General features: G+C 39.6%; 1 protein-coding gene across 2 annotated transcripts; it reads right to left on the bottom strand.

The window, feature by feature from the left end:
- Window positions 1-24282: 24282 nt before the first annotated feature.
- On the bottom strand, window positions 24283-62527 carry MTNR1B (melatonin receptor 1B). 2 transcript variants are annotated; one of them, XM_065037289.1, is made up of 3 exons: window positions 62136-62527; window positions 32918-32966; window positions 32497-32684 (listed from the first exon to the last, which is right to left on the bottom strand). In XM_065037289.1, the coding sequence occupies exons 1-3, from the start codon at window positions 62344-62346 to the stop codon at window positions 32639-32641; spliced, it is 306 nt and encodes a 101-aa protein (XP_064893361.1). In that variant the 5' UTR covers window positions 62347-62527; the 3' UTR covers window positions 32497-32638. The 2 variants fall into 2 exon arrangements, with proteins under 2 accessions (XP_005513011.2, XP_064893361.1); XM_005512954.3 differs by having other exon boundaries at window positions 24283-32966; window positions 62136-62482.
- Window positions 62528-63698: the final 1171 nt, after the last annotated feature.

Below are 63698 nucleotides of genomic sequence, written 5' to 3'. Positions count from 1 at the left end.
AAATTATTTCCTCGCACAATTGCGAGTGTATTTTCCTTCCGTGCACATTTGCACATGTGGGTGGATTGGCCCTCACGGGATTGCGAGTGTATTATAAATTTACCGTCGTGGAATCGCGAGTGTACACTTTCCATACTCACTACGAGTACGTGTATCTCTTTAAAAATAATCCCACACCGTGTTTAGGCAAGTGTGTACCTCTCCGGGACTTGGGGACGACTCTGGCATTGTTTTGGTGAAGCCACGTGCATGCACTCTGTGGACCACCTGTTGTATTGCTGCCCCTTAATAATTTTCCTCAACTGACATCCGAACCTGTATTTAAGTCACTTTTGGAGTGCTAAAACCCTGTTTCTCACCGGTTTAATAAAAGTTGTTTTGAACCCTGTTGTCCTTTAAACTAATCTCGGGGTGCCTCCGTGACAATGACATCTTACCATGGAAAAATAGCTGGATCAGAATGAAAGAAAAGGATGCAATTTCTACATGCCCATCCCTTCTGTGAAGGCAGGTTTCAGGCAGAAGCTAATAAGTTCCTGTTGAACGCCTGCAGAATGAGATGCCCTGGTGAAGTGCAGCTCCTCGCCAGGTCCTCAGGTGGATGAGGAGATTCTCAGGGTGAAGCTGCCATTGTTAGGAATCTCCTGCTGTCCCTGAGCTGACCATAAAGCTCTTATTCACTGTTGTATTCTCCAGTTTGGCTGCAGGGCTCCGCTGCAGCCTGGACCACTCACCTGCTCCCCTATGCCTGTGGATGGAGCACTGATTCTCCTCCATCTGGCTGAGACATGGCTCATGAATCTTTCAGGAGAAGGTAAATGTGCACAGCGGTGAGCCTGGTGTTCAGGAAGGTCAGGGTCACTTATCAGCTGTCTTCTGCCTTCAGAAAATACATTATTGGTTAATTTTACAGGTTTTAATTTGTGACCTCCTGTACTCTTGACAAATGTCAGCATGTGAAAATAGCTTTCATGTTTTACAAAATCTTCCACAATTTGGATATCCTAATAGTTGTATATTTTCATTTCTTGTTAAAGCTTCTTCTAATAGTCTCATTCCTGTTTTTCTTGTCTGTGGTATCAGCCCTGAAGGCACTTGTTTGTATGTTTCATCCATGATATTAAGCACTTCCAGGCTTAAAGCCCATAATCTTTTCATCCCAATACCCATCCCAGCTTTAGACAAACCCACACAGGTGCAGAACCCCATGGTGTTGGGTTATCTACAAGTGCAAAACCAGAACAAGTTGTGATTCCAGATACTGAACTTCTGAGGTTTTACATTCACACTAGGGAAGAAGACAGCTGAATCTGGGCTACACCAACAGTGTCTCTAACAATGAGGTACCTCAGAGTTTTGGCAGGGGAGCAAAAAAATTATTTCACTGCAGTGATAAGTATAAAACACCCAGTGCTAAAGGGAAACTAGAAGACGCAAGACAAGTACTTATCGTGGAGGACCATTGAAAGAAATTATTAGCTTGCCAGATGCTTAAGGGAAAACTCTCTGCAGACAGAAAGAGACAGGTAGACTATTACATATGAGGCCATGAAAATCGAGTTTTTCATGGATAAATGTGGGTACCAACAAAATGCCTCAAGGAGCTGGCAGGTGAGTGTATTAGTTCTCTGCTGCACAAATATAAGTTTTTTATCACAGGTTTATGGGCTGCTGGTTGTTCCCTTGCTAATGGGAAGATCCTGGAGAAACCAGCTGCTGTAACTGTAGTGAAGTCCTGAGTGACCACTGTTAATTTGTGGGTCCTTTAGCCATAATTAAATTTCCTCTTCTTGGGAAAGAACTCAGTGTAGACAGGACTCACCCGTTGGTGAGGCTGCACGTTGGCTTCTACCCTCTGCTGCTGGGAATGAAGACAATTACATTAAAATAAGGAGCTTCCTAGTAGCAACAAGAATATACCTTTAAATTATGCCTCTACTACTGATAAATTGCATAGAGTTTAAAGTTTCCAAACAATGGAAAACAGATAATTTAATTTTGTACTGCAGAGAGTCTGGTGTTCTCAATATGGGCTGCTTGATGCATTAACCTTACAAAGACTTTTTTAGACTTACAGAAATGTAGACAGAAATTAAGCAGATCTTGAAAAATCCCTTTCATTAAGAATCTAGCTTCTTGATATAACTGAATTCTTGGCACAATCCACTGCAGTTGGCATGTTACCCACAGAAATGTAGTAGCTTCCTGCAGCAAAGCATGTTAACTGCATAGGAAAACTAAGCTGGAATTGCTAACTGGAATGGCTTTTGGCTGCAACAAAGTAAAAAGTAAAGTTAATACAGTGATAAAGTCATGGTCTTAGAACACTACAATGGTAAAGATTTGGCTAATGAAAAATTTAATTATTTGGTTGTTCTATGAGAATTTAGTACTCCAGGGTTCAGTAATCCAGAATTTAGTATTCTTCAAATATATTTTTCCACAAATACATTTTGAAAAAAGTTTGGGAAGTCAAAATCTAGCATAGCATATATATAATAATTTCTAAAAGGCATGTCAAAATAGGATTTCCTTTGGAAATGTCCCTAGGGTGAAGTGCATCCATGTCACCACATTGTAGCTTAGGAAGAGACAAAAGGCTGTAATAATGGATGCAAGCTGAAGCTAGTTTTGTTTTGTCACTCTTTGATACTGGCACGGGAGGCAAAAGCTTTGATTCCGGAAATAAAAAGGATATTGACTTGTGTCTCTCCTCCTGTTTAGTAGATCCAGGATCCTGTATTAATTTACAGGAACTGTTGGCAAAGTAACTATTACTTAAGAAATAATTTCTAGTCCATTAAAACCACATGCAGGAAGCAATAGAAATACAAAATGCCTAATATAAAAAACCCACACCTTTTCTTCATTGGGGTTTCTCTGGAGCTCTTCAATGTTATTGTCTGCTGGAGACAGTGGGTTATGTGGCCATTGTTCACCTCATAAAGAGAGAAGACAGACTCATAAAATTGAGGAGATATAACAAGAGAAGTGTTTACTTTTGATTATTTAGGCTTTACAACCCAAAAACTGTGTGATTTTCCTGTGGCAACAGTGAACCACTGCCCTGTGGTGGCCCTCAACCCCCTAAAACTGTGAGCAGTGCCCAGGTCCTGATCTGAGATCACTTTGAATTCTGTGTCAGCAGATGTGATTTCAGCTCTCTCTTAAAACCTGTGGAGACTGGATTTTAAGGAGTTATATTAGAGCCATAACAGATAAAAGAAGGAAGCCAAGTCTAGTAGTTTCCAGGGGAAAGTGTTGGAACTCATTGAGAACTTCAGCTGGCTGCTTATGACAGATGGGTGTCTACTGAGGAGTTAAGCTTTTTGGAAGTGCAAACTGGGAAAAATTAGAACTAAGAAAATTGCTTTGTCTGGGGGAGTTGCATGGCAAATATGCTGACACACGGTAGTTATCTTACTGCCTAGATAATTTATAGGGGTCTTATTTATTTGGTAGAATAGAAAAATGATTATTTTTGTTAGCATGTTTTAATTCTTTACTAGATTTTTTTTGTTAGTAATGAAATGCATGTTAAAGGGTATTAATAATGAAGCTGCAGAAAAACAGTAATAATATAAATAAAAATTATTAATCTAGCCAGTAAGATTTGAGGCCTAACCATTAGATTAAGAAACACTTTGAAAATAGAATACAAAAGCATGTAAAAGCCATGCTTGAAGAAAGCTTTCTCATATCATTCTCCAAATCAGAGAACTGTGGTATCCAAACCACACCATTCTGCTGTAATGTTGAGAAAAAAAATAAGGAAAAATAATCAGTATTACCTAATGCAATTATTACTACCAGATTTGCACCAATAATGGGACTACTTAACCTGAGCTGATGTCTGGCATAAGTGAAAAAAACGATAGGACACAGAGGATTTGGGAAAACTTCATGTTTGCTTTATACATATATACATACATTAGAATCACGCTTTATGATTTCTTCTTATAGGCGACTGTTTCCAAACCTTGCAAATACAGTTTAAAAAACGTTGTACCTTGCCAGTAAAACTTGTCAATGTTTTCAGCTGTGATGCTGAGGAACAAGGTGAACTGGGGTGAAAGAGGAGAACTGAGGGTTCATGGCTTCCAGGGTGGCCATCAGGTAGTGTAGTGAGATTTCCCCAGAGGCGATACGCATGGGTAGTGCCGTATGGGGCTCACACTGCCAGATCCCTGCTTTTGGGGAGATGCTCCCCTGGCAGACAGCAACGAGTGTTCTTCCTGCAGGGAGCAGACGACTGAAAATCACCTGACTGCCCTGGGCAGCCCCAGAGTTCACACTAAAACTTGATACTTTCTTATTTCTGTCTGGACAAGGATGTGTCTGATCACAGTTGCCTCAAACCACACTGTTTCTGCCTCCATTAGGCACTGTAATGTGCTTTACACGGAGCTATGTGTTGAAGCCCCCAGAGAGGGTTATTTTGCAAGCATTTGCAAGACAGTGCATTTTACAAGTTTCTCCTTGTTTCAGGAAATTTGGAGTGCATAACATAGAATCACAGAACCATGAAATAGTTTGGGTTGGAAGAGACCTTCGAAGATCATCTAGTCCAACTCCCCCTGCCATGAGCAGGGACATCTTCAACCAGATCAGGGTGCTCAGAGCCCCGTCCAGCCTGGCCTGGGATGTCTCCAGGGATGGGGCATCCACCACCTCTCTGGGCAACCTGGGCCAGGGTTTCACCACCCTCACTGTAAAAATATCTTCCTCATGTGTAGATAACATCATTGCTCTGAACTGCTGTGGCTAATGTTGGTTGCTGAAAAGTCAAGAAGCTATTAATGTTGATGAGAGCTGATAAAAAGACACTGTAGCATAAATTGATTTTAGTTCTTTTTAATGTCCATTTTGTGGATGCTGAAGTGTGATGGTCTGGCTCTATTCTATTCTTAAAAGGTAGAGTGTTCATTTAAGTGGGAAATTCTGGAAAAGAAAAGCAGAAGAAACACCACCCAAAAAAAAAACCAAACAACAAACCCCAAAACCAAAAACCGACAACAAAACTATCAAAAAAACCCACCAGAAAACGAAGACTGGAAGGAACAAGCATAGGAAGGTAAGAAAATGACAAATATCAAGTTTTGTTGTCTTTCTTTGTCTTCAGTTCCACTTTCAAATCTTTCCAGATTTTGTAAAGTTACAAAATGTCAAAATCCTGCTTAGTTTTTTGGCAAGATTTTTTTTTTTCTTTTTTAATTGAGAAATTTCAAAAATATTGTAGTATTAAAATAAAGAAGAAAAGGAGAAAACATCTTTTTATATGTCATCTGTGCCATCACACGCTCTGGACAGCTGGCATAGCAGGTTGAAAACAAACTCAACTGGTAGCTCGTGCTACTGAGGGGGCAGAGACCTGAATTAGTGTATGGGTAAATATCTATAAAGAGTAAGTATCTCTTCTGCTAAACATCTCTTCTAGTTTCTAAGCCTTTTGTCCAAGTCAGAAAGTCAGCATTGTGAGGATGTTAATGGAAAGCCTCTGCCCAATGACTTTTCGAGATGCGCCAGAGAATACCTGGGAAGTGAAAAATTAGTTAAGGTTGTTGAGGCACATCCAGACCACTGGCCAAGGCACATCTCTACTTGGCCATGTCAGCCTTGCTAATGTTCCTACACTGATCCAAAGTGACTGCGAGACACTGGAAGGAAAATTGAAAGACTAGGGACTCCCATCTGTCCCTCCAGTGAAGGGACAAAGCACATGCACATAAAGATGCCTCCGGTAGACAAATGTATGGCTGAGCAGATGGTGCTGTCAGGAGGGCTTTCACTGTTTCATCCAAGAATATTTCATAGGTCATTCGTTGACTGATGATAGAGTCCAAAACACATAAAAGAGGATGAGAAACTTTGAAGATTGTTTTGGAAACTGATTGAGGACAATTTTAATCCAGGACTAAGACTCGTGTGAGACAGCAGACTGACTACAAATGAATATAAATGATGCTGACTTGGGCAAAGGCTTAGAAATTAAAAGAGATATTTACTCATTGTAGGGTTGTAGGAGTAAGGAAGGGAGTCCTCTGAACAACCTGATCTAGTGGAAGATGTCCCTGGTCATTGCAGGTGGGTAGGACTAGATGACCTTTAAACGTCCCTTCCAACCTAAACTATTCTATGATTCTGTGATGCTATGATTCTGTGATCCTTGTGTAGGCTACCAAACATTTTAGTTTTTTGTATATATGATAAAAACCATGAGAAATACATCTGTGAACCTAAAATAATTCGTTCAGGTGGTCAGAATGCAATTTAATTTATAGAACAGATTTAGTGAGAAAATTCACATAATTAGCATACTAATATAAAAAGGTATAGTCTGTTCATGGAGAAAAGGAAAGAAGTATTCCTTGCACATCAAAGACATAGGCGAGATCTGAGGTCTTGAAGGCAGTAGGAGGTGAGTCCTGCTGAAAGTGTCTGGGTAGGATGAAAAGGAAAAAAAATACATATGACACCAGAGTGGGCCACGAGATGAAGAATGCAGATGAGACTTTGTGAGAAACAAGCACAATCAACCAAATCACAAATCTTATGATAGTGGGGAATCTTCATTGGCTGGGAAAGGAACACAGGAGCACAGAAGTTATACTTGCCCTGCTAAACAAGAGGAGACAAGGATGAATCTCTGGGTCTGAGGACTAGCATGCACACTGGTTTTCTTCCTTGCTATTGAGGAGAAACCCTGTTTAGAGTAGATGGACACTGGCTGCACTTCACGACATTTGATCCTGAGTCTGATCCCGTGTCGGTCAAGACGTATAATTTTCTATGAGGCCTTCCTTTGCAGTTCAGTGTGTCTGAAATGACACAAGGACTGTTTTTTACCTCACCAGGCTGGTGCATTCAAAAAGTGAAACTGACAGTACATGTTGCTTATCCTGGGGGTAAGATGAATGTGGAGGCTTTAAAAAACTGCTTACATCGCCATTTGTGAGGTGAGAATTAGGTTAGGTATTTCTTCCTTTGGAAGAGGAGTAAAACTGAGGTGGCTTCTGTTTTCCTGAAATCCTTTGATTTACTGGCAAGAAAAGAAGGGCAGTAAAGGAGACAAGAGAGAAAAAAAATTAAAAATAAATTTTAAAAAACCTAGCAATTTTCAGAAGATCAATTTAAATTGAAAAAAGTATACAGCAATTTCAATATTTCCAAGTGAAAAAATTAAAAATTAAGAAAACTCATTTCCCTACCCCCCCAAAAAAAAATTGCTGAACAATTTTCTTTGGTAAACTATGCTGGTCAGAAGGTCTGAAATAATATGAAGATATGAATGTCCCTAAAATGTGAAGACCTCCTACTTCCACACTTCAGCATTTACATTTTGTGCTTTTTTTCTGTAGTTGATGTTCTACATAAGCCTTCTGGAATTTGTACAATGGCATTTTCTGAGTCAGGTGTGAAACCTGACCAAATCACTTCAGCTGCTGATTTGAAATAGGATATATGAAAATCCTGTATCTCTTTCTGGCTTTTAGGAAGAGGATAGTTATCCAGATTTAGGACATCAGTCTGTGTTTCAGGAGACTGCTGTACCTGTTTGCTGCATTCATGCGTTTTATTTTTAATGTATAGCCAAAGTGCCTAGAGCACCAACAAGGCAGCTATATTATTTTTCTATAAATTTGAAAAAATAAATAAACTAACTAAAGGAACAAAGAAAACTAGAGGGTATTTTGGATTTAGCTACTGAGCAACACTGAAGTATGATCAAAACCCTAGAGGCTCGTGTACCTTTCCTTATGTAATCATACTGTGCAGTACTGTTATGCATCTATATATAATCCTATAGGTAATTCCAAAGTAAACTGTCAGTCATCTTCATATCAAATGAATATAGACTGATTGGCTCCCACTAATGCTCCTTGGATCACGCTAATGCTCCATTCAGAGGAAGAAACTTCCCATCTCCCTCTCCGTAGGCAATGTCCATTTCTGTTAGAGTGTTGACTCTTACCAACTTCATTGCCAACCCTTGGCCTTCGTGAGGCTGTTGTGTGCCACAAGAAGACTAGGACCACTTCATCAGCCAGCATGCTCCTCGTGTGGTCTTCAGGCACTGCCCACCCCCCAAGGCAGCCTGTGAGCACTCCAAGACCATGCACCTGTGGACACTGCAAGGTCTGGAGTCTGCCTTCATTGTAGGCATCTAATTTCTTACTAAATGGATTGGTCTTCGAGAAAACCTGTGCTACTTATGGGACATAACTCTCAGTTCAAGGATCTCCCTGAAAGAGTTCCTCTCCTGGAACACAGACAGCCTTGTTCATGTCCACAGGATTTCTAAATCCAGCACAAGCTCGACTGCCTGACTTTATGTTGGAAAATGTTTAGAACTTACTCAGACTGTGGCATAACTTGTTTTTCCCCACTTTACAAACTCGTTATGGGTGAGATTCCTGCTGGTGTTGCAGTGAGACTAATGCAAATAACCAGTCACTCCTTTCTGGTCTTGGTGAGAGACTGATTTAAAATAGTAGTCTGCATTCTACTCCATGCAACCTCTTACATAGCCAGCAGCTTTGTACTATACTGAAGTTGTCTGAAGAAAATATAATTTGACATTTGCTTCCATTAAAAATTAATTTATTTCACCACCCATGAGCATGACTAATATCAGAAGGCTTCATATTTGACAAAGATCTTGCTGAGAGTTGCTGGTTTGACTATTTTACTCTGGTCCTACAAAGATAAACAGACTAATTTTTAAGAATCAATTAGCTTTAGGGACCTTCTTACCACAGGGTTTAATATTTGAATATTATTTGGTGTTTGATACGTCATGCTTCCAGTAATGAGAAGCGTTGGTTTACTCACACTGCTTTGGAAAAGGAAAAATAAAATTCAGTGATTTACTAGAAAGAGCAAGCAGAGTTTTGCAGCACAAAATTAATCAGAAGGCCTTAGTGCAAAGGAGTGGAGGTTCCAGAATAAAGGCTGGGGCACTCCTGTCTGCTGCCAAGGAAAATGCCTCTTGCAAAGCGAAGCACACACTTGATTTGTGTGTCTTCAAAACAATTTAATTAGAGAAGACATACATACTTTCCTGGGAGATTACGTAGTGCCTTGCTGGTGAACTGCACAAGCTCCTAAGTGTGGTGCACATGCTGTATAACAGTTTTAGAGCTGAGATGCTTAAAATTGCCACATTCTAAATGGAAAGAGCAGGGAGGCACAATCAGGGTAATTTACCATTTCATGTCTCTCTACATAGATAGCCAAGTTATTTCTGTCTGTGTCTGGTCATTTCAGACAAAACTACTATTTGTTAATATCTTGTTTTAACAGGATTTTCCTTTATGAGGCCATGCTTGCACAGTACTTTAAATTAAAGTAAAAAAAAAAAAAGGTATAGTTCTGTTTAGAAGAAGGATAAGAATGCTTCGTCTTATGGTTAACCCACACGATTTCCATACACTGATTACTGCTCCTGTTCATTTGCCTCAAAAAGTGATAAGGTCATTTCTTTGTAGAACTTGCTGCATGCAAAGCCAAAAAAATATTGTTGTTTGGGGCAGAAAAAGGATGCAAGAAAGGAACAGAAGAAATTCTCCAAATTGTATTTCCAACTCCCTAGACAATTTTATGAAGTATATGTTTAGGGAAGAAGGCTTGGGACAGGCAACTAACAATGGGTTCCTTGCTTTAGCTTTTGGCTTGCATGATGTAATGTAATATATTGGATGGAGGATCAAGAGAATTTCTGAACATTCAGCCAAATCCTTACCCTGATGAAAGTACTGAAAAGGAAATCTCTGACACTGATTAAAAGATTATTCAAGAAGGCAATTTTTAAATTTTTAAACAAGGGGCTAAGATACTCACTCCTAAATTTATCTTGGTACATCTCAGGCTCCTTCAGTTATTGTACTGGATTTCTCTCTTTACTCAAACAGTGAGACATTGGTTCATGCTCTGATTCATACTCTTCTTCCACACCTTTTTTAAGTATTAGTGGTTTATCTGTCCCAAATGATGATCCCAGGGAGTTAGGCTAAATGATCCCATTTATATATTTCAATCTTCCCAGCAAAAGGGTGCAATAATTTGAAGTTAGGCCCAGCTTTATAGTTCTCATGAGCTGAAATTAAAATACACTTGAAAAAAAGGATATAAGAAAGAAAGTGGAAAATCACTGATTCACTGAATTCTCAGTCATTTCTGGTGTATAAAAATACTCCTGAAGGAATTACTTTTTATCACATTCTTGGTTAAATGAGGCACATATTCTAATTACAATATTAAGGAAAGTTATAATCATGAAAAGTCAAAGTAATCAAGAACTATCTTTACTCACAGTGTAAGTTACCCATGCTTACACAAAGAGCTGGCTCTGCCAGCCCTCCTCCCTCGTGTCCTGTGACAAGGAAATTAAGCGATTGTTTTTAATGGAAATAAGAGCAAGTGACATATTATAGCTAATTAAGATGCTGATTTAATACTTTCCCACAGGGAGAACTGAGCAAAATGCAAAGGTTTGGGATTTTTTTAAATCTTTTTTTTTCCTTGTAAAACTTCATTGTCTTATTTGCAGCAAGCAGACCACTAGCTTTGCAAAGCTGCAACTGCCTGAGTTGAGCTGGCAGAATTCCATCCTCAGTCCCTCGGGGACCAGGGGATTTTGGTTCTGTCACAGAATAAAAGAGTGGGGCACTGATGCAAAATGCTGCCTCGGGAATCTCAGCACTGTGAGCCCACCTGAGGCCTATAGAATGACCAGATGATGGCAAGCACTGAAATTTACTGTAGTCTCCGTCCTTGGAGATATTCAAAACCTGACTCGATGTCCTGCACAACCTGAGATGTCCTTTCCCACCTCTGCCATGCTGTGATTCCATGATAAGTTGGGTGCAAAATGGAGAAGCCAATATAGCTGAGATCTTTTCTAGAGGCAGTGGGGAAAGGGAAGGTGTACCTGTCCTTACTAATTGGTTTGCTTTTGTCTTGAATGTTGTCTTCATTTATATCAAACCAATCTCAACATCTGTCAGGTCAAGAAGACCCACACGTACTGGGGCGCATCTTCCATCATTTACTTGGTTTCATATCAGTTCAGTCCAAGTAACTATGCATTCAGCCAAATCAAACACCAGTTTTACTTGCAGCCAACAGAGCATAGAGATTTGTGGTTTAAATTGTAATTTCTGTACTATGAGGCTGTCTGGAGCCATCTTCTGAACAGTGAGCATAGTTCAGTCTCAGTCTTTTAGTTCTGTGTCTTTAGTATTTATAATCCAGCAGTAAATTTCTTCGGCTGGCCACTTTTAGGCAGAGACTAGAAATGATACAGTAGAATAATTAATCATCTTGAGTACTGTATTGTCCCCCTACTTTTGTTGAAAAATTATCACTCTTGATCTTGTTTAGAGAGATGTCAAGTAGACAGCTTGTAGATACTGAAGGGCTGCTGTTAGGTCCATCTGAAACTGTCTCTGCTGCAGGGTGACAAGGGAAGCTTCCCCAGCCATTCTTTGCAGGTCAAGTGCTCCAGCCTTCATCATCTTCATGGCCCTCTTCTGAACTTGGTCCTGCTTATTGATGTGTTTCTTGCACCAGTGTGGCCAAAACCAGATGCAGAGTCAATATTTTGTCTAATGACTGATATAATTTTGGATTGCTCTCTTGTGGATTTAAGTGTTCTCTTGTGAATTTAATATCTAGTAACAGAGCTCAAGCTCATACATAGAATATAGGAAATTTGTGACCAGGCTGTAAACCTTGTCATATGTTAACTCCATCCACATAACAGGCAATGTTCTGATGCCAGCAAGCAGCTGCCTCTCCACTTGTCAGGGTACTGATGGCAGATCTTTCAGATGCTCTTTTTTGATCTGAAAAAAAAAGGAATAGGAAGCTGTTGACCTGAGCAGTTGAACCTATTTCTCACATCTGATATGATTTCTTTAACCACTATATTAATGGAATTTCTTTGCGTGTTATGCTGAGGGTTTCCTTATTTAAACATAATGGAACAGCATAAGCAGGAAAGAATACATATCCTTACTAGCATAGGTTTGTCATGCAGAGTAGTCTAAAGGTATATCTGTGGAGATATATGTGCCTGAGTTAGCTGTGAAATAGCTCTCAGCTGGTGGTAGCCATACAGTGCTTGTAACACGAACTTCTAAACAGACTACTATTTACACACTTAGTGCGCTTGCCATGTTTTTTTCTGTTGTTGTTTTTTTTGGTGGTGGTGGTTTGTTTTGTTGTTTTAATGAAACTCTTGATTTACTTAAGAATAAATGTGGGCCTTAAAATCCCAGTGTCCACAGCACCTACTGCAGAGCTCTTTGTTATCCATATGGGAGCTCTGTGACCCTTACATTGACTGCAGTATGTATGTCTCTCTGAAGAAGAATACTAAAACCTTCATATTTCTGACGATGCCAAGCTCTGATTTGTGATATCTCACATTTAAAGGTGGGTACAGTTTGTACCATTATGCCAAGTATCACAGACATTTAAATATTACTCAGTAATAAAAGGCCTAACTAAATGACTGTGATTTGCTTTCCAAAGATTATACTCTCCTTGACAAGAGGGGCTGCAAGCAGCCTCAGACGGTGGACTACAGCTTCAGAAATCCATGTTCACTTCCTAGTTTTGCAACAACTTTGCACCATTTAGAGTAAAAATTTGCTCTTTCCCAAACCCTGGTTCCCATTTATGAAAGGGGGATTATAATATTGTTTTTCTGCTACCTGCTGTCAGGCTTTAGACGCGAGTTTTGCAGGTCAGACAGTGCTGTGTGTGGTCAGTGTCTGAGCACAACGGGATTCTAGCTGCCTTACAGTCACCAGCCTCTGAGCTACGCAACTTGTGAGTTAATTAAAAATGAAAGGTTGTGCAGTTCTGTAAATGTGTCACACCTGGAGTGTGGCCTTGGCTAATCTGAAAACACCGGGGATGCTTTCTCTTATACATAATAATCAATACTCCTCTGTTCTAGTGTTTTGTTTTGTTTTTTTTCTATCTGAATTTCATAAACTACATACTTCCCAATACTTTGGTTTTCATAAGCGAATATAATATTTTCTAGTTCTGTATGTCCTTTGCCTTTTCAGCACAATGCCATTACTGAGAAATAAATGTGCAAGGTGGAGAAGAACAACTCTTTCTTCATAGCTAATAGACAAAGAGCTATCGCAGAGTGAAGAAGAACTTACACAACCCAAAGGAATGAAGTTTATTAAGCTTTCTTAGCAGTTTTCTACATGATTTGACCACCTCAGAATAGTCGTTCTGCTATGCATTTCCAATCATATTTCTAAAGGTCAGAGCTGGAGTTCTAAAAAAGATTTCCCCAACTTGTTCCAGCTGAGATAAGAGGAGTTTTCCACTGAGTAAGAGGAGTTTTCTAAACAGACAATAACAATAGACTAAAACATCTGAGCATTTTTAAAACTCAAAATGATCTGAAGACTCTTTTTCCAGACCTCCTGCTGACTGAACGTTGCCACCAAACACAGCAAATGGTTAGAAACTAATGAGTGCCATAAGGTCTGCATTGGAGGGCTTCTCACCACCAGTTCTACAAAAGCTTTCAAATATGAGTCACAGGGACAAACTCCCAACCTAAATCTTAAGACCATGTATATGATTATGAAAAGTACATGAAACGGCATGTGGTATGACAAGGTACTACTTACAGAGACACAGGCTTCTGTCTTTTGGGCCTATGTTCCCTAAGTCCTTTGAGAGGTTACTGAAAATCTAGCTTCTAAGAATCTGATGTACACACTGATCAGTTTAGTCTGGCTATTTAAATTTTGCTTTCAAATTTAGACCCTTAAATAAATGTCCTGATTATGAGACACAATGAACAGCGTTTACTCTCTTTGTCCTTTAGTAATGAGATTCGTAAATCTCCTCTTTTCTCAACACCTGAACTGAATCATTCAAACTGCATAGGAAAATATTGGATTTAGCAGTATAAGCATTTGTGAAATACTTAAAGAAAGGGGAGTAGTTCTTATGCTGGCTCAACTTGCTCAAAGCTGCTGGGAATGTAATAAAAACATTTGCTCTCCAAATTTCAACCATGCACCTAATTTTTTTAATAGTTTGGAGTGAAAAGAACTTCCTTTGGATGATCACTACTATTTTTATAGTGACTAGAATCAGCATTCACTGTTGGCAGTCTAGGAAAGTGACAAGACATAAAAAGCAAGGTAAAGGAACTGCTCTGAAATCAGAGGTGTATACAAATACTGGTGATGTAATATTGATCAACTTATAATGCCATGTATAGCAAGGTAGAGACATTTTTTTAGCAGGTCCTATAAGTGACAGGACAATGGGTTATTGTTTTAAACTAGAAGAATGTAGATTCAGGCTAGAGGAAGAAATTTTTTACACTGAGGGTGGTGAAACCCTGGCTCAGGTTGCCCAGAGAGGTGGTAGATGCCCCATCCCTAGAGACATTCAAGGTGAGGCTGGACAGGGCTCTGAGCAACCTGATCTGGTTGAAGATGTCCCTGCTCATTGCAGGGGGAGTTGGACTAGATCATGGCAGTGGGGTTGGACTAGGTGACCTTTAAAGGTCCTTTCCAACCCAAACAATTCCATGGTTCTGTGATCCTTTTACCTATTTTGGGATAAATTTAACAGATGTTAGCAAGCCAGGAACATTGTTTGTTAGACTTCAAAGTGAGTATTCTGGAACAATTTCTTCTCATCAGACCAGAAGGGCTATCAATATCAAATACCTCTTATCATCACAGCCAATGGCTTACTGACTACTAGTGCTCTCACCCTACGTAAGAGGACTGCAATCATTTTTTGAAGAATAACATTTCAGCTTTGAATCTACAACATATGTTCCCAAACCATGGAGATCTTCAAGTGGATACTACTTTTATAATCAGTGAATTAACAGCTATAGGAGGGAGCTTGCAGACCACTTGTCGATCACTGGAGAACATGAGCACTATGTTTTTGTAGAGATTCAAAAAGAAGCACAACCCATGAGTAACTTCTGGTGTTGAATGAATCACAGCACCACGGAATAGCTTGGCTTGGAGGGACCTTTAAAGGTCATCTAGTCCCTCCCCCCCTGCGATGAGCAGGGACATCTTCAACTCACATCAGCCCTGTCCAGCCTGGCCTTGAACAGTTTCTATGATGGAGCATTCATAAACTATCTGTACAACCTGTTCCAGTGTCTTGCCACCTTCATTTTAAATAATTTCTTCCTTATATCTATTTAAATCTACCCTAATCTAGTCCAAAACTACTGCCCCTTGTCCTATCACTTACAGGTCCTGGTAAAAAGTCCTTCTCCCTCTTTCTTATAAGCCTTCTTCAAACACTAAAATGCCACAATAAGGTCACCCAAAGCCTTCTCCAGGCTGAACGAGTCCAACTCTCTCAGCCTGTCCTCACAGCAAAGCTGTTCCAACACTTTAATTTTTTTCATGGCCCTCCTCTCTACCTGCTCCAACAGGTGTGTGTCTTTCCTGTACTGAAGACTCCAGAGCTGGACACAGTACTCCAGGTGGGGCCTCAAGAGAACAGAGTAGGTGATTAGAATCACCTCCCTCAAAAAGAGAATAGATGAGAAAAAGTAAGAATGTTTAGTAAAATCCATTTAAATAGTGCAAAATTTATTCAAATAAATAAATATTTTAATAAACCTTCATTTTGCCTGGTGAAGAACATCACAGCAGATTGGAAATCTATACTTAACACAGACCTGCTTGTGTGACCATATTGATGCCTTTGGTCCTTATGGCCATCAGTGGCTTTGGGCAAATATTTTGTTTGACAAAGTGCTGCATACACAGTGAATGGATGGAATTCACCTTGTAGACCCTAACTCTTCACAGAGTCAGGTGCAGCTGGAAAGACCTGCCCAATACATGAACAGCAGTGATGAGGACATGGAAATAAAAACCAGTGGGACATATTTTTGCTCCAGCTTCAGCCACCTAGGCAAGAAGCAAAGCTGAACTGAGGATTTGTTTGGTATTTCATAACACCATGAGACATCCACAGGGCCACCACTGTAATTCCTTCTTTCCTACTACCCTTCTCTGTTCTACATTCAGTATTGGCTGGCTGAGTGAACACCAACAGCTCAGCTTGGTTGCTGGTGGGTAATTTTAATCTTCTTAGTGTGAATCCAACTTACTCCCAGCCCCAATCCTTCCTTTGATATGATTTTCTGTTCAACCCTATAAAAAAATATTACAAGAGGCTTTTGTCTGTGTGGTCTGAGTATAAAGTCTTCAGCTATGTGGATCTTCTCTCCCTGCAAAGAATGTAAAGGATGATCTGGCCAGTCATTGCTCAGAGTTTATCAGTTTCACATCCCTTTCTAACAAATGATATGGTAGGAAGCTCCGTTCTTTTTTACTACTTCGCCAGCGTTGCTGTGATTTAAGACTCATCTGTAAGCCAATGATTTAGCAAGACCACCCCCAAGAATCCCTGTGTACATTTAATCATTCTAGCCAAGCACTTCCACAGCCATCACTGACTTCTTAAAAGGCATATAAATAGCAGGAACTGTCCCTCTGTGTTGACATTTGAATGTACAGGCTGAACTATAAAAGTGCACGTTTTGATCCTCAAACTTCGATGTAGTAACATCAGCTTTTCAGTCCTGAGCTTGTGGTTGAACTGTTGTCTCTTGAAACTGTTACCATTATACTTCTGAATTCTACCTGCTTAAGGTTGAAATATTTAGCTTTACTCTGTCAGAAAACACCTACCACCTACTGCTTACCAGCAGAGCTTGTTCTTTATTAGATATCTCAGAAGTAAAGGAGAATAAGAGTCTGAAGACGTATTGTGGTCCCTCCTAGCTTTTCTAAGTGGACAGCACAGAAATTCCTGAGAAGAAATGTTATCAGAGCTGTGGCCTGCACCCTAAGCCGAGTTTTACTAAACTCACATTAATATTTTTTTTTCTTTCTTTTCTTCAAATCCTTGAAATAAAATGGAAATTGAACTCACACTTTTACCCAAGGCTAAGCCTGAGCCAGTCCATTTTGCAATTGTGAAAACGTTTCAACATCATGTAATATTTTATATTTACCTGCTTCTGCACTTTGTACTCTCAGACAGAGGTGCCTCGTTGGAGGACAAGTTGCTACTAAGTCCAAGCGTTCCAATCTGCCTGGAAGGCACCTGGAAGGATATTGTTTCTTCCTGCTGTGATTCTAAACTCCAGTTCTTCCTCAAGTTCTTACTCTTGAAAAGCAAGGCTAAAAGCAGATTGTCCTGTGTGATTTCATACCACCTGTACACAAAGAAATTTTCCCCCGTGTTGTTCGCCCTGTCTCCAGCTTTGTGGAGCTTCACTTGCATCATATGTTGTTGAGCTACTGACACTGATTCTGAACCTTTGATCTGCCACCATCAGTGCTTGTGGAACTGCTGTCTAATCCAATTCATTAGACATGATCTGCCTTCTCCTAGACAGTTTAATGTAGATTTCTTATAGCCCTAATTGTTTTGAATTAATTCTGCTAGGAGACAATTACATGGACAGTTAGGCCAGTGAATGTGAAGAGCAGCAACCAGCAGCTGGGCATAAGCCAGGGACGGAAACATTTTCATCAGGGTTAGCCACAGCCAAAGACAGGACATGTGACATTAAACTTGTGGTATTTTGTGTGCAGGTAATATACACAGAGACCTTTAGGGAAAAGAGCACAGTATTGAATGCACAGCAAGGATTCAAACTAACTTTAAGCTATAAATTGCCAAAAAGTCAGAATTGAGTGGTTGTTGGGATTGAATCTAGCCTAACACATAGTTTAAAGGGAGAACATGAGTGATATAAACCTCATGTCCAGCTTCAAGATAGTTCCCTTCTTGATGAGAATAGAGGTATTTCCTTTCATTGTTTTGTGAACTATTATTTTTTGTTCCTCAGAGAGCTGATGTTTTATTGAATTATGTGTCAGGTCCTCCACAAACCCCACCTGAGTTAAGTTTCTTAAGCTTTTAGCCCGTGTTGTGTTTCTCAGCCTTGGGAATTGTTTCTCAGCCTTGGGAATTATTTCTCCGCCTTGGGAATGGTTTCTCTTTTGCATGTGATTTTTCAGCCTGAAGTCTCTGTGTCACTGAAGACTACAGACTTCTAAATGGTCTGCAAAAGCAAGCCAGTTCTCAGTTAGCTTAACTGCTTTTGTAGCAGTCCTAGATTATTTTGGAAAATGTTTTAAAACGTTGAGGTTCTTTCATATGACAGAAAACCCACTGACTTGCTTTAAATTACATTAGATACAATTATTATTGTCAATTATTTAAATTAACTTTGATACATTTATTTAATCTCTTTATGTCATTACCTTATTAAATGTAGTCGCTGTTCTGCTAGGTGTTTATATTAAAGATATTTGTGTGAAATGAAGCTGACAAACTACTCATTATCTGAACTGCTTTTTCCAAGGAGAGTGGTCATTTAGAAATACGGAGAAATTTGAAAACACCATATTAAACAGGCCCAGTTTTGAGATATGTAGAGACAAAGCTCAGAACTAAGTGTTCTGTGGCCTCTGCAGTTACCTATTGCTTTCCAAATCTCTACACCCCACTACAAGACAGCAAGATAAATTCCAGGTGTTCTTCGGTGCCAGTCTTTCATTATTTATGTTGCCAAGCTACCTAATGTTGCTAATTAATGGAAGTCATTCTTTCACTATTAATGTTGCAAGGCTTTCAAACCCTAAACATTTCCACTGATTTTTGTGTGTCAAGTGCCTAATTTAGCTTGATTCCTTGCTAGATTCCCTGCAGAAAATCCTCCTCATTCTGGGGGCGAGCAGCCCCCCTGAGTCAACCAGGGAGAGGCAACAGGCAGAGCTGCCCATCTTTGCACATAGGATGATTCAGATCTGCGTGGGATTTTCTCTAAATGCTGTGTAAAAGGCTCTTGCCTCCATCCTGATGACATAATACAGGGTTTTAACATACCTACTGTGGATGTGCCATATTTGTTTCCAAACGAATAGTGAACAGACTGCAGATACTATAAATATTCTATGTAGTTACTTAATAAACCCAAATGGCTGTAAATAAAAAGGACCTTTCTGAATTAGTAAATAATAATTGCTCAAAGCCTTCTTGCCCCAGCAGACCTCAATTACAACTGCACAGTATGTCAGAAAACATTTAATTACCTTCCAGAGGGCTCTGTAATTCTGCTTATAATAACTACCTTCCAGAGGACTCTGTAATTCTGCTTATAATGACTACACCTCCCTATTACTCCTGTGCAAAAATTACCCTTCGGAAGAGTTTTTGGTTTATTTCTGTTGCAATTTTTTATTAAAGGAACCAAACAACTCTAGGAGGGGTCTTGCTGCCTGCCCATCAGTCCCTCTTGCCCAACAGAAAATTTGTTGTTGCTTAACTCCTTGTTTTCAGGCTGGGTATGGTGCTGACGCTTTGGACAGATCAGAGCTGATAGCTGATGGTTTGGTGGGATCAGATCTGACATCAGCTGAAGTCACTAGCAGTAGGGTTCAGTTCTAATTTAAGACATAAAAATGAAAATTTTCATATATGAGCTAAGTTTCTAAGCTCACATCTATGAGAAATCCACTCATAAAACTCACAGAGCACTGAAAGCAAATTCACTGATCAGACACAAAGGGCCCAATTGACCAACCTATGCAAAGGCTTTTAAAATTATCTGAAATGGCCTAGGGTTTCTCCAGAATTGTACACATTTCCCACAGGCCCTTTGTCATACATACCTTAGATATCTCAGGTTATTTAAAACAACATATCTCTTTTTAGGTAACTGGATGATATCTTGGTTATCTACTGTAGGGTGAGCTGAAGTGTTGCACAGATTCCGCTGTATAATAAGGCCTTGGACACTCAGATCACATGCAGATATCCACATAAAATCCCTAAACTGAGATGTCTTAAGACTGATACCTTACCCTTTCCATAGAGAGTAATAATTTTGCTTCAGGCCCTAGAAAGGACCTATGTTATTTATGTGGGATGAGAAGCAAGTCAGGCTATATGTGGTTTTAGCTTATTGCAGTTGGAATTGTCCATCAGCTCGTAAGTGGCTGGAAAATACCAGGAGTATTGCTTTGAGAAATCAGCCTAGCTGTTTTCTGCTGATGCGTCTCCATGTGCCTGAGTGTGGTGACAGAGGCCGTGCTGTACAGGGGGTGATTTCCAAGTCTTGTAGTAATACAGCAAGTTTGTTTCAACACTGAGCACTTGAGACTCACCCATTAGGCTTCAGAGGATCTTGAAGAGAGGGCTTCTCTGTCACATGGTGTGTGTGCAGTCCTCCCCTAGAAAGGATTTTTATGGTACTAATTGCAAAGGTCAGAAGAGCATGGCCTATAGCAAATGGCACCTCTGTCTGACAGAAACGAAGAGAGCTGTGAGCAACTAAGTAGGTGTTTCAACAATTAAAGGTTCAGCCCTCTTTCTTGATCATATTAAGTAATATTTTAATCTGAAAGGAAACCCAGTCACCTTCATGAAACTGATATATCCTTCGCCCTGTGAAATACCCTCAGTTTAAGACTGAAGATGAGTAGTTCTGTCCACTGATTTAAAAACTGAAAATCAGGATGAAAGAAAGGAAGAAACAAGTTTGATCCTACTGGATTGGTAGCGTTTGTTTATTATGGATTTCTACCAACATGATTCCAGAATTATCTACTTCCCTGGATTTTCTACTCATCTGTGGAGGGAAATGGGACCTGATATTTTGTATCAACAACCAGTTAAGATGAAGGAGTGTAGGTGAACCAAAATCAAGCTAAAACCAGTGACCTACTCACTGCATCTTGAGGACTATCTAGAAACTCATCACACAGCTTACAGAAGTGGCCCTGTGACACCTATGAGGTGCCATCAGGAAACCTGTAGGACCCTACATGTCTTGGTGTGCTTGGTGGATTAATATGCCCGACAGGTGGCTTAAACCTCTAGCAAAAACACATTAACATGCTGTTTGGTGGAGGCTTATATGACAGCCTTATGTACAGGAATCAGGCAAATCTAAAAGCACCTTGTGCTCATGGATGCTCCAGAATCCACTCGTTTGGATAACATATGCATAGTAAACGTAACTATTGTGCCCTTCTGGCTGAGCCATGAATATAGGGAGAAATGCAGAGTGTAGCTGGATCTTCCATACATCTCCTGCTGTTTGTTTGTCTTTCAGTAAAACAGAGATGAAATTTTGTAGATGCACTGACTGTGGGAACAGGAAATAACAGAAGAAACTGGCAGCTGATTTTTTTTTTTTTTTTTTTAAATATATTGTCTTTGAGATCCCGAAGATTTTTACTTGATTCTGCCCTGGTTAAAAGACCACCTTCTCATTTTACCACAACAGGATGAAATCCCAGGATGTTTTTTCTTGCCTTTTACTTACTTAGCCCATATACTTGCAGCAGAACAGATGCCGTATACTAGCCATGTATGATTACTGCTACCCTACTGAAAAAATGAAATCTTTAGTGAGGAGACTCCCTCCTATACCATCAGGCAGCATCACCATTACCAGCACCATTGGCAGTTTGGATCTACCTTGGTCAGGAAACTGTACATGTGTCTTGCATAAATGCATCAACTGTACTGATAGATTGCTGGTACTTATGCAGCATGGGATGAGGCTTCTTGCTTGTCTTGTGGCTGCATGGAAGAATTAAATGGTCTTTTCCAAGCACCTTTCATTAACACTAAGTGCAACGTGAGGCTGGATGGCCTCTATTTCTGTGTAGTTAATGAGCTAACAACTCAAATGTGACCACAGGTATATTTTCTTCTGCTGAAACCCTTGTCTTCCTCTTTTCTCTATGTAACTATGGAGACTTCTTTCTGTATAATCTAGAGAAAATGCCATTCCAACATGAGAACCTTCATTGTGAAGTCTGGAAATCATGCAGCAGTTTAAAAGTTTGAAGTTTAGAAAATAACGTATTAACATTTAAACAAAGTATAAAAATAGTAGACTGCTGCTGAAGTTCAAAGTTGAGGATGTGAATTTTTTACAAAGGGCACTTACTTCTTCAAAGACAGAATCACAGGCTTTTGAAACTTGTAAGCTAAATCTTGCAGCCTATGACAATCCAGTATATATAAATTAAAAAGGCTGTGATAAAGAATTACAGGGGCTCCATAAAAAGCTATGCAATAGTTACCTGAATAAGGGCATCTGAAAAGGTCTCTTATGCATAGTTTACACATTCTTTCAAAAGAATAAATAAGCTAGTTTAACACTTGAGTTACCAGAAGATCCTCAGTCAAATCTGAACAATCTAGATAGCCATTATCCTTCCAGCAGCTAATGTCTCTGAAGAACCTCGGGAAATGATTCAGCCCTTATTGCTGTCAGATATCGTATAGCAGAGAAGAAATATGGATGTAATAAACAGTGTTTTTTCCTGCTTTCCTAAACATTACTTGGGTGCCTGCTCCTGGTTTTCCTGGTGTGTCACACTGCAGTCTAAGAGGTCTATCAGCATGTCTAAAGGCAAAGGAAGCCATACATTAAGTATGAGATGAAAAAAATAGCTTGCCAAGTCTTTTAAGAGATTTTTAAAAATAATATTTCTTAATTTTATAATACTATACATTACAATTTATCTAATTCACACTATAAAGAAACTGCTTAATGTGTCACAGAAGTGCGCTGTCAGACACTTGGAAACAAAGAATGTGTTAACTACAGAGTTGGATACAGGACTCCAGGTGGGGTCTCATGAGAGAGGAGTAGAGGAACAGAATCACCTCCCCCAACCTGCTGGGCACATTTGCAGCCCAGGATGAGGTTTGTTTTCTGGGCTGCAAATGCAGATCGCCGACTAATATTGAGTCAACTAAAATCCCAAGTCTTTCTTCTCAGGGCTGCTCTTAGTCCATTCTTTGCCCAGTGTAATTGCCACAACCCATGTGCAGGACCTTGCACATGGCCTTCTTGAACTTCATCAGGTTCACACAGGCCCATGGCTCAAGCCTGTCAAGGTCCCACTGGATGGCATCCCTTTCCTTCAGTGTGTTGACTACACCATGCAGCTTGGTCTCGTCAGCAAACTTGCTGAGGGTGCACTCAATCCCACTGCCCATGTTGCTGACAAAGATACTAAACAGAGCTGGTCCCAATATGGACTCTTGGGGAACACCACTTGTCACTGGTCTCTGCTTGGACACTTAGTTGCTGACCACAACTCTTTGAGTGCAACCATCCAGTCAATTCCTTATCCACTGAGTGGTCAGTCTATTGAATCCACACCTCTCCAATTTAGAGATGTCATGCGGGACAGTGTCAAATGCTTTGCTCAAGTCCAGGCATGATTTGTCCTTAGTGAAGCCATGTTGGCTGTCACCAGTCAGCTCCTTATTTTCCATGTGCCTCAGCCTAGTTTTCAGGAGGATTTGCTTTACAATCTTGCTGGGAACAGACATGAGACTGGTTGGTGGTTTCCTGCGTCTTTCTTTTTTTCTCTTTTAAAAAGGTGGGATATGTTTCACCTTTTCTAGTCAGTGGGAACTTCACCAGACTGCCAAGACTTCTCAAATATGATGGATAATGGTCTAGCAACTTCATCTGCCAGTTCCCTCAGGACCCACAGATGCATCTCATCAGATCACATTGACTTGTGCACTGTCAGGTTCCTTAGATGGTCTTGAAACATTTCCAGAACTACAGTCTCATTACTCTGGAGCAGAAATATATCTTTTGTTTGACCATTTATCTTACAGCAGCTCACAACAAATTTGTCCTCACAGCCAGTATAATTTGACCTTTTACTTGGATCTCTGCTCCCTAAGGCAGTATGATTTGTAGTGTCAGCAAACCTGTAAAGATCAATGAAAAAAAGCACAGTCAGAAAATCTGCTTACCTGGGTTTCATTTTCAGTGATCCACATAGGACTTGCTATGCTAACACAGATTCCTACTGCTCTGGAGAGAAGTCAATGTATGCAAGTAATCACATGTGCATGATGTGTGACATCTAGGAGGTCCCCATACCATAGATTGAATTATATGGCTGTAGAGACACCTTTTATGATTTTTATTCATATGTCATGAATCAAAACTATGAGACATTTTATTACTCTTATCATTAGAGAGAGCCTTCTGGGCAGGAATATGAGTAACATAAATGTATTATTTAATAAGAACAACAACAACAATAAATCTCTGTCTCCTGTTTGCTGCATACTGGGCTAAAGACAGGCAGAATGGATCATGGTTTGCATTCATGCTCTTTGGTGATTCCTATAACTTCAAATGTTTTAAATTAACAAGCTATGAAGAAGATATCACTGTTTCAGATATTATTTTTAATTATATTTACCTCAGATAGTCACATTCAAATTTACTGTAAAATCTCTTCCTCATTCTAAGAAAATGAGCACAAGGGAGAATCAGTCAGGTTAAAAAGAGCATGGGATAAAAGCCTTGTTCTAACAAAGCTGTGGTCCTCTGGAGTGGAGCGGGGTAGACACAGAACAAAATGCATCAGTAGCACACCAAATTCTTTCAAATAAGACCATTTTTGATTCATAGGTTTCAGTTCAATCCATGCAATTTTTTTTTTCTTACATTAGAAAAGGTCAGATGATCGCAGAAGTTGCTCAACAAGCAAATGTGCCTCTTTGGAAAACAGCTAGAGAATTAGATGGAGTATAAAACTCCAAGGTCTCTATTGTTTTTCCCCAAAGAAATGGTACTTGAGGCTGTCCAGTTCCTTGCATGTAATGCGTTTGAAAGATGGTCTCTATGTATGAGTCACTGTCTTCTTGTGTGGTGGGTTTGTTTGTTTGTTTGTTTGTTTGGGGGGAGGTGTTTTGTTTTGGTTTTAATTTTTATTTTTCTCCACAGAAACAAATCTGTGAAAAAAAAAAAAACAAACCAAAAGCAAAACAAAACAAAACAAACAACATATGCAGAATGTGTTTTAATATGGATGGCTTGAATGACATATCAATTTATTATATACAGAGAGAACTAATAGAGCCATTGGTGTTAACTTTTTGTATTTCCAGGTGAAAGTCAGGCATTGTAACCAATGGCCCAAGAGTATGCAGATAAATTGTTGCAGTAGCTTTTTCATAGTTCGTATCTGCTAATTATATAAAATAATTTAAAATACTAAATGTCTGCTTGAAATTTAGCAGCAGAACAGGCTTTCATGATATTGCAGTGACACCTAATTTAAGATTCATCCTACTTCAGAGCAAAGGGAAAAAAAATCTTTTGATTCACTATGTTTAATGATGTCATGTTCTTTCAAATTCCTATTTCCTGCTGTGCAATTGTGTAAAGTGTTGGACTAAGACTAATTAACCCTTGCAGGAATCTAACCCTATGAACACAAAGTTTGCATTGATTTCCAATGATATAGCAATTAAAGAATGACAAAAAAGCTGCAGTTGATTAAAGACTGAATTAGGGTTTACTATTTGAAAAGCATTGGGATCACTAGTTCTTGGCTTTATGAATTATCATATAGAAACTCAGGCATGTGGGACTGGTGAATACATTACAAAAAGGAAAATCTATCTTGTATTTTTAAGATTACATATATATTGCATATACTTTCATAAATATTTCTGGGTCCTTTTTAAACAAAGTAAATTATAAAGAAAGTAGAAAAAAGGTATGCAGCAGTTACTCTGGCTAAGAGCAACTTTTGACAAGGATTCTTTAACATGAAAGGGCATACAACTGCTTGAATCAGGCTAATGAAATGGACTTCTGGCCAAGTCCTGCTTGAGAATAATGAAAAGTGCAGGATATGATAATAACACTTTCAATGTCAAAAGTATATTGTATTTTAGAAGTCCCTAGATTGGTATTGAAACATAAAAGGAAAAAAAACCCTAAAGCCTGATCTTTCTTTTTGATTGATTGATTCCTTCACAGAAAGATTTACTTCTCAACAGGCTCCAACATTCGATCAAAGTGTCATTGTCAAGGGATATTAGATGACTTGTCAATACATTCTCTCTTCTGCTGAGCTATGCATTGACTTAGGATCATCAAGAATATCCTGTGCCAGCTGACCTTTCTCACTATAGGAAGTCACACTAAATAGCATCCACTTCTCCAGTGGCAAGGTCAGGCTGCTGCAAATGGAATGGAAAGGGAAAGGTTTCTTCAGACTCTAGAGCACAAAGACTGGAACCCGTGCAATAATCTCCTTCACATGGTACATGGTCCAGGAGGCGGCAAGGAGAAGGGCAACAAGGAAGGTCTCTGTAACTGCATTGGTGTTCAAAGGAAGGGTAAGGAGTGTGGCAGCCAACGAGATGCCAGGAGAGGAACATCTTATGGGGACTGCTGAAAGTTTGGAATTGCAAAATGCACATTTCTGCAGTAGTGTATCTTTTGCCTTGGAACAAGATTTCTTTTTGTTGTTGTTAATTTTGCAAAGCTTGTTAGTTTGGTAGGGGTTTGTTTTGGGGTTTTTTGTGTGTTTTTGTCCAGGATGAAATGGTTACATTTACACTAAACACATGCAAACACGTGATCTGCCACAAGGTTTCTTTGTGAAGAAATTTAAAATTATGGTCACATGGCTTGCTTTCACAGGCTTTTAAAAAATTGTTGGGGGTTTGTTTGTTTGTTTGTGTTTTGTTGTTGTTGTTTTGTTTTGTTTTGTTTTTTGTTTTTCTAAGGACAAAACCCCACTGTTCATTAGCTTGCAATTAAAACAAACAGCTGACATCAACAGACCTCACTTGTCACTGCCTATTATTTCTGTTGGCATGCATTTAGTTGATTTTATCACATGACTGTAGGCAGAAAGGAACCTCAGTAAGTTTACAGAAGAGTAAAATTATTTGGTATGCATTTCAGACATAAAATATGATTTTTAAAATGCTGTTACTGTAGCCAGTTCTTCTTTATTCTCCCAAAGAATGATTCTTTATACGGCAATTTCAAGGCTTCTTTCTACAGTCATTGAACTATTTGGAGTTTTCCATGCACAATGACACGAGATTAACTTGTTCTGTGAGTGGACATGAACGATATTCCATAGGACCTTCCCAGCTGTCCCCAAGGACTAAAGACTTCAGGGCTGAACATAAGAATTTCTACAATTGATGAATGTGACAATCCTAGGTACAGTGGGCAACATAGTGGGTCATATTCTTTGTGGTTTCAACCTCTAACTCCAGTCATTAAATTCAGAGTATCCATTTTTTGACAAATAATTTAATGTGGTTCTTACCCCAGAGTAAATTTATACCACAAAATATATATAAAAATATAGATTTAAAACATGGTTTTAGTAATATTTTTGTTACTACAGCTTGAGGTTTTACTAACAAGAGGATGAACAAGAATCAACTATGTGTTCTACAGCTGACATCCATAGCGGTCTCTTTGCATGCTCATTATAACTTGAGGCAAAATATTGATTTCTTATTACAGACCATGTATGCAAGATTCAGTTAAAATAGCAATGTGTCAATGTACGACTGAAAAGAAATTACCTTCCACATTTTCTATTGAATCTGTAAATGTCTTTAAATGCAAGAAATCGTTCAGATGACCAAAACTGTGTTATATACACATTAAGAAATATATACAATCTTCCATAGATATTTGCTCATTGTGAAATTCCCAGACTTGTGCTGTTCTTTAAAAATACAATTGGGAAATAAAAATAATCATTTTTATCTAAATGTGTTCTTAAAGGAAGAAGTGGGGAGACAGAAATGTATTTCTGCCCCTGAGAATGAGCTAGACAGGATTATTCTATTTTGTCAATAATTTGGTATCAAAACCTGATCTCACTGAAGTCAACAGTAATAGGATTGAACCCTTAGCTCTAATTCTTCCTTGAGAGTGAAATTTTCACTTGTGTGGAAAGACAGGATAAGGCTAATGCGTCGCTTCAGTCTCATTTAGACTTTACCACACCTTCATTTTACTGAAAGAATTTAGAAGTGGTCTTCACTTTTCTACATAAGGGTAAGCATTTTTCCTACTCAGTTCTATTGTAAGAACAATTCTAGAATAAATTTATTTATTTTAATAAACATAAAACACATTTTTTTTTTAGTCAAGATAACATTAAATACTTGAAAATACTACAAATGTTCTGGAAACAGACTTTGTCCCTGAGGCCCTAGTTTTGCCTTCACTAGTTACCTTGTGCAGAACATAGGGTCTACCTGACTTTCTTTCTCCTTTTTCTTAAAGTGTCTATATCTGATACACTGGTATAAATATATTTATATAATGGAAATAGTATTAATAATTTCATAAAAGATGCAGAGCTGGTATGTTCTTCCTGAGTATACTTTCAAATCATGTTATAATCGTATCACTTATATTGATGGTTAGTTACATTTTAAATTGCACTTAATTTTTTTTTTTCTTCAAATGTAAATTCAAGGAAAATGGATTTTGAGTTGCAATAAGAGAGGGAGAAAATTAATTTAAGGCTTTTGATGTAAGTAGACGGATACATTACTATATGTAAAAAAAATGCAACATAAAGAGGTTTCACCAGGCAAGAGCTGTGTTTAGTCATACAAATTAACATGAATTTTATGAATTTGATTGATTTCCAGGTCAACTCAAATGAAATGCTTTATAATAATATGTGGTACAAAACTTACTTTGACAGGCAGAGACTGTACATCGGGACTCAAGAAGTAATTTCAGGACTCAAGAAGTAACAGTACCTGGCACACTAAATAGCTCCACTGGCTTTGCAGACACCATACAGAACAGCATTCCATTGAACAAATGTTGTGGTGATATAATCCACAGTGAATGATTTAGCACTGTTCCAAAAATTTTCCTTATTTTTTGAGGAAGGATCAACTTTTGGAACACTTCTTTCTTTGAAAATGCATGACTATGTTCAAATACTGTGTTTGGCTCTGGGATCCACAAGATAAGAAGGACATGGACCTGTTGGAGAGGGTCCATCCATGAAGATTATGAGGGCACTGAAGCATCTTTCCTATGACAGGCTGAGATAGTTAGGATTGTTTAACCTAGAGAAGAAAAGGCTCCAGGGAGACTTTATTGAAGCCTTTCAGTACCTAAAGGGGATCTAAGGAAGATGAGGAGGGATTCTTTATCAGGGAATGTAGTGATAGGACGAGTGTTAACACTTTTGAACTGAAAGACTGTAGATTTAGACTAGATATGAGGAAGAAATTATTTACTGTGAGGGTGGTAAGGCTGGCTAGAGAAACTGTGGATGCCCCATCCCTGGAAGTGTTCAAGGCCAGGTTGGATGAGACTTTGAGCAACCTGGTCTAGAGAAAGATGTCCCTGCCCATGGCAGAGGGGTTGGAACTAGATGATCTTTAAGGTCCCTTTCAACCCAAACAATTGTATGATTCTATGTTTCTATGCTATTACTTATGTGAGCTTCATTTAGTATAGTTGAGGAGGTACTAGCATAAGTATTCTTTGAAGTGATCTTTAATTTTTAATGTGCAGAGATAATTTGTAAAATGGCTTCATAAAAATTTCAGATCTTCTTCCCATGAGTATGCAGAATGATAGCTGCTCACTTCTATGCCCAAGCAAGTGGTAACAATGTTTAGATGTTGTTTTCTGGAACTAAAACACTAATGGGAATTTGATCCAAATTCTGTAGTCTTTTCTGACCCATGTCAGCAAGTGATAAATCAAAGTCGATCAATTTACTTCTAATACTAGTTCATCTGCAAGTCAGGTAATAAATTTTGGCTTTCAAGTCACAGTTTTGACTACTCATAGAAGTCAGAAAAAGCAGGATTATCAATGAAGCAAAGTGAAGCAAACTTGATGTCCTTTTCCAAAAGTTTCCCAGACTCTTGAAATGCCTTATTTATTCTGAGGGAAGTTTCACATTTAGATATGCAAATATTAGCTCTGTGTTATCCCTTGGTATGGAAGTCAGGAGGAAAGATAATACATATCAAAACTGTATCAGACTTACAAAATTATGTTCCAAGTAGAGACTACATTAATAGTAGTTGCTACGTTTAGCTACAATGTTTTTACTGTCTACCACCAGGCTAAATTTGTCCCATCTCTTTCTTACCCCCATTCACAAAGTTTTCAGCTTTCATCAGACTACTCTCTCTGAGTCCCAGGGTAACAAACTTCAGCGATTATCAGAAATTATTAGAGGAACATACAAGAAGCTACAAGAATCATCACATTTGTTACTTTGTTGTAGTTTACATAGACTTTTGGCAAGCAAATTAAACTTTTAAAATACTGGTTCTTTGATGGTTATCTGTAAATATAGCAACAAAACGGTGATGTTTAATATGTCTTTATGGCTTCAGAAGCAGTATTTGGCTGTACAAATTAGCATTAGTACAAAAACACTCTTCATAATAGCCAGATCAGGAAACCCAAACTGGAATGTAGCAGCAACCTGAATTCCTCTTTTCCTGCTTCAATACCTGAACAGTGCTACTAAGAATAATGTGCGTTTCAGGTCTAACGATAAAATAACTTCGCTGACTGTGTGTTTGCACATAGATCCCTAATCTGATTTAGAGATAATGCAAACCACGTTGTGCAAATAACTATGAAGCTGTGGGGCATAACCCGGATCGTAATCTGATCTGTACAGTCACTGCTACAATGTGTTACCTGAAACAGAATAAATCCAGTTTGGGTTTGGGCTGAGTTTGAAAAGAAAATGGTAAAACATCCTTTTATTTTATGAACTGTGCAAATATGATCTGCAGATACACTAGTTATGGGATTGAGATCACCTGCCTTTGCCTGAAATGTGTCTACATGAGCGGCCCAATCTCTGTTACAGTTAATGAAGATACAGTCAGTGAGTTCTGTCTGTCACTTCCGCTGACTGATAAGGATGCCCATTTCAAGATAAAATTAATAATTTCCTGTTACTCCATGGACTACAGTGGGAATTTAGAAAATAAACTATGTGCAAACACCTACACTGGAGACATCCCAAATTAGGCAAGATTAATTCCTATCTAGCTATCCAAAGTGAGAGGTTTGAACTAGTAATGAAAGCTCATTCTAAAGTAAATGAGAGGAGATCAGCATCTTCATAAAGCAATTAATCTCATCCTTGGATGTGTGTTTATAACAGATGGAAGGAAACATAACTCCACTACAGGGAACCTTGCAGGTCAATTAAGGTTAGACATCAACAGTGGATTTTGTCCAAAATCGGATGTAGGTAAGTGAGGCAAGTGTCTCAGATACCATTACCATCAAAAGGGTTTCTTCTTTGGTCTAGTGTCATTTGAGATGATGCAGGATATCCTGACTGCTGTCCAGTTGTCACAGGTTATATGCCATGATTTCCAGTCTGCTGTAAAGGTATAAGGTGTGCTAAAGTGCATGAAATGACACTGGATGTAAATGTTTAGGTGAATAAATGGAGTGCAATTAAAATTCAGTCCTCTTTAAAGGAAGAATATTGCATAAAGTAAATGTGTAAGAAGTAAACCATTTATGTTATGGTATCTACCATAAAATCAACTGCAGAATATGAACAGAGTAAATACCCTGTATTCCTTATCTCAATGTATTTAAGTATTAAAAACCTGTGAGGAAAGGCTCATATGTTAATATTTGCTTTTATACAAACATTCTTCTCTCCAATTTACCAGTTTGATTTAAAGATACCTCTACTGCCACCAGTAAATGCACAGAAATGTGGTTTGGCTTATGTGTGGAAAACACTATCTGCTTCACTCTCTTTGTTCAGATACAGGAAGGAGGAAAATCTCACCCTGCAGCCTTGATGAGTTGCTGTGCCCATAGACAAGTACCATCACTACATCTTTTAAGAAATGAGTCCTGACTTTGTAAGAAGAACACAAAACTACTACTGAAGTAAAAAAAGATGCCTCATTTATATGTCCAGGAGCAGAGTTCAGCTCTCAGAACTAAAACAGTTTGCACTCACCTGCTGCTTTACTTCTGAAATGCGATTTCAATTGCTACTTTGTATAAATCATGAATTGAAAGCCACCAGCTTTATCAAGGAGACGGTATTCCAGTCACAAAGTTTCATCCAAGTGGAAAGCCCCCCAAAGTAAGCAAGAATGACCAGAACATCACAACTGTACTCTTGGAGTTCTCCAGGACAGACTCTTGCACTGATCATCACACATCTACAAGGTATCAGTTTTCATTTGGTCATTGTTGTTTAAAGCAGGAGAAGGCTTGCTCTTCTGACCATCGGTCCCTCCTTTGGATGTGTCCTGGAAGAAAAGCCTTGGCGTCCACAGTGACATTAAAATCCGTTTGTATTCATTACGAAAATTCTGGTTAAGAAGTCCATATATTATTGCATTAAGGCAGCTGTTGAAATAAGCCATGAAGTAGCTTATGATGAATAACCATTCAGGAACTTTTGGTGCCATTTCCATAGGATCAATGGCTACAGCCAGTCCAATGAAGTTTAGAGGTGCCCAGCAAAAGGCAAAAATCACAAAAACCACAAACATAGTAAGAAAGTTTCTGAAGTCACTTGGCTTCAGTCTTGGCTTTGTTTCTGACTTGACTCGTCTTCTGACTTGAAGCACTAAAACCCAAATTCGAAGGTAGCAGAAGCTCACAATGGTGATAGGGACGATGAAGTGAATTACCACAACAGCTATCGTATAGTAGGAGCTTGCAGTCTGGACAAATGTACAGGAATAGACTCGTGGATCATACTTTAAAGAGCCAACAAAAAAATTTGGCACAATTGCAATTACTGTTAATACCCAGATTAAGGAGACATACAACATTGTGTTCCAACAGCTGTACACTTTCTCATAGGCAAAACTGTGACATATATAGCAATATCGGTTTATTGCAATTGCAGTGATGTTGAAAATAGAGCCTATTACACTGAGTCCCATCACAAAGCCACTCGCTTTACAGTGCATTTCACCCAATGTCCATCCATTGTGGAAAATAGCTAAGAGCACCAGTGGATATGGATACAAGGCCACCACCAGATCAGCCAAAGCCAGGCTCACCACAAATGCATTACCTGGGGAAAAAGAAAAATATATAGGCATAATTCTGAAACCAAGCATAGTTGTGAAGAAGTAAATATATTATTTTGGCTATCTGCAATGCTAAATTTTGATTATGTCAGCACGCAGCAGGTATACAGGACCAATAGGTAGAATATCACTGAAATATCTGCAGCAACATGATATTTCAAATCTGTTGGTGACTTGATTGTACCCTCCTTTCTACTTCTTTAATAAACAACCATCAGCAAGCACATGTTGAGTTGCTTCAGTGTAGTTAACTCCACAGCTGGATTGAATGATGTGAAAAAGAAACAAGTTTAAATTGTGACAGGTAGACAGGCCATTATGCCATTCTAATCTATCCCTGAAATATAACAGGCTCAACAGGCATCAAACGAAAAGATATGCAAGTACTAGGTCTGTAGGGATTAGAAGGATGTGTTGGTTTATGTCTAAATTGCTACACAATAGTCTGTTATATAGATATTTTCTGCATGAATGGCCTACCCATACTGCAGTTATTTTCCCACTGGATTGACTAAGAAAGTGAATATTGCCTTCACCATCCACTGCAGAAACACATATTTAATTATACCAAGGAAAAATGCATGAATGCAAGATAAAGAATTCAAATTAGTGGGAGGAGCCTTTAGGTTATTTTTTGCTGATGATGTTTAAAGAACTTCTAGTGATGTAGTTGCCACTATTGTCTCTCTTTCAACAGTGTCGTTTTCAAAAGTTTGAAATTTCTGAACATTGTATCTAAGGATACTTTAATAAAATATTGAGATAGTAAACTATATTCCCGAAAAATGAGATTCTTACCATCGTAAGTAGTGCTTTCCTTGCTTTTTAAGAAAAATATGAAATCATTCTCTAGGAACTCCCCAGGAGACAGAAAATAGAGGTACTAACTTTAGATTCTTGACATTTAGGTAGCATAACACACATTTCTGGTTTACATACTCACTTTTTTGCTTTTAGTCCTTCACAGTATGAATAGAAGTGCAAACAACCCAAGTAGCTTTTAAAACTGTGTTTAGAACCTAATTATTTTTTAAAAGAGCAATTAGATGCTCAGTCCTACAAATTCTGAGCTTTATAGTCGTCATATAGAAAAGTATTTCTCCACTTAATTTTAATCACAGAAATAATGCTGTGGATAATTATATCTTCATCTGGGAGCCAGAAAACCAGCAACTCTGTAGGATGTAACTGTTTGCTCCGCCTGCTCTATATCTGTAGCTTGCTTAACCTGAATGAAAGAATGGGGAACTCCCTTTCTCCCAGGGGAAGACCACGCTCATCTGAATTTGTGCAGCAGCAACTGAACTTCATAGAAAGCACAGTTTTCCATCTGTAGATAGAGAGATATAGCACATCTCAGGAGTGGTGTGCAACTTATTTTACAGGGTTCCTTGCTCTACATTTAGCAGCCTGTCTCACACTCTCTTTATACTTCAAAGGCCAAGTGTTATCATAGCTACAGTTTGCTGTGAGGCAATTCCATGCTATTTGTCTTAGAAGCAGGGTGCAAAAACAATAGTATGGCAGTTTTTTGTGTCCTCCCACCTCACAGTCCCTCGCTGCTTTAAGGTTGAGGGGATCTAAGTATGTTGTTGGACCTGCACAAGGAAACATTTCCTGCTAGCTTTATATGTGCTAAACTGAGTAAAATTCAGTAATGTCACGCTGTTCTAAAAAAGGCGAACATGATTTTCAGATACATAACCAGAACTCTTTGAAAATACATAAATTAATTTTTCTGTCTTACTCAAGATTGTTAAGGTGTTGGAGAAATGTCTCTGGTTTGAGGCTCCACACTTCAAGAAAGAAGTAAACCCTAAATAGATCTAATCTAGAGCAAAGCAAATATCTAATAGTTTACTAACTCTGAGAAAAGATTGAGCAAACTAGAGAGAGGATTAAGGGGATAACGTCAGATAAGTGAAGCTGAAAGGATATTATCCATTCTTATCACTGTGGTGGGCACAAAAAAGCTTCATTCACCAGGCAGTTTTAGATTAGACATTGAGAAAAACATTTTAAAGGCAAGGAGAATTAAGTGCTGGAACATCTTGCTTTGGGTCTGCAATTGGAGGTTTAAGAAAAAGTTAAATAAATTTTTGTCAGTACTGGCCTAGATACACCTGATCCTTGTTTTGAGCATAGGAAGGATGAGATGAGTTTGAAGGCATTTTGCAGCCATATGATAAATAAGATAAAGGACAAGACTAGCAATGAAGCAGGGGCACCTTTATCAGAACATATTTACATCATGACAACAAGAATTTATCTTATGTTTTTTCATCACTGTGTCTGACATTAGAAGATAGATAAGTCAGGAGAAAGAAAATATACTTTTTACTGGTTTAAAATGCCTTTTGGAGAAAGATAGAGTTTAGTCCAGAGTGTGTGTTAAGAATAATCTAATCTCTAAGGCGCCCCAGCATCGGTTTATACATAAAATGTAATTGTGCAGTTAAAATCAAGTGGGCATTCAGGTCTTTCAATCATATTTGGAAATTTATTGTAAAGTACATTTGGCAAGAGAATTTCAAAATTGTGTGTGTAATTTAGGACTTCTTGAAAATTCCAGCTGCAATGAATAAGGAGAGTTAGCAATGAACTTGTCAAAAACTTAATATACCACTTTACAACATAGAAGAAAAATGGTGCAATATCTATAAAGGCCTCAAGTGATTTGTCATTTTTACGGCTGTTTACAGGGTCAAGTGTTCACACTGTGCACTGCAAAATAAGGTCCGATGTTTATTTTCTTTAGATTTGGCTGAGTGCAAGATGAAATTGTAACATTATATATTCACATATTATGAATAATCTACAAAAATAGAGAGAAACTGTTCTAATTCATAAAAAATGCATAATCAACATTTTGAGAAATTGAAGATCTTAGAAGTCTTGTAAGTGCTTGGAGAAAGTAAATCTTCCTTGATACACCTAAGACACAGTGGTTGGAGTGGTTATAATTACATTAACAAGGAAATCAAAGAGGTAATTTTTTGCTAACCGTGACAAAATAGAAACCACTAATGCTCATCTAGTTGGAATGATTATCATTATTTCCATAATTTACTCAATGGACTTTGTTCCTGGATTTTGGTTTTATCAGACAGAAGATTATATTCATTTAGAAGAAACACGTGCTCACTGGAATGGAAAGGCTCCTTAATTAAAAGCAGTAGCTACTAAAAGCCAAATATCTAACCAAGACATTGAAAAGGTACACATCTGCACTGTTTTAAACATTGATAGCTGGGTGCATAGAAAAGAAAATAAGTTCTGATATTCACTTTGGGTGCAATGGAACTGGATCAATATTTCATGAGGCATTCTTGCATATTGTTTCTTTTACCTCAGTTAACAGAAAAAAATGAACTTTCACACCTTCTTGCAATCCTGTGACTTGATATTGTAGGAATTTAATCACAGAACAAACTGTTTGGTAAGGTCGAGACTTTTAAGGACTGAGCATCTGCCTTCTGCAAAGACAATTGAGTTCTAATATCTCTACAAAAACCAAACAATTGCAATCATCAACTACTTTTTCTAAAGGTTTTGCTTCTTGGTTTCAAACTGGCTGAAATGGATCATTATATAAATCAAGAAGTTTGATTTTTTATCAGATGGTGTTTTGATCGTTACACATTTGAATAAGAAATCCTGACACATTGCAAAAAGGTGTCACCCTCTTAGCTCTGTTTCTCCCCCCAGCCACAGTCATGTTTGTCCTCATGTACTCTTGTGCATCCATCACTGTTTTCTTCTTTAGCATTCAGACACCTGGTTTCAAGACAGGAAGAGTATTTGAACACAGACTGTTGTGTTTTTCTCTGTCTCTTCCTCTCCTACTGTCAAACTTGTGTCACTGTGGAAAAACCCAGGTAAGGAGTAGGGACAGGAAAGGCAGAAAGTGCATGAATCTATTGGCAGATTTTTTAAAATACCAATGACTGATGACTCAGGATAATTGTTTTATTCTTCCATTTCCATATCCTAACCTTAAGGGAAAACTCAGAGTCACTCTTGCAGATTTCTTACTTCATTATGTCTTCAGTTCAAATGTAAGTGGGAAAGTTCTTTGTTTGGGCTTAAGGCTTAAAAACCCCTCTAATTATCAGTACTATGTTTATAAATAAATAGCCTTTTATACTGGTTGAGAATGATAAGAACTCTACGATATCACTACCTGTAGTTATTTTTATGTACTACGGGAAGAGGAGCAAGATTTTTACTTTAATGAAGTAAATAAGAGTCCTATCATTATATAAATCATTCCTCTGCAGAGTTCACAGTGATGGACATCCTCAAGAAGGAGTTGAACTAAAAACTAGGCATTTTTTAGTGCTAGCTCACTCTTCAGACCCCTTTTTTATTCCTCTGCCAGAGCCCCTGTTCTCATAATTAACTTAAAAAAAGAGAGTTCTAAAAGGCTTCCAATAGCTTTCTTGTTGTAGCTGATGTACAAAGCTGTGCTCAGTTTCTAGACAGACTCATAGTCATAGACACCAGATACCACTTTAGGGATGTATAGTGTTATCCATTCTGTTAGTTACTTTTATACAAACACTAAGCATACAAACTGCTTTTTTGCTCTAGTTTTTAAAGTGCTCACAAAATACACAAGGTGAGTCTAATCTTTTGGTTCTTTCTTGTAAGTTATTACAGGTAAAAAAACAAAAAAAGAAAACAAAAAAGTTTTACAGTCTTGATCATAATTCCAGATTCCTGCAAGTGGTTGTACTGCCTGCACACAAAATTGTTCCTCAGCTGTGACATCACCTCTCTCTAGTAAAGGCAAACTTGATTCTGATCTTAGGCTTGGTATGGAAGGTGCTGGTGGCGGCTTGTAATTTGTGTTTCTGACTATCAGCAATTTGTAGAAACAAAATGTTATTTTTATAATTTTAATCTCAGTGTTATTGTCTTACATTACACTACATTATATTACATTATAGTACATTCTACTACATTATATTGGTGCAAATTATCTGCCTTTTAGGCCTCTTTAATGACTTCTGAAGATAATGGCAGAGTTGCTGTAGTCTTAAAGAAGACTATTTTAAAGAAAATAAATACCTCTTATTGATAAGAATATGAAATACTGAAAGCATTTAATCCATATAGCAAGAGCAACAATGAAAAATAAATTAATCACTTGAATTATATTTGGCTGAAAAAAACAAAAAAAAACCACCAAAAAAACAAAAACCAAAAACAAACAAACAAACAAAAAACCCACAAAGCCTAAACCCATTTCTTAGTTCCTACAACTTTTAAAAGAGCAGATCTTACTTTCAGACAAAGAGAAATAGCAATGAGTTAATCCCAAGGCATGTTAGTCATGATTCACTACAAGAAGTGGCTTAGTGGATCTACTGTTTGAGTCTAGACCAAGATGGGGATGAAAGAGGCATATATAACATCTTGAAGAAAGCAATCAGTCCTTCAGTCAAGAAGGCTGTTCCCCTTTAATCTCCCTGTGTCTATAACTAATAATTAGTAATAGAAACCATGAAACTCTGATGAAGTATTTCCCTGGATTTCTTGTGCAACATCATCTTTTGAAAGCCAGGCCTAATATAATTTCCAGGCCTACTGAATTGTCATTAGAGTGAGCCTCAAGGTCAGACCAGACAAACCAGGAGCATACTCAACTAACAGCAAATTGTTATAAAAGTGACTTCACGTGTCTATGTCTCCACTCCTGATTGTATTAGAACAACCCTGAAACTGAAACTAAGGACCAATTTGCTCAGCCAAAACATTTAAGCACAGATTGTTCTAAGCACCAGACTGAGTGCAAACCTAAGCTAGTTATGAGTGGTTTTCCAGATGAGAGTTCAGTATTTTGACAAAACAGATTATTACTGTAATGAAACTGTGTAGCTGGTCCCACTCCTGAAGCTACTTCATTATATGTATACCCATGTACACAGGGATACTTGCTGTTTCTTCACCTGATAATCTTCCCAAAATTTCAGTTAGTTTTTAGCATATCTTACGAAAGGATTGCATAATAAGACAGAAGGCTATGCCATCAGAGCCAGGACTTCTGCTAAACTCCCAGGTGGTGGCTTTTAAATGGAAGCCCTGGCCACTTTATTGCTGGTTCTTGAAGCTGCCAGTGACACCTACCTTTTCCGACCTATCGTATTTTCTACTGGGCTTCAGTTCCTACAGTTCTTGCAGCTCATTTCAGGCTTGATTGTGAGAGTTCTTACTAAGGTTTGCTCTTTAATGTGGAAGGAAAAACGTGACTCTGGAGGGACTGAAGAACTGGAACGAAGTAGGCTGGCAGAACTAAGGACTACGTAGGTTTTTATTTCTTTTTCCAGAGTGGCTGAGTGTATTTGGCTCAAATGGCATGCAGGGAGATGTTAGCTCCTCCTGGAGAAAGGCTGATGTTTCTTATTTCTTCACTACTATTTTTTGTCTCTCATTTTGGCTAGAGTGGTAATTTTTTACAGTATGTAAGTTCTTGCAGTTTTTGATTCTTTGTTTAAATATATAACTTTTAAATCTGTTTAAAATTACCTGTGTCGACTCTTTTTTTCCTCATAGTCCATCAGAAAAATAAAACCTACTACCCTAAATCAGATGAAACTCCATCCGTGTCAGCAGGAATGAAGCCACCAAATGTAGATAACAGCAGCAGGTGGAGCAGAGAATTAAGTCTTTCACACACTGACATTTGAATTCCCCGTGACACTACAAGCCAAGACCTAGGGTAATCTTTGATTTATCGAGACATGTTAATCTAGTATAATGTTTAACAATGTGTTATTAAACAGAAGGTTTAACATAATGCTTAAAAAAAATGACAGAGGGGTTTTTGTTTTCTTTGAATATGACAGTTTAAAAGTGGTGATACACTCCTTTGTGGTTATGTTTCATTATTTCAGATGTTAGTGGGATATACTGCAGACATTGATGTAATAGAAAGGGACTGGCAATATATTTTCATTACAACCACAGTACTTTAGAGACTCCAGAAAAACGTATAACATAGACAATGAACCAAGACTGGTCTTTGATCTATGGAATATTCAGGTTATTTCTTTTAAGAAAACATATGTTCTATGAAACTGTTTAAAATATTTAGTGAAAATATTGATCCTATGATATGTAAAACGAAAATTCTCTACCACCACTGGTAGTACTGCAGGCAGAACAGAAGGGGAGTATTTACTGTGGCAGTTATCCCTTTGTTGTACAGCTCCCCAAAGGCTTCAGGAGAGCTTTCTGCTCAGAAGTCCAAGCACACTGAAAGTCAGATGTCTGTGTTTTCACATAGAAGTCTGGAATCCAGACTAAATAGGGTTTAAACCTTAGTCATCCACTTTCTGGATGAAAACACTGTGCTGTTACACAGAAGATGAGAAGAGGAACTTTTTGTTTTAAGATGAAAAAATACAAACACCCTACAGTGGGATAGTTTAGTGGAGGATGCTCTGTACAGCCCTTTTTCAGGCTGTGCTGCAATGCAAAGAATGCAGGATTCACAGGAATAGAAGCTTAGCATGCAAAAAGGAGCTTAAGATTGTAGCTTAGTGACCTGCAGACTGCTGGACTGGGACAGACTTGCGTTCTTGGGCGTACATCTGCAACTACGAGTTGGTGCTGGAAGCTACATGTGCAGGGGCTGAATTTTAGGCTTGTAAGCCACAGCTCTCAGATGTCAACATAGTCTTGCTGAAAAGAGGCACCTCAGTTGCACTCTTGATTAATATGTTTTTGAGATCATGATTTTGGCTTGCTTGGCAGCCAGATATGGATATAACCCAGTGAACAAAGCCTCTGTTTTTTCTGTGTGGTCAGGCTTCTTCTCGCTGTGGTTAAATATGGAAGCACTGGTACTTGTTGAGAGTTTGCTACCATGACTTTCATAATAGACTGCAGGTGCAAAAAATATTTCTAATGCTGTTTGAAATTTGTAACTCCTAGGTGTGTAATTTTACTCACCTGTGGCTTTCTCTGGTGCAAGTAGGGGCAGTTGTGACTGTCTTGCTACCTAGTGCACCAACCACAACAGAGACAACACACTGCATCATCAATCAGAGCAGAAAGAAAAAGTAAGTGGCTGGTTCTTTCAGAGTAAAAATCTCATCACTAATCAGAGAATATGTTTAAGGGGTGATAAATACTTTTCTGGGCTCCTGATACTTTCTGATAGTGCAGGAACTTTCCTGCTACTGGGTGTTTTCAGAGAGAAAAGGGGAAGCAGAAGAGACAAGAGAGGCTCTTCTGAGAATTCCCTATTGCCTAGTGCTTACGACAGTTTCATGGTAGAAAAGCTTTTCTTTGAGAAAGGACTTGAGCCTATGTCTCCCATAGTCCCAAGAGACCGCCCTACTCACCAGCCCTGCTGCTCTTCTGGTGTTAGCCTGCTTGTCTCTTTCTAGGTTATGTTCAAGAATTTCACCCTAGAACCAGAACACACAGGTTATCACTTATATTGTAGACTGCTCTTTATCAGTATGTTTCAAAACAAAAGCAAAAAATAAAAAAATTTAAAAGTCTCATGATTTAACAGGTGGGAAACAGAGAAACTGAGACAGACAGTTGCAGAGACTCTACCAAGACACAGATTAGGAAGAACACTCTAGATTAATGAGCCTTGCTCTTCTCTGTTAGATAATACCACCTCTTCTTCATGGAAAGGTTTGTCAGGCACTGGAACAGGCGGCCCAGGGAAGTGGTGGAGTCACCATCCCTGGAGGTGTTTAAAAGATGCACAAATGAGGTTCCCAGGGACATGGTTTAGTGGTGGACTTGACAGTGTTAGGGTAACAGTTGGACATGATGACCTTAAAGGTCTGTTCCAACCAAAACTATTCTATGATCCTATTAGGTACACCCTGAAAAGAATGACAGTGCCTGTCCAGCTCGCTGCTCCAAAATGACACCATAGTGGCATGCTGGTACTGGGGGTTGGAACCGAGAAAAAACTAGAGCTATTGAGCAGAGCTAGTCAAATTCAAAGCAAACAAGCTGGGCTGGTTGCTGCAATAGGTAGTAAACGTGGAAATCCTTAACAGATCCTTAGCAGATGCAAAAAAAAATTATCAGTATTCAAGGGAAGTCTGGGGAAATACCTGAAAGAGACATCAGTTGAAGGTTGCTAAACAGACATAACATGTTTGATTCAGGAAATCCTCTGAGCTGGAAGGAATCACAAGTTGAGAGAATGCAGAAGAGCAGTATCACATAGGGTTGCTCTGTTCCCTTCTTTTTTTCCTGAGTGCCTGCTTACATGTATACTTAAAGACAGAGTATGAGGTGGGGTATGCCCTGTATAGGTCTGTACCTATACATCTGCTTTTATGAGGACAGTAGGCTCCAGTGGTATCATTTGGAAGAACAGCTTCTTCTCAGACTCCCTTGTTGTGGTAATCTGAGTGATATGATGTGATGTTCTCATCTGGGTCCTTGCCAGCTACTCCTCTACACAACCAGCCCAGTTTTGTTGACAAAAGGCTTGAAGGGGCAATAACCTTGTTCTGTATGCCGAGCCTCCTGCACCTGTACTGCATTTTGCAGCAGGCTGAGGACTGAAGGTCCCTTATATCAGTGCCCTCACACTGGAGTCAGTGGCAAAAGGCCCTGTTGTTGCTGCAAGAATGTCTCCAGGGTACTGCTGCTTTTCATGCAGGGAATGAAGCCAAGACATTTACTCCAAGTGCTCACCACTGCAGGCACCAGTGACTGCCCAGCTTCAAAACCTCTAGTTGCTGAGCACAATCACTGAATAACAACAAAAACAGACTTTTTTTTTCACTAATTCACGAAAGAAGTTTTGTTTCCTGTATCTGTCAGTACTTATCAGCTTAATTTTCTTCACTTGAAGTAATCACAGCTGTTGATTGCTTCAGCCAAGGAAGAATAGGCAACCTACATGAAAAACTGCAAGTAAGAAAACTCATTTACTGCTGACAAAGGGGATAATATGAAAAGCTGTAAAACACAACAGGTGCCATTTAGTCAGATCTTATAAATAGCTAGGCAACCTGTTATTGCTAATAACATTTTTTTTCAGAATCCCAACACTATATTGCATTTCATAGAAAAAAATGAAATATGTAGCATTTTGTAGGATGTTATTTTGTGGGGAAAAAAGAAAAAAAAAGAAAACAAAAAACTTGGTTCAGATCAGCTATAAAAGACTGAAGTGTGGAAATAAACAAAGTAAGGACATATCACTGCTCTTACCTTCATATTTGCTCCTGCCTTTAGGCTGAATTTGTGTCAAAGGAAATTATGTTGGGTTTTTTCCTCTCTTACAGCAACAAACCAGCATTCAGGTCCTTAGAATAGCTTATCTTCCACCTTCTTTTAGAAAGCAGGACAGGAAATTGAGGAATGAAATAATTTTGTGCAAACAAAAGCCATGTTTTGTGATGTTAAGCTGGTAGGTTTGCAGGTTTTTTGAGTATTCACTAGCAGATTAGTTGAATTAAAAACCAAACCAACCAAACAAACCCACAACAAACCCTGGAACATAAAATAATTATATTTTGAATATAAGGCCCAAGATATTACAGAATATATGTAAAAATATCCAGCAGATATATTAACTGAATAAAAGTGGGACTGTTACAGACTATGGGGCATACTCAGCACCAGGAGAATTGGTTAGCTATGACAAGGTGCATTGTGTAGCTCTGCCTAGTAGACTCATTTAAACAGAATAGAGTGTTTTGATCAGTACAAATGTTGGGATCTCCTCTTGTGGAAATGAAGACCTGTAAGTGGTAGCTTCCATGGTGATTTACTAAATTGTTCCGTGGAAGAAGATGAAGAACCCACAGCATGTGACAGCTGCACAACCAGAAACAAGTAGATGCAAAGCATGTACAGGTAAACTAGTCACAGCTCCAAAAAGAAATCAAATCTAAGCGCATTATTACTGCTATCTATTTTTAGAGGTTCCTATGTTCAACTTCCAGACATGGTGCAGGGTCCTAAAACAGCTTTGGTAATTCTATAAAATGGAACCTGATACACTGCAGTAAATATAGCATACAGGAACATTTAATATGGGGAATATTTAGGCTGACAAATTGCTAATGCTTCTAATGCTTGCTGGAGTCTTTTCATTATGATCTTCTTTTCCCTTCCCTTGTTTCCTATTTTGCCAAGGAGGAAAACAGATGATACTTGAAAATGTCCATTTTAATTTTTCAGTGAGGAAAAGTCTTACCCTTTTTGTTCTGAGCTTTTGGAAGGCCTCACCACTGTACATGCACAGGGAGATGAATGTCTTCAGAAGCTGTTGTCAGCCTGTGCCATCTGCTGCTTTTGGAAACAAGGTCTTAAAGCAAAGTACACTGACATGATTCATCTTCTAATGATACTCATAGGTTTGTAAACAGATGAGTAAATAAACTGCTTTTACAGAAAATGATGGTGTGTCCTCTTCTAAAGTATTGGCTTGTTTGTGTTTCAACTCAATACAGATGAAGTGTGTAAAGATCATTTTCTGAATTAAGGTCTTTTCTGAGAGCCAGTAAAAGCCTTGCAAAATTACTAGATAAAAACTCTGTTCTGGCTGGGCCTGTAATTCATGATAGTGGTGAGATAGTTAAATGAAGGGCAGTAAGCAATATAATCACAGAATCATTTATATTGGAATTGTTCTCTGAAGATCATCTAGTCCAGCCCTCCCATTCAAAGAGAGGTCAACTACAGTTGGTTGTTCAGGGCAAAGTCCAGTCAGGTTTTCATTATCTCCAGCCACGGAGACTCAACCACTTCGCTGGGTGGCCTGTTCTAGTAAGGAATGGGCATATATGATATTTACTGTTTTCACTAGGGAATGGGGAAAGATGCAGTTGGTTTTCCAACAGACGAGAACCCTACTTGATCTACTAAATAGCAGAGGGTATCGAAGTTCATACCTGCTACTATGCAGGTAGAGAAAAGACACAGTCATCAACAGTGAACTAGAGTTGCTCAGTCAGAAGAATAGTTCCCAGCAGAGATTAGAGGAGGTGGGGCTTCGTGTTGTTTGTGGTTGTGTCTTCAGATTCCTTGTGGTAGCAGGATCTGAACTGTTGCTGACTGGACATAAAGGTCTGAGCCAAACAGAGAATCTGGACCGACAAACATTCACAAACCTGGGGGGTGGAAGGTGGAGTGTGGCAAAAGCTGCATGGAAAGAGGGAAGAGGCACCAGATACTAGCAAAAACATTTTTGGAAAGCAATTCCCACTAGCTTTAGCAAGGCCAGAATTTTCCTTCTTATCTAGATACTTAAATACTGGGTCCATCTTACCCAGGTTGCAGAATCCTTTTCCACATATTACTTTGAGGATCTTTGAGCACTGTGATCTACAACCAGCCATTCAGACTAACTCCTTGTTGGGGTTCTGGCTGTAACCCAAGCGAGCAACCTGGTGGCCTGTGATCCAGAAAGAGCAGTGGGTGACTTCTGTTTTCATTAAATACTGAGTCGTACCTGGGTGAATACACCTGCAAACTGTGTCAAACCAATGTAATTTTTACTAAATCAGGCTCAAATGGAAATCACTTTTGTATATACTTAATATTACATGAGAATGTTGTGTTTGAAAGTCATGTACTTCACTATTTTGTTTGCCTTCTGTAAGCAGACCAGTTATTCTTGCTTCATATTTGACCAGGAAGCTGACTGTATAGCAAGTTTTACAATCCTTACTGTCCTAGCCTACCAGATGTTTCATAAGAGTGACTGAAGATTACATGGTTTTGAGCTTATCTAACCAGAGGCATAATTACAGGATCTCAAATCAGTTAATTTTTGCTCAACTTTAAAATAATAAATGTCCAATGTTGAAATTAGACTCTGGATTGTATAGCTAGTGGTTTATATCTGGGACCACAACCATAGGTAAAATCTTTTAAACTATTTCAACCCACTTACCAGTAGATTGTTTTTTCTAGGCAGATCACTATGGTTAAACCATCTTTTTACAAGGCTTGCTTCAACATCTGACTAACATTTAACCCATTTTCCTTCTAATGACTGCAAAAGGAAGCATAAAAAATAAAGGAAAATCTTGCTTAACATGAAAATTGATTCAGAAAAAAGTCTGTTGTCCATGGGCTCTAACCCCACCTGTGAATCTAAGAACAAGCATTTTTGCAGTCACTTTAGAGGTCTCACGGGTAGGCTTTGTGTCCTTGAGTAGAACTGCTCTATTTTTCCACACCACAAAAGTTACTTTCTCCCGCTATATTTTATGCCAGTAAAATACTTGGAATATGCCAGTGTGCTAACTGACTTTTGGCAGGGGACCTTGAATTTTCAATTTTGTTTCTATCGTGACCTCTAACTTAACAAGACAAAGGCATATAAAGATACGAGTCCCCTATTAATCAAATATTTGGTGCATTATCTGAGGCCTCTCAATTTAACAGAAAGTTCTTTATGCCATTTTCTGTCAGGTGAATGTGCTGATGTAATTAAAAGTGTGAGACAGTATGTTGCTTTCTTTTCTCTTTTGGAAAATTATTTTTATGTTTTAGTTGATGGTTGGACCTACTGATGCAGAAGATTCATGGGAGTTTACCTCCTGACTGCTTTCAATATCGCTGCATACTGCAAATACAGAGTTCTGCCAACACAAACTATTATTTTCCTATTATTTATCAAAAGGCTAACCCTTGCTTAAAAGATGACATGCAACCAAAGCTACTAATACTACTGCAAACATATTTCCAGCTTCACTTCACTTTCCTGTTTGGTCTTTTCCAAATTGGAGTAATAAAGGAGTGGAAAACTAGTGGCAGTGAACAATAACAGACCACATTAAATTCACAGGAAATTTACCACTTTAAATCATTTGTGCACTGACAAAAAAAAAAAAGTGCAAGCTTTTCAGAAATCAGGGATCTCAGAAGTTAGGATGCGTCAAAGCCTACCTATGCATCAGTAAGCCAGTGCTGTTAATAGAGTTCTGCCAATTATGTCAAATAAAGATCTTTCCACCAGTACTTAGGTTAAAATACAAGTTTTTTACAGCAAATTATGTTCTCATGACAGAGTCTTACAGAATCACCATATCACAGACTCTTTCAGGTTGGTAAGGAACTCCTGAGATCAACTAATCTAACCCCTCCTGCTCAAGCAGGGTCAGTCATATCTTCAGATATGGAGACTCCACAGCCTCTCTGGGCAGCCCCTCTGTGTTTAACCATTCACACAGCGAAAACAGCTTTCTTGTGTTCAGATGGAATTTCACAGGTTTTAATTTGTACCTATTACCTCTTGTCCTCTCCATGGGCACTACCGAGAAGAGTCTGGGTGCTTCTTCTTCACCCCTCCCACCAGGTATTTATACACATTGATAAAGTCCCCTAAGCATTCTGTTCTCCAGGCTGAACGGTGACAGCTCTCCCAGCCTGTCCTCATACAGGAGATGCTCCAAGCCCTTAATCACATTAGTGATCCTGTAGTGGACTTCAGTCCCATAAGTCCACACCTTTCTTGCGCTGGGGAGCCCAGAATTAGACACAGCACTCCAGCTGTAGCTTTACCAGTGCCGAGGGAAAGGGTCACCTTCTTTGGCTTGCTGGCAGCACTCTCATGCACCCCAGGAACTGTTGGCCTTCTTTGCTGCAAGGGTGCATTGCCAACTCATTATCAGCTTGTTGTTCACCAGGACCCCAGGTCCTTTTCTGCCAAGATGCTTTCAACCTGCATATACTGGTGCCTGGGGTTGTTCCTCCCCAGGTACAGCACTTTGCACCTCCCTTTGTTGAACTTCATGAGGTTCCCATCAGACCATTTCTCCAGCATGTCCCTCTGAATGGCAGCATGACCTTCTGACTTAGCAGCCACTCCTCTCAGTTTTGTATCAGACCATTAATGAAGTTAAGCAGTATTGGTCCCAGTATTGACCTCTGAGACACACCACTGGTGGCTTGCCTTCCTACTAGACATTGTGCCACTGATAACAACCCCACTGGTCCCAGTCATTCAGCCAGTTTTCAGTCTACCTCACTGTCCATTTATCTAACTCCTACTTTGTCAGCTAGTCTATGAGGATGTCATAGGAGACAATGTCAAAGCTTTACTAAAGTCAAGGTAAACAATATCTAGTGCTTTTCCCTCATCCATCAGGCTAATCATGTCATTCTAGAAGGCCATCACATTGGTTAAGCATGATTTTCTATTTGTAAATCCACATTGATTACTACCAATCACCTTCTTGTCTTTCATGTTTTTGGAAATGGTTTCCAGGATTAGTTACTCTGTCAGCTATTCATTACTTTATTAAGGAATCAGAAGTGGTACCTTCTTACAGCACCCTGCAATTTTATTGACTGCTTGTCTTCCAACCATTAATTAAGTCAATTTTTGCTTAGGTTATGATATAATTGATATAGAAAGCAATAGCTGAGAATGAGACAATAATTGGAAACATGTCTCATAGGCTGAGCCTACCCACAGCTTGAAATTCTGTCTTGAAAATAAGTTATACAAGAAATTTCCTGGAAGTGTTGTGGAAGGTGTTTCAACTCTCCAGATAAGTTCTTTTGGCCTCGGTGGCCCTGGTAGTGTTTGAGGGTAAAAGAAGGAATACATAGCTGCACCTTTTACAGTTTCCAAAGTACTTATCTCTCAGTCCTTTGCAGATTATATTTATTTATATATCAGGAATGAAGCACTGGGGATCTGAGTCATATTATTTTACTTAGAAGAGAATGCACGTTCAGTGCTGGTGGAGCTTTGAATAGCGTAGTTAGCTGGTTTAGTGTAGTTACCAGTTAGTTATCTGGTTTAATGTAGCTACCAGTGAAGTTGCCAGTTTTATCTGGTAGTTAGCTACACTTCAATAGTGTAGTTAGCTGGTTCCTGTAGGAAATCTTTGGGAAAGGTCATCTCTTTTCTTCAGAACGTACACAAGTATTCCTTGTGTAAAGCAATTCACATCAGCTTTTTGTGAATTCTAACTCTGTAGATAATGCAATTAATTAACTTTGTACATAGGTGTAAGGTGGAGGCTGTTCCTGAACAGCTTGATGTTCAGTGAGTTCCCTGGCTTATGAACACTTTGAGAAATCTGTTCTTTTCATTTCATTCATCCAGGGCCTGTTGCAACAGGACAAGGATTAACGATTTAAAACTAAAGGAGAGGAGATTCAGGCTAGACATGAGGAAGACATTTTTTACAATGAGGGTAGTGAAACCCTGGCCCAGGTTGCCCAGAGAGGTGGTAGATGCCCCATCCCTGGAGACATCCCAGGCCAGGCTGGACAGGGCTCTGAGCAACCTGATCTGGGTGAAGATGTCCCTGCTCATGGCAGGGGGGTTGGACTAGATGACCTTTGAAAGTTCCTTCCAACCCAAACTCTTCTAAACTAAATATGATTCTATGATTTCATACTTATGTAGAAGTAATAGCATGATGACTCTGTGTATCTCTGTGGGTAACACACACCATTCTTGTTGGCTCTTGAACACATGTGGGATGCAGTCCTTAAGCCTGAACTCAGAATTTTTAACAGCCTCAATGAATGAGGCTAAAAATGCCATCAGTAAGAGGTGGCTTCACTTCAGAGCACTACAGTAGATGTTACTGTGTAGTTTACTATAATACATCAGAATGGGTTGGCTGAGGTGCTTCCAAGAAAACAGAAGAATTAACTTCTATTCGAGAAGCTAAAAAGGGTGGTCATCTATTTTTGAAGAACAACATGGAAGAAAGTACAGAGGTGTGTTAAAGGTGAGTGCTGTCTTGAATTTGCAGACCAGAAGGTTTGTCTGAGTGAAAATGGAAATTCCTGTTAAGGTGATGTGTGAAACTATTTATTGGTAACAATTAAAAAATTACTCCCTGTCTGTTCCATTGAGTACTGCCTGATTTAAAATGAGTTGGCTGGAATTCTCAGTCTTTTGAATATAGAGTCTCAAAGAACCGTAAGTTGTACTTCACAGAAGGGAAGGATGGAATAACTCCCAGTTTGCATGTAGTGACTACGCCACCTGCATGTCTTTACTTGTCTTGAAGCAAAGCAGCATGTTTTAATATAATATCTTTTCACTTGTCAGTAGCAAAGCTGAATAGAGTTGTCTACTTCTAAGAAAATATTTTAAAACATCTAAAGACTACAACACTGATGAACTTCTCCATAGACAGGGTTTGCACAGCATGAGTATCTTGAAAAGACACATTTAAAAAACCACAACACCTATGCAGATGATATTCAGTAAGTAGATTACTTTTACTGGATTGAAAAGTAGGAAATAAAAATAGCTGGATTGATTGCAACAGATTACACATATTCACAGGGGATAGACATCTGATGTAAGGTTCTTGTCCTTAGCTGAACTAAAATAAAATGCTGTGTATACAGAGGTAATTAGAAAATTTGCACTGAGTTCAGAATGAGAGGATACTGAGAATTCCAGGGAGGATTTGAGCAAATCTTACACACATGAGGATGCTATTTATAGGTCACTGTCTGTTTTGCAGACATATTTTACATATTTTTGCAGATATATTTTACAATTTGATGCTAGCTCTGAGCTTATAATTAGTTAACACATTTACAAGGCTGATGTGTTAAGCAGATATTTCTCCTGATAGCCAGACTGCCGGCTCCAGTGGCTATATGTGATATCTTCTGACAACAATAGTTGCCCTCATTGTGCAAACACAGCAATCTAAACCAACAGATGAACAGATGTTGTTCTATAGCAAAAAGATTACAATGTTTGTAGAAGTGTCGTGTAATATTATTACAATCTTCATACAGGCATCTAAACCTTGAAAATGAGCCAAATCCATAAAAAGCAGATGAAAAAATTAACTTTGTGAGGTTTATGGTTTTTACTTCAGGCGTAATTTAAGCAGCATTTATTAAAAAGGGTAAACAAATACCTTCATAACTAATAAATAATTATAAATAGATACATAAATAAATTAATAATAATTAAAATTAGTTAATAGATAAATAATTAAAGAATAATCCCCACAATCAAGATCCTTGTCATTTGATGAATGTGTTTAGGCTGTTTTTATGTGTTAGCATATGAAGATGTGACTGTCCCATATGCAGCAGAAGTGTCAGGGAAATTCTGACTCTGTGATATAGCTCAGTCCTTTTCAGTATTGAGACCAAAAGCAAACTAGAAAATTCCAAAGCAGCTATTGTTGTTAAGGAGGACAATGCAGTTGCACCCACAGTGTTTGAGACATATTTCTGTTAGCTTTCGCTGTCAGGAAATCTGTTTCATGACCGTATCAAGATGGTAGCTTAAAAACTAAAACAACCACTCAGACAGTTTTTAGGAAGATGAAAATTACCATAGCTTTTCTTCCTTTCTGCAAAGGAAAAACTTGGTTTTGTTTTATCAGCTCAGGATAACATAGTTGTTTTCACGTGCATTCTTGGGAACAAGGCGATGTACTTGACAGTCTACATCAAGGTACTAATATGTGCTTCTAAAGGGTAACTTATAAGAGAGCATATCTGAAAATACTGGTACTCAGAATAGATGTGAATTGAAATAAAAGTAGAATTTACTCCTGGAGGTAGAAAAAAGTTTATTACTGATTTTATGTAATTAATGTATTCTCCTATAACATCCCAAACAGAATGGTTCAAGTCACCTGGTGAATACACATCTGCTAAGAACAGATGAAAAAAATTAGACTTTTAAAATGAGCTGTCCTGGCTCTCTGTGAGTAGATTTGGTCTCTTAGCTCTTTGGCTCATTGTGTTGAAGAGTGCCATGAATCCTGGAATTGTTTTTGCTGGTCCATCCAAGAACAGAGCTTTACTGCAGAGAGGTCATGCCTCATGCAGTCAGTGAATCTTGCAAAAGCAATGCCAGTCCAGAGCCCAGGAGAAAGCTGGCAGCAAAGGGAGTGCTGCTAGGGCACATTGGAGCTGCCATAATGCAGCTGCTAAAAGGTCCTTCTAATTTCCTGTATCTGAGGGTATGTTTGCATTTGTTATTTCAGAGAGACGAAAGAAAACTGTGAGTTAGAAGCAAAAAAAAAGAAAAAAGCTTCTGTGACCTATGGAGAGCCTGGCTATGGTGTTGCAGGCAAAGCATCACACTAACATCACCCTCTGCTCTTCCTTTTGCTCAGAACATGGGTGAAGTGGACTTGTGCCAAATGAAATACACAACATAAACATAACATTAGATTATTTGCTTCAAGAAGCCCATTATACTTCTCCAGTCTAACTAGATGCTTATCACTCCAATTCCTTTAAAGATAAGCACACCAACATCTCCTTTTACCAAGTGGAATAGAACATATCGTTATATTCTAAAATAAAAGTGTCTTGGAGCTGATCTTGGCACTGCCTGTTCACTTACCAATAAATTGACCACATCTTCTAAAGGATAAAAGAAAATTATAACTTAGATCTATCATCAAATGTGGTGTTGCCAGGTGCTTCAAAGGAGGATACAAAGTAGCTGTAGAATATAGCTGTAGAATAAAATTCCTCAAATTACAATTTTACTGTAACCCTTAGGTACTAGAATTTGTTTCCCACCTGCCACTAATATATTCCATACTTTCTCCAATTTTTGGTAGCACCAGCCATTACGGCCTTGAACACTCAAAATATTCACAGAAGAGGCAGTAGATCTTTAAATTTACAATTTCCTGACTTCCACAGTGACCTCCATTTTAGTATTCTCCATCTCCAGATTACGCTGAATATGTCCTTGGTCTTGTGTCATGATCTTCTGGATGATGAAGAAAGATGATTCTAATCTATCTACTCTAAGGCTACACATTATTCCATATACAGTGTCATATAAAGCCATCTACTATTGCTTTTGAAGAAACTGTTTATCTCCTCAGGATTCCCTGTGATGCAGACTGATACATAGGTTATTTTTCTCCTTTATGATGTTTCTGTACTCCTAAATGCTTCTTTCAGTCCCTTTAAGCTGATAATTTCCTTACAAACTTTCTACTTCCAAAATATTTCAAAATTTGGTATTATTTAGATTTCTTCTCATCTAGAACATTCTTAGGCCTCTCAATTTTGTCCGAATTTACTTGCAAGGTTTACTTCCTTGCACTGAAGGATACCTCCTTTGTTAAAATAAGTTTCCTAATTTCCAAATGAACAATACTGTCTTTTCACTTTTGTCTTCTACCAACAGGTTAACAAAGTTTAAAGTAATTCTTTTATAAGTAACTGTGAAGATTTATTTTTTTCAGTGGGTTGCTGTTTGAACCAAGTCTCAGAGAAAAGAGGACAGAATTGGCGATGAACTTACTCTGTTTCCTCTCCAAGAAGAGATTCTAATTAGAAGTATGAGATGAGTCATGGGCACATGACTTAATAATTCTAGAAGTGATGTAGAAAGTCTTGGAGTATCTATCATTCAGAGATATTCTCTGAGAAGTGGTTTCATATCTTCATGGACAGACTTCACCATATGGGAAACCAGCTGGCAATGCAAGTTGGCAGAAAGAACAAAAAGAACTTGAAATTGAGAGGTGGGAAGACAGACTGAGAAGCAATCATATCATAACACCCAGGGTAAGGGGAATTTTGGAGGGTTATGGCAACCAATATAGAAAATAAGAGCTCAAAGACTAAGAAGTTTGACCTGAGTGGTAATTAAAAGTGCATAGAGTCAGCAAAAGAGGGCCTGGAACTGATGCAACAAAATAGGGGATCCAAAACCAGCGAAAAAATCAAATCAAACTTTACAGAAATAATTATCTTAGAATGGAATTGCATCAATGATTAGAGAAGAGAAATATAGAACTGAAAGGTGTATAGACTTCATAAAAGGAAAGAAAAAAAGAAGAGGATGGTGTCCTGGTGGAAGCAAAAATTACATTGGGAAAGAGTTGTAAGGTCTGACCTGGTTTGGACTAGTACAGAACCAATTTCTCTTTCAGTAAGTTTTCTTTTCAGTTAAATTTCTCCTAAGTAACTACACATCTGATGTTGACTACCTGTTTTTCAAAGCGTCTGCTTCTAAAATTGATAACACCTGTTTACAGTTGTTACCAAGGTGACAGTAGGATTGGCATGCAGAGAGACCCATATTTATATTTGTCTCTACAGGAACCAAGGTCACTGTTAAGTATCTTATGTTCCACAGTGAGAGGGTGTAAAAGAGTCACACCTATGGGGAGGAGGGGACAGAACAGTTGACTCAAAATTGGCCAGCAAAGTATTCCATGCCATACATGTCACACTGAGTTTAAAGCTGAGGGATCATGAGGGTCACCCTCCTTTCATGGCTGGTGTCTGAGGAGGACTCTGCCTGTTCTTCTGCCTCCAACCCCAGTCCTGATCCATGCATTCCTCAATCCAGTTCCCATCTGCTGCCGAGTCCAGTCCAGGACTTCCTGGAGCCTGCCCCACAGCCTCAGAAGTGGGAGCCTCCACAGTGCCAGTTCCATCATCAGGGAAGCTCAATATTCGTTTTGTATATTTTCTGTTATTTCTCTTATTATAGCTAATCATACTCATTGTTATTGTTTTATTAAAGCTGTTTTAATTTTCCAACCCATAAGTCTCTCACCCTTTTCTTCTTTCCCTTTCCCTTCTGGGAGAAGAGAGCATCTGCGCTCCATTTTAATTGCCAGACCAGCCTTAAATGGTGACGAGACAACATGCAGGGAAGTATTAATATGCAGAAACCTGCAGCAGGATGAGATCACTTCTGTCTTAGTAGGGAAATACTAATGGAAACAATTTAAGATGGGACACCGGACCTCCTCATATGCAAAGGAGATAATAAACGTACTAATGAGTATTGAGTTCCAGACATACACCCAGTAGATTTCTTCAACATAGAGTCTGTTTGCCAACATATCCCAGTCTTTGTTTTGATAAAGAACAAAGACATCCCTGAAGAGCCTGTCATAGAAAACAAGGTTGCATTGAAAGCAGATGAGATTATTTTGTTTAAATTAAATGGAAGAATAGACAAAACAGACATAACTAAGAAGGGGTTTGCATGTTTCAATAAATAAAAGAAGCTAATTAGAAAAGTGATGTCTGCTGTATTGAGGAGCTGAGGGATTTGAACGTGGAGGAAGCCTGGTATTTCTTCATATTGAAGATACAAAAATGTTCTCTGGATCTTGCATCCAAAAGAGAGGGGAAAATATAAGAAAAAGTTCCAGATCTAGCTGGCGGAAAAGTTGCCTCAGCTTGGATACCAGAGCAAGAAACAAGGCTAGAAGAAACAGCAAAAGATATGTCCATCAAGGAAAACAGTTGTCACGAGGAAAAATTAATAAAATGGGAAATGACAAAAAAGCCCTAAACTTCATTGGCTTTGCAAAAACTTCTAAAATGAATAAAATGCCCTTTCAACACATTAACAAAATGAAAAAGGAAAGGGGAGTTACTGGGGGACAGAGAATCTGAAAATCAACTTAAACTGGTTACTTGTCTGAAAAAAGATTTTGCTACACTTTTTTGATAAGGACAATAATGGTGGACTTGGGAACGAGGTACACTGGCAAGTAAGGAATTAACATATCTACAATAAAGTAAAAATGTCAGAGAGATTGAATATACTAGGTGGCAGGAATTTTCAAACATGTTTTCTCAGAGGTAGTGCCATGGGTTCTGAAAGGACAGAGAACTACATGTGGGACATGTAAAAAGGGGCCAAGTGTGTTCTCTGGTTCTCATTGCCAGTAGGGAGGCACTGATTTCTCTCAGACTGTGGCACACAGAGCTTGGCTCCCACACACATCTCAAAGAGCAGTTTTGCCATGACTCACCTGCAGCTGTGGTGCTCTCACACTTTACTACTCATTTCCTCCTTCCTTGCTATGGTGCTGGCACAACTGCTGTTTCTTTTTGCATGAATGGTGCTAGCAATAATTCAAAAAAACAATTAGGGAGTAATGAGAAAACTAACAGAGTTTTTCCACGTCTGGAAGATTTATCTGTCTACCACAGAGTATGTGCTAACGTGGCAGTTGTATTTAAGGTGGTGAATTGGTTGCAGAGGAAGAATGAATTGAGAAATCTTCAGGCTTTTTAATCTCATCTGAATTGTAGGCAAGTCTGCAGAAACAAATTTGGAAGGAAATGAAAATTAAAGATGCAAGTAAAGACAAATGGAATAAAATTCAATGTGAGCTTATACAAAGTGGCTGTACCAACTAATCAGATAATTTTTATTCAATAAAAGCTAGACTTGGACTCTCTATACCTGGGACGTTGTTCTAAACTCATCTAGTCTTGGAAGAACATATGCTTGGGTATGACACACAGCCTATTGCTACCACTGCCTGGATGGTGACGAAAGAAAATGGTTGGACTGGACCGGAGGGAGATAACCTAGATTGAGCGAATTTTGTCTGATTCAGAAGTATTATGTCACAAAACACAAAGAGAACTAATGAAACATTGTGATAATACAAAGTTGAGAGCCCACATTGATACAGGGAAATGTCAAGATCTTTCTTTTCCATTAGGACTAAAAGAGCAGAAAGTGGATAGAGTATAAAAGCATGAGGCATGAGGCCAGGTACTGAAGGAATAATAATTGTGTGGACTGAAAAGACAAAAGAAAGAGAAGAGCTGCATTAGCAAGTGACTGCACCAAGAAGAGTCATCTATATAATGTTAACAGAGAAAATGAAAATGTGGCTCCAAGGTACATCAGGCTCATTTTGTCCATCCAGAGAAGGACAGAGCAGAAAAGAATGTCAATATTATTTTTTGAAGGTATTGGTGGTACTTCATCTGTGTTACTGTGAACAGTTCCATTTTCTCTTGTTCAAGACATATTAATTCAGCTGGGATAGGTGAACTGGAAGGTCTAAGACAAGGGAAATGAAAAGCCTAGTTAATTAGAGGAAAGCAAAAACATTTGCTTTGTTTACCATGAAAAACACAGGTTGAGAGGGAAATATGTGTTTATTCTCCATTAATATGACACAAGACTTCTCACCAGGTAGAGAAATGATCCATCCAAGTTAAACAACAATTATAGTTATACAAATAAAATTATCCACTATAAATTAGCAAGTAATAAGCACACAGTTAGAATAAAAAACATGTTTGAATTCTAGTATTATTGTAAAGAGATAGAAGAGCTTTATTTTAAGTGTTGGGTTCAGTGAACTTTTGTAAATGTTGAAGTCACGTTCCCATTAATTTTTCAGTATTGAGCAGCTTCAAGGCTAGAAATCCTAAATGTGAGAGAGAATGTGAAAGCAAAACACACACAGTCCCAGGGCTAAGAACTCCATGGATCCAGGGTTCAAGAAATTGGGAATACAAAAGCTGAAACCATAAGAGTGGGCTCTCGGGCTCTGCTCATCAGAGTATGTTAGTGTCAGTATTACTGCTGATAACAAAAGACAATTTCATCAAGTGGTTTCAGTACCCAAGAAGCATTTGAACATTTCAGTTGTATTGGTAATGCCTTTTTGGTTTGTTTTAGTGTCAGCCTTATTGGGATCAATATGATCTCTTGAAGGACATGTAGTGAAGAGAAAGATGTGTTAATTTAAAAATGGAACTTGAAAAGTTACTGGAAGAATTACATTACGACTTCTGATTTCATATATTGATCCTTTCTCACCCAAATGTAGGTGACTACATTGTGATAGTTCTTCTTGATTCTCTTAGTTTTTAGTAGAAATAAATAAGCACTTTTATGGGCTGAATCATGTCATCCTAATGTAGATGTCAAAAATAAGTTAGATTAGCTATGCCCTGAAAATGCTTATTTTTCTCCATTGATTATAAAGGGAGCCCAAAGGAAGAAGTTCAGAAACAGGTATCTCCACTGTACTCTTCTAAAAGATGAATTTCACCCAGGAGACAACCGTCCTCTATCCCAGTGGACAGAAATAATAATAAAGGAGGAATAAAGAAGAGAAAGAGAACTGTTGTGGCCAAAGAGATTAAGAATAACTGAAAACAGCACATAACAATGGAGAAAACATCCCCTCAGCTATATTAGAGAGATGTGGAGGGAAGGCTACGGAAAGGGAAACAACATGGAAAAAGAGTACAAGTCTTGGTTATATTGCCAAACATGTTTATTTAGTAGACAGATGACTACCAAAGTTACAATTCTGTGTGTACGAATGTTTTATTTTGTACAAATGTTCATGTAAGAAGTATTTTCCATCTCTACAGCCATACACACATTCGATAGAGTTAAATATGCAAATACACCCATGTGCTTACAGGTAAAGAAACATGAATTTTTATTTAAATTGTGTTGCAACAGCACCTTGCTCTTTGAATGGAAATTAGAGTCTCATTGTCCTATGTTAGTTTTTATATATAGAAAGGAAAACAGTGAAGAGAGTGAAGAGGGTTGACACAACGCACTAAAAATATCACTTAGTGCTAATGTATTCCTAGGCAGTGCACCAAGGTTAATATTAGGCCTTCTGCCAAAAGTCAAAGGGTCACAAGTCCTTACTACACTTTGAAATGATATTGAGTTAATGTGCCTAATTCTCACCCCTCAATGATTTTATGCTGGCTTTAAGGCCAATGACATACAAACCGTTTGCTTTATCCCCTCTCTCCTGTGGGAGATGCCTTGGCAGTTCCCACCTTCTGAAGTGCTTCCTACTGGGTTCTCAGCCCAGATGATAACGTAATGGTTATAGCTACAGCTATACAAATGCATCCTGACATTCTTAAAAGCATCTAGTGGTTTTGATTGACTTAATGCACCTTCAGGACACTTGACCATCCAGCAATCATTGAGCACATGTAAACTTTAGCATGTCAAAAGTTCAGTATTTTAAGAGCTGCCTTCAACTGGGCATGCTTAATTGAAGACACGCAAAATCAATAGTTGCTTTGGAAAATTCAGAACTCAATTGATATTTCAAATAGAAACACAGGCTAATTTATTTTATTAGTTCCATATACAGAGTTTTATTTAACTTTGTAGTGTGTTGGACAAAGTTACTCCTATCCCAAATTAGAAATGACAGAAGCATTAATTTCTGTAAATCAAATCACTTTTAGAGCTCAGGAGTTGCTCAGCCTCCCACAGAAAGACTGGGCGCCATTAAGTAAGAAGACAAGCATGTTGATTCATACCAATTATGCTGTGCATTACTTGGAAGAGCCTTCACAAATTTTCCCCTCCCCCTCCAAAACCAAATTTAAATGTGGGAAAGAGGCTTCTGTATGCTATGAAACAATCCTTCTCTTGTAAAGCTGGCAAAATTCCCACTGTTTAAGGAGTGAATGAGCAATCTTTAAAAGCACCAATCCTACTCATTTGCCATTTCTCTCATGCTGAGAATAATACTTACCAACATAAAGACTAAAGGGTCATCTTATTTCACTCCATTCTTGTACCTCGTAATATATAATAGCATTAAAATAGATTCGCTTTTGATTATGCTTTAATTTTAAGGAATGATGCATAATCACACTGTTTGCAATTACCAGATTTCTTTGTAAAGCCTCTGTCAGAATAGTGTTGATAAATCCTAGAAATATGCTCAAGCCCTGTTTTACCTTCTGAAGAGATTATTATTTGTACTACAGAAATGGGCAGAACTGCTTAATTCATTCCTCATACACCTGCAGCTTATTTGAAGTCCCAGACTCTCATCCCTATCCAAGAAAATATCTCATTAGCTTCTTCAAAGATAATTGAGTGTTCATGGCACTATAGCTGTTTGTTTCTTCTCCATTCAGCTGGACCCCCGCCATCTTGTCACAGCCATTCCACTGGCTTCATCTTGTCTCTTTCTGACATCCTCTACCACAAGTCTAACCCTTTTCATACCATGTTTCCTCACCATTTTACTTTCTGCCACATCTGCTCCTCTTGCATGTACATATATGTTGTTTTTGGTTTGCTCAGAAAGGAAAACCTGTAAATCCAACTGCTTGTCCATCTTCTTTCCTTGTTGGAGGCAAAGGGCTCCCAAGCACTGCCTTAGCTTTCCCCCACCTTCCCATTCCCTCCATCACTTCACTCACTTCAATTTGAGGTCCTCTTCCACCGTGCTCCTTCCCTAGAAATTTTCTCTTGAAAGACCTCTGTGGACATTTACCAAACTATCCTCTTTCAGTTTCATCCTCAAGAGCCATCTCTTCCTGATGGAAAACTAAGAACTGGCAAATTAAAAGGTATTTAATTGTATGAAGATTATCCAGAAGGAACTCCCTGCTATTCTTCATGGTAGTTATCGAAGATGAAGAGATCCCTGGAACAGGGTCAGTGACATCACATTAAGGATGAACCTAGAAGGAGATCAATTAGTAGGTATTTGAATTAGATAAGAAGACCACGTCTTATTGCAACAGCCTTAGGACTCCACAAAGCACTTTGATCAATACCTTGAAACTTCTTCCAGGCGCCAATCACTTCCAGTCCGACCCCTCCTCTCCACTGCCGTTCGAAGGAAGGAAAGGGTTCCGATGAGAGCTCCTCTCTTGCTCCTCCTCGGCCGGGATTTGTACCTCGAGCCGGCCGCGCTCACCAGCTCCCTGGGCGCTCACCTGCCCAGAGCCCAGGAGCGAATCCCCCCGGGAACGCACATTCCCCGGCGGCGAGGAGGCCGGGAGGGCGTCGGAGACTTGACGGGGGCTCCCTAGTGAGCAGCTCCCCACTCCGCGGCTGTGCGCGCAGCTTCGCTCCACTCCGCTCTGCGGCCGCTGTTGCCGCTCCGGCTCCAGGCACTGCCGGCTCCCGGGGGGCACCGCGTAAGGCTTTACCGACCTCGGTAAGGCTCCGCTGCCTTCAGCAGCGGCTTGGCTCCCTCGGATGTACAGCCCAAAGGACCGTGCCCGGTGCCCCGAGCAGCTCCCTCCGTATTTCTTCCCTTGCTCACCCAAACCGCGCTTTCAGACGTCCTCAAGTTTGGCGCTGCCCCGCTAGCATCCCTCCAGCATTTAGACTTGTGATGACTAGGGAGAGGAAATCTCATCCCTCTATAAACTGCTTCTGTTCCTAAGCATAATTTGATTTAAAACAAGTGCCTATTTCCAGTTAACAAGGGCTCTAGTCACTACACGTGAAACATGATAGCGCTGGGACAGCGAGACCCGTCCAAAAAAATCCCACAAACAAAAAGCACCCGGGGAAAAACAAGTCACCAGTTCTTCCTTCTGACTCTTGGTGAGGAAGCATCCTGCCGCCTCTCAGGTGTGAAGCTGGACCGATATGATACAGAGTGCGCTGGCTCCGGTAGCGCAGGGGATGCCATGCGCCTGACTTCCTTAGCTCCCGGCAAAGTTTTGTTACCCCCACCTGCGAGTGCACCACAAAAAGACCTGAAGAAGCGAGCAGTTTGGGGAACTGTTTGGTGCCACGGGAACTTGAGTAGATACACCCCTATTTCGGGGATAGTGCCCGGCACTGCAGCAACACCCAAGAGACAGCCGAGCTGCACATCAGTTAACGACCCGGGGCAGCGGCTGCATCAGCGCGGGGGGGGGGGGGGCGGGCAGAACATCCGCACAGAGCGGGGCAGCCGTGAATCAGATAAGAACTCAGCCGGGACAAGTCGGTGCTGACTCCAGAGTTTTGTAGTTTAAGACACGTGCAAAGGTGGGAAGAGAAAGCAAATAAGTTTACCAAATAAATCACGCAGAGCCACATTCTAGCACACACACAAAGAAAAAAAATATAGACACGACTGAAGGAAAATGTCCCACTTTATTGGCTGCTTTCTGGTTGAAGGACATTTGGTGAGGGACAAGAAAGCCGATGCTGTGAAAGGCTCTTGCAAACTCCGAGGAAAATTCCGGAGCGGGGGCTCAGCCGCTTTCCCGCACACGCCCAGAGCCCCATCTTCAGAAGAAACCTCTTCAGAAAGTCTTAAAGTTTCCTCTTTCTTTCTCCGACCGTTTTGGCCACGCTCTTTGCCTCCGGTATTTTAATCGGATGGCACCGATTCCCCTAATCCACAGAGACTAGACAACGCCTCATTAAAAGCCACTTAATGACCTGCATTCCTCCCTGAGGGGCCGGAGCAGGATGGAAAACAGGCTAAGGGGAGCACAGAGGCAGCTGCCAAGGACTGAGGGCTTGGAGGTCCTTGCACACGTTACAAGGCAAGAGGGGGGTCCCTTTGGTTCCCTGCCCTGAGCAGGTGCCCGCCCGAACTGCACGGGCGGGCTGGGCACCGCAGGGCAGCTAGAACCGGACCAGGGTGCCCGTGGGGCTCCGGGTGATCCTGACCGCCTGCCGGGGCTCGAGCCCTTACCTGAGTTCCTGAGCTTGCGGTTCTTAAAGACGGAGATGATGACCAGCAGGTTGCCCAAGATGTCCACCACAGTGGTGAAGATCAGCACGCTGGACAGCACCGGCACCACCCAGCCGGGCCGCTGCGCGCCCGCCGCCTCCCGCTCTGCCAAGCCGAAGCGGCCTCGCCCGCCCGGGTCGCAGCAGTTCCTCAGGGACCCATTCTCCAGCATCGCGCTTCGGCCGCCTCCTCGCCCCGAGCGGCCGCTGCCCCGGCAGCAGCGCGGCGGCTCTGCTGACTGGCCGGGCGGGAGGGCGGGAAGGCTTTTAACGGCCGCGCCGCACGCGCTGCCCCTCCCTCCGCCCCGCGGGGCTGCCGGGGCGGGGCCAAGGGAGGGGCCAAGGGCGGGGCAGGGGCGGGGCCAGCGCCACCCCAGGCTGCACGGGGAAGCCCGGGGGCGGGCACTTCAGCTGGGCCCCGCCCCGTTGCGCGGGAGGCGGCTGCGGAGGCAGGCGCGCGGGGGCGGTTGGCGGGAGCGGCGTCCCCGGCGGGGAGGGGGATCCCGGGCAGGCGAGCGCCGCTCGGTGCCGGGGCGGGGGCAGAGCAGCGGAGGAGGCCGTGCGCGGTCAGCCCCGGTGACAGCTGGCGCAGCTGGAGAGCCCGGGAGAGCCCCGGGGACCGGCGAGGGCGGCGAAGGGCCGGGTGGGGGCGCCTGGCAGAGAAGCCCCGTAGGGCATCCCCACAGAGCCCCCGACCCCGCCTGGGTGCAGCGGCGCCCGGCTCCGCCACAAGCCTCATGGTTTTGTTTTTGTTTTTCTCTTCTCTTCTCTTCTCTTCTCTTCTCTTCTCTTCTCTTCTCTTCTCTTCTCTTCTCTTCTCTTCTCTTCTCTTCTCTTCTCTTCTCTTCTCTTCTCTTCTCTTCTCTTCTCTTCTCTTCTCTTCTCTTCTCTTCTCTTCTCTTGTGTTTTTTGTTGTTGTTTGTTTGTTTGTTTTGGGGTTTTGGTTTTGCTTTGTTTCGGTTGTGTTTTGTTTCCCGAGGCTCACCCCAGCGTGTTCCCGGCAGTGCAAAACCCGGGACCCCCTTCCGCTCACCGCCCCCACTCACTCGGTGCACCCAGCCGTTTTTTTCTGATTAATTCCCTCCTTTACTCTGGGCTACAGATCTATAATAAAAAGGTTTATACTCTTACCTTGACACAGACTTATGCTTCGTGTTTGAATGAAACAGGGTCAGATCAAGACTAAGGACAACATCCGTAGGGTGATAACTGCAAAAGTCACAGGCAGATCAGGCTCAGAACCAATGTCAGCTTTGGAAAACGTGTGTGTGTCAAGGGTTTTCCTTTTCAAGCTGCAGGAGCAGACAGTAGGGCATCGAGGGACTTATCTCTGAAATTAATTTAGAAGCAGATAGCTTCATTTGGGATCCCAAAGTGACATATGCCATATGTCAGTAAGCATTAAATAACTGTGCTGCCTGCGGCAGGGGGACAGACCCTGCCTGTGCCCATGCATGGCTTGCAGTGGGGCTGGCACAGTGACCCGGTGCCGCTGACACTGACCAGTGGGTCCCCATAGCATGTG

Source organism: Columba livia, chromosome 1 (assembly GCF_036013475.1).
Source record: "Columba livia isolate bColLiv1 breed racing homer chromosome 1, bColLiv1.pat.W.v2, whole genome shotgun sequence".
NCBI classification, from domain to species: Eukaryota; Metazoa; Chordata; class Aves; order Columbiformes; family Columbidae; genus Columba; species Columba livia.
This window is presented reverse-complemented; position numbering and strand designations above follow the sequence as displayed.

Bases quoted from the DNA above. Each gene is read 5' to 3' on its own strand.
- MTNR1B (XM_005512954.3), bottom strand. From the start codon at position 62,346: ATGCTGGAGAATGGGTCCCTGAGGAACTGCTGCGACCCGGGCGGGCGA. The intron at 32,967-62,135 runs GTAAGGGCTCGA...CTTTTTCCCCAG, and splicing joins CCGCAAGCTCAGGAACTCAG to GTAATGCATTTGTGGTGAGC.